The sequence below is a fragment of the Entelurus aequoreus genome, linkage group LG02 (genome assembly GCF_033978785.1).
Source record: "Entelurus aequoreus isolate RoL-2023_Sb linkage group LG02, RoL_Eaeq_v1.1, whole genome shotgun sequence".
Classification (NCBI taxonomy): Eukaryota; Metazoa; Chordata; class Actinopteri; order Syngnathiformes; family Syngnathidae; genus Entelurus; species Entelurus aequoreus.
Genome location: NC_084732.1, coordinates 36614905 through 36686993, shown reverse-complemented (window position 1 = coordinate 36686993; position 72089 = coordinate 36614905). Strand labels below are relative to the sequence as shown.

The 72089-nt window shown below is 40.0% G+C and overlaps 1 protein-coding gene across 1 annotated transcript; it reads left to right on the top strand.

The window, feature by feature from the left end:
- The first annotated feature begins 26872 nt into the window (after window positions 1-26872).
- On the top strand, window positions 26873-54210 carry fam120b (family with sequence similarity 120 member B). The gene is given in 15 exon segments (XM_062026119.1): window positions 26873-27117; window positions 27187-27300; window positions 28661-28851; window positions 29012-29145; window positions 30876-30998; window positions 31950-32141; window positions 32226-32484; window positions 33663-33847; window positions 33932-34032; window positions 36982-37154; window positions 40440-40532; window positions 45583-45789; window positions 47350-47491; window positions 52568-52814; window positions 52883-54210. Coding segments are annotated over 14 exon segments (2229 nt in total). The 5' UTR covers window positions 26873-27117; window positions 27187-27188; the 3' UTR covers window positions 52953-54210.
- Window positions 54211-72089: the final 17879 nt, after the last annotated feature.

Genomic DNA, 72089 nt, shown 5'->3' with positions numbered 1-72089 from the left:
AAGATACCAGGAGTAAAAGGCACAAACAAAAGATCAACAAGATCATCAAACGACTACTAGAACTGGCGAGAAGCGTTACCACATGGAGAGCTGTGAAACGATCTGGCAGCGTCGTGTGAGGAGGCCAGGGCTTTTGTGGAGTGGAGGTGATTAGCTGATGGCAGGCAGGTGAGTAGGCTGATCAGCGCCAGGTGTGCCAGACTGGGAAGCCAGGAACCCAAACTCCGCCCACACATGACCACACCCAGACAGACAACACACACACACACAAGACACTGCAGGGACTGTGACAGTACCTCCCCCTCACGGAACGCCCCCAGGCGATCCACCAGGCTTGTCAGGGTGGTCACGGTGGAATTCCGAGATGAGGGATGGATCCAGTATGAACCGTCGTGGAATCCAGCACCGCTCCTCAGGACCATAGCCTGCCCAGTCCACCAGGTACTGGAACCCCCTACCACGGCGCCGTGCGTCCAGCAGCCGCCGGACGGTATATGCAGGGTGGTCATCGATGACAAGGGGGGGTGGGGGGGGGGCATCTGGAGGGGAAAGTGGACTGGTCACAACTGGTTTCACCTGAGAGACGTGGAAGACGGGATTGATCTTCAGGTGAGGGGGCAACTTGCGCTTGATAGCAGTTGGGTTGACGATGGCAAGGATTTCATAGGGACCGACAAAACGGGGTGACAGCTTCCTGGAATCCGTTTTCAAGGGAATGTCTTTAGAGGACAGCCACACATGTTGGCCTGCCTGGTATTCCGGGGCAGGAGTCCGGTGGCGGTCAGCAAAGCGCCGGTTTCGTTCCACTGAGCTGAGCAGGGCAGCCCGCGCATCCCTCCACACTTTCCGACAACGCCGCAGGTGACTCTGGACAGACGGAACAGCGATGTCCACCTCTTCGGCTGGAAATAGTGGTGGTTGGTAACCCAGAGAACCTTCAAACGGTGACACACCTGTGGCAGCGGAAGACAGGGAATTGTGGGAATATTCGATCCATGCAAGGTGGGTGCTCCAGGTGGAGGGATTCTTGGCAGCGACACACCTGAGGGTAGCTTCCAGGTCCTGATTTGCCCGTTCTGTTTGCCCGTTAGTCTGGGGATGGTAACCAGATGACAAGCTTACTTTGGCTCCAAGGGCATGACAGAAAGCCTTCCACACCTGGGAGATGAATTGGGGTCCCCGGTCCGAAACGATGTCCAGAGGTATGCCATGGAGCCAGAACACATGGTTCACCATGAGGTCAGCAGTTTCAAGGGCTGAGGGTAGTTTGGGGAGAGCCACAAAATGAACTGCCTTAGAAAATCTGTCCACGATGGTAAGTATTACTGTATTGCCTTGAGACTCAGTGAGCCCCGTCACAAAGTCCAAGGCGATGTGGGACCATGGGCGACCAGGAACCGGCAAGGGACGGAGGAGACCTGCAGGCGGCTGGTTAGAAGATTTTCCACGTGCACACACCGTGCAGGCAGATACGAAGGCCCTAGTGTCTGCGGTCATGGTAGACCACCAGAAGTGCCGCTTGAGGAGGGACAAGGTGCGGTTGATTCCGGGGTGGCATGCAAAGCGAGATGTGTGGGCCCAAAGGAGGACATCAGAGCGGACAGAATCAGGTACAAAAAGTCTGTTAGCTGGGCAATTACCTTGGTCTGCTTGAGTCTGCTGAGCTCTCCGAACCAGCGATTCGATCTCCCATGTCACCGCAGCCACCACACAGGAGGAGGGAAGGATAGGGTCAGGACTGTAAGAAATTTCAGGAGAGTACTGGCGTGAGAGGGCATCTGGTTTAATGTTGCGAGAACCTGGACGGTAGGTTAAGGTGAACCGGAACCGACCAAAGAACAGCGCCCACCGGGCTTGACGGGAGTTGAGGCGTTTGGCCGATTGAATATAGGCGAGGTTCTTGTGATCTGTCCATACGATGAACGGGTGTTCTGCCCCCTCCAGCCAATGCCTCCACTCCTCCAGGGCGAGCTTGACAGCGAGCAGTTCCCGATTTCCCACGTCGTAGTTGCGCTCAGAAGGTTCCAGGCGGTGGGAGAAGAAAGCACAGGGATGAAGTTTTTGGTCATCGGCTGAGCGCTGGGACAGGACGGCCCCCACCCCTGAGTCTGAGGCGTCCACCTCCACAATAAATTGTCGAGAACGATCCGGATGAATGAGGACCGGGGCCGTGGTGAAACGTCTCTTCAATTCCCTGAAAGCAGCTCCAGCCTCTGTAGTCCAAGTGAATCGAGTGGATGTGGACGTCAGCCTTGTGAGGGGTGCAGCTACCTGGCTGTAGTTTCTGATGAAACGGCGGTAGAAGCTGGCAAAACCCCAAAATCGCTGGAGCTCCTTCAACGTAGTAGGTTGAGGCCATTCCTCCACTGCGCGCACCTTCGCAGGGTCTGCTTTCACCTGGCCACTCCCAATTATCAGCCCCAGGAATTATGTAGACGTGACATGGAACTCACATTTTTCAGCTTTGCAGTAGAGCCTGTTCTCCAGGAGACGTTGAAGCACCTGCCTGACATGCTCAACGTGCGCCTCCTTGTTGCGGGAGAAGATCAGGATGTCATCTAGGTAAACGAACACACAGCGGTTTAGAAGGTCACGAAGTACACCGTTTACAAGGGCTTGAAATACTGCTGGTGAATTAGTTAACCCAAAGGGCATGACCAGATACTCAAAATGTCCAAGTGGGGTCTTAAATGCAGTTTTCCACTCATCACCGGCTCTAATACGGATCAAATGATATGCATTACGTAGATCTAGCTTGGAGAAAATAGTAGCTCCCTGAAGGGGCTCAAAAGCAGATGCAACCAATGGCAATGGATATTTGTTTTTTATGGTAATGTCATTTAATCCACAATAGTCTATACAGGGGCGGAGTGATCCATCCTTCTTACCGACAAAGAAGAATCCTGCACCTACTGGGGAGGAGGAAGGACGGATAATGCCAGCTGCCAGGGATTCCTGAATATACTTCTCCATGCTCTCTCTCTCTCTCAGGACGTGACAGGTTGTATAGGCGACTTGCCGGCAGTGGTGCTCCAGAAATCAGGTTGATGGCACAATCATAGGGCCGGTGAGGTGGAAGTGACAGGGCACGCTGTTTGCTGAATACCTCTCTGAGATCATGGTAAATAGCAGGAACTCTCGACAGATCAGGAGGGTCAAACATGACGGGGGAGCTGGTGCCCTCCGATGGGGAACGAGCAGAGCACAGGCATGTAGAGAGGCAGTAGGAGCTCCAGCTCATTACCTTACGTGCTGTCCAGTCGATATGGGGGTTGTGGAGCCGTAACCAAGGTTGGCCAAGGACGATGGGGGCAAGAGGTGAGGATATGACATAGAATTGGATCTGCTCGTGATGATTACCGGACACAATGCGGTGGACTGGCACGGTGCGATGGGATACTCGAGCGAGAAGGCTACCTGTGAGGGCGTTGGCTTTCAGAGGAGAGGGTAGAGGCTCAAGGGGAATGCCTGCCTCGGAGACAACAGCTGAATCGATGAAATTCTCATCTGCCCCTGAGTCAACCAGGGCGAGCAATGGCACAGACTGAGAGTGCCATTGAAGAGTGGCGGAGAATTGCATGCGATCCCGGGATTCAGGGGAAGAGACTGTTTGGCTCACCAGAACAACCACTGCTACTAGTGAACCTCCTTTTGGCCGAATAGGGCAGGAGGCACGAAGATGACCAGGTTGTCCACAGTAGTTGTCCGCCTCCGACCTAATCCGTCGGAGGCGCTCGTCAGTGGAGAGACGGGTCCGCCGTAGTTGCATGGGCTCCTCCCCTGGGGACCCGGAGGGCAGGGCTAGGGGTACAGGATGTCGGGGTGCATTTGGCAGAAAATTATGGTCGGAAAAAGGGGTAGTCAACACGGAGGGAACAGTCTCACCTTGCCACTGGGCTATTTGGTCTAAAATCTTGATGGCGGTGGTAATAGCCTCATCTAGGGAATCAAGCTCATGCCTTAGTGCGATCTCTCTGCCAATGGTCCGGTTGAGCCCACTCTGGAAGGCGGTGAGCAGCGCTTGGTCATTCCAACCAGACTCCACGGCCAAGGAACAAAACTCGCTGGCGAACTCTCTCACAGAACGTCGACCTTGGCGGAGTCTCAAAAGTTGCTGACCGGCCTGTTGTCCACGAATGGGGTGATCATAAATCTTCTTGAGCTCAGCGGCGAAGAGAGCAAAGGACTGAGCTGCCGGAGCATTCATCTCATGCAGGGCGTTGAAGTAACTAAGTGGAGGCCCCTCAAGAAGGCTGGCAATGAAAGCTATCTTGGCTGCCTCAGGGACAAAGCGGGTTGGTTGAGCCTTAAAGATGAGACGAACTTGGGTGAGGAACTCACGGCAGGTGTTGGGGTTGCCAGAATATTTTGCCGGAGGTGGAAGATGAGGCTCCACAGCTTGGACAACTGGTGCTGGGGGAGGGGCGGCGCCATCGGCTTGAAGTGGTTCTGCTGGTGGAGCCTGTCGTGGAGCAGCACAGAGGGTATCAAGTTTAGTGGTAATCTTGGATACCTCTTTCACAAGGGTCTGAATGAGTTGTTGGTGATCTCCCAGATGCCGGCTTTGGTTGCTGATGACCTCCTTGACCTTTTCCAAGTCTGCTGGGTCCATTCTGGCCAGATCGTTCTGTCACGGTTTAACAAGATGGAGGACCCAAAAGCAGACAAGACAGGCAGCTTAAAAGTCCAAAGGGTTTAATTTGGGCAAATGAGGGATTAGGGAAAGGCGTCGTCAACTGGAGTGGAGGTGTCTGGCAGGCAGGCAGGCTTAGAGGAGGTAGGCACTGGAGGCAGAGGAAACAATGGTGAGTCGAGGAACAAGATACCAGGAGTAAAAGGCACAAACAAAAGATCAACAAGATCATCAAAAGACTACTAGAACTGGCGAGAAGCGTTACCACATGGAGAGCTGTGAAACGATCTGGCAGCGTCGTGTGAGGAGGCCAGGGCTTTTGTGGAGTGGAGGTGATTAGCTGATGGCAGGCAGGTGAGTAGGCTGATCAGCGCCAGGTGTGCCAGACTGGGAAGCCAGGAACCCAAACTCCGCCCACACATGACCACACCCAGACAGACAACACACACACACACAAGACACTGCAGGGACTGTGACACACATGACATCATTGCGCTCGCGCCGCAGTGTCCGGCGAGCACGCAGCAAGTGCGCGCTCTTTCAGTCAATTAGTGCGCGAGGAATATATATATTTATATATATATATATCAGTGACGTGCAGTCAGTAGAAGCAGGGGAGGCGGGGCCTCACCTGCCATCATGGAAAGAAAAAAAATGTAAAAAGGGAAAAAAAAAAATTAAATTGTTATATGTATCCAGTGATCATACTATAAAGTTATTTTCCATTTAAGTTCACCAGTTTTAGATTATTTTTATTTTTATTTTTATTTTCACATTTGCCGTTCAAATACTGAGAAGAGACGGTGCGGTGATCAGCAGCCAGTTGAGGCACGTCACTGATTTGTGCCTCAGCATGGATTGTGCGCAATGACTTGGCTAACTGCTGGCCTGCTGTGCAGTGAGACCGTATTGCTATATGAATTATATCAGCTAACTAAACTATGGCATAGTTTAGTTAGCTGAGGTATATAATGTACAGTGTATTTTGTCAACAACTCTATGTGTGTAACGTATTTTTTTATTTTTTGTGCTGAGCATTCATAAAACTGCTGCAAAAGACGTACTGGCTGAGGCTCCAAGTAATCCGGCCTCCTGGTGGTGGAGGGCGGTAGTGATCCCAGAGATCATTCCTCGGCCGCAGAAGAAAACAAACAAACAAAAAAAAGTCAAGTGCAGTGATTGTTTATTTCCTCTCGCCTGAACTTTTATTAAAAACATGGAGGATTACATATGTAAAATAAAACAGTTTTCTAAACTGGACTTTCAATCGAAGCAGGAGGTAATAATTAAAGGTAGACCAATGCCGGAGCTAAAAGGTTTGCTTTTGACTTCAGGACAGAAGACCCGTTCTTTTTAAACAGCGTGGTACACACGCAAAGGCTGGCTGTGTGGATGTCCAGCAAGAAATGTTTTTTTTATTAAATGTGCTTTTTTGTGTGCTACAGTTTGTATGTGTAAAGAATGCTGGTATGAGCTTTTAAACATAACCTGTTAACTGCTGCCAATCAAATGGTGAATAAGATACTCTTTAGGGTTCATATGTTTGTAAATCTGACTGTGATGAAGTCAGTGCCTCACCAGTCATTAACCGCACGTCACTGATATATATATATATATATATATATATATATATATATATATATATATATATATATATATATATATATATATATATATATATATATATATATATATATATATACTATATTGCCAAAAGTATTTGGCCACCTGCCTTTACTCACATATGAACTTGAAGTGCCATTCCATGGAATTGTCCAAAATGTTTTGGTATCCTGGAGCATTCAAAGTTAATTTCACTGGAACTAAGGGGCCAAGCCCAATTCCTGAAAAACCAACCCCACATCATAATTCCTCCTCCACCAAATTTCACAATCGGCACAATGCAGTTCGAAATGTAGCGTTCTCCTGGCAACTTCCAAACCCAGACTCGTCCATCAGATTGCCAGATGGAAAAGTGTGATTCATCACTCCAGAGAAGGCGTCTCCACTGCTCTAGAATCCAGTGGAGACGTGCTTTACACCACTGCATCCCACACTTTGCATTGGACTTGGTGATGTATGGCTTAGATGCAGCTGCTCGGCCATGGAAACCCATTCCATGAAGCTCTCTGCGTACTGTACGTGGGCTAATTGGAAGGTCACTAGAAGTTTGGAGCTCTGTAGCAACTGACTGTGCAGAAAGTCTTTGCACTATGCGCTTCATCATCCGCTGACCCCTCTGTCAGTTTACATGGCCTACCACTTGGTGGCTGACTTGCTGTTGTTCCCAAACGCTTCACTTTTCTTATAGTAAAGTTGACTTTGGAATATTTAGGAGTGAGGAAATTTCAGGACTGGATTTGTTGCACAGGTGGAATCCTATGACAGTTCCATGCTGGAAATCACTGAGAGCGGCCCATTCTTTCACAAATGTTGTAGAAACAGTCTCCATGCCTAAGTGCTTGATTTTATACACCGGGCCAAGTGATTAGGACACCTGATTCTCATCATTTGGATGGGTGGCCAAATACTTTTGGCAATGTAGTGTATATTTATATATATATACAGGCCGGCCCCCGACCAAATTGTTTTAACCCAACGCAGCCCCCAAGTCAAAAAGTTTGGGTACCCCTGCCCATGACTCTACCTGTCCAGTCACTAACTGATTTAAGTCTGCAGCATTATAGCGCGCCCCATGGCTTCAACCGAGCTCAGAATATCTATGTTTTAATAACGTCAGCTCACTTTCAGAGATCTCTGCCACTGCTCCGACGCTATCAGTCATTCATCAGCATGACGTGGCACACATTCTGTAATTACGCGTGACTGAAATGCATGATGAAAGTCCGACACTCCCCCAACTAATGCGCTGTAATAAAACAACGTAGCCCCGCCCTCCTTGATATCTGCCGCAATTCCCCTAATTGTGCACGGAGGCTCCGCCCACTGTGCGCGTGCACACGCCCAAGGTTAAAAATTGTTTAACTGGAGGGCTCTGCTTTTTGTCCCCCCCCCCCCCTCGCGTGTGTGCGTGTAGCTGCGTGTGCACACACACGCGCGCGCGTGTAAGTGTGTTTGTGCGTGTGTGTGTGTGTGTGTGCGTGGAGCGTGACACGCACGACGACAACAAAGGAAGAGGTCTTGCGCCCCGCCGCCCATTCATCCCTTTCTCTGGCCAAGTAATTCCCATTGATTCTTATTGAAGGACGAGTCGCGAGCCCCTCGGGGGAGAACCGTGTGATTTGTGAAGGGTCGCAAGGACAAGACACGCCCCTCGTCGAGCCCCGGCCATCTGCTCCCCCAAACACCACAACACCAACTACCAAATGGCTCACACTCCACCTTCTCTCCTCATCTCTGTCCATATAATAATGCCTCTCTTTTAACTCACCTCTCTCTGGACCTGTATCTATTTTCTCTTCCTACATTCATGTGACACGCCTGCTGCTTACTGTACTGAAGGAAGCAAGGTGGCATGGTCCCGATTCCTGAGCAGGATCATAGTGGAGGCATGCGGTGGCTATGAGGTGGCCATATGGCCTGGGAGTGTGTGTGTGTGTGTGTGTGTGTGTGTGTGTGTGTGTGTGTGTGTGTGTGTGTGTGTGTGTGTGTGTGTGTGTGTGTGTGTGTGTGTGTGTGTGTGTGTGTGTGTGCGTGTGCCAAGAAATGGATGGATGGATGGCTGTCGTGGGAAACCCTGCATCATCACCATCACACACATACTGTTGCACGTCGCATGGCAGCCGCCTCTGTGACCACATGACCACACTGTGATGGACGTGTTGCGCAACTTCCTTTTAGACCAGCGGTTCTTAACCTTTCTTGGGTCTCGGACTTATTATGATGCGCCAAAACCAGAAAAAAACACGGATCTATTTATTATGAGCCGTCTGGAATGGACTTATGCTGTCTTTAAATGGAAGTGGAGTGGTAATTGTCTCCACTCACTGGACTCTCACACTATTATGCTAGATCCACTATGGACTGGACTCTCACACTATTATGCTAGAGTCTATGGACTGGACTCTCACACTATTATGTTAGATCCACTAAGGACTGGACTCTCACACTATTATGCTAGATCCACTATGGACTGGACTCACACTTTTATGCTAGATACACTATGGACTGGACTCTCACACTATTATGCTAGAGTCTATGGACTGGACTCTCACACTATTATGTTAGATCCACTAAGGACTGGACTCTCACACTATTATGCTAGATCCACTATGGACTGGACTCACACTATTATGCTAGAGTCTATGGACTGGACTCTCACACTATTATGTTAGATCCACTAAGGACTGGACTATCACACTATTATGCTAGATCCACTATGGACTGGACTCTCACACTATTATGCTAGAGTCTATGGACTGGACTCTCACACTATTATGTTAGATCCACTAAGGACTGGACTCTCACACTATTATGCTAGATCCACTATGGACTGGACTCTCACACTATTATGCTAGATCCTCTATGGACTGGACTCTCACACTATTATGCTAGATCCACTATGGACTGGACTCTCACACTATTATGCTAGAGTCTTTGGACTGGACTCTCACACTATTATGTTAGATCCGCTAAGGACTGGACTCTCACACTATTATGCTAGATCCACTATGGACTGGACTCACACTATTATGCTAGATCCACTATGGACTGGACTCTCACACTATTATGCTAGAGTCTATGGACTGGACTCTCACACTATTATGTTAGATCCACTAAGGACTGGACTCTCACACTATTATGCTAGATCCACTATGGACTGGACTCACACTATTATGCCAGAGTCTATGGACTGGACTCTCACACTATTATGTTAGATCCACTAAGGACTGGACTCTCACACTATTATGCTAGATCCACTATGGACTGGACTCTCACACTATTATGCTAGATCCACTATGGACTGGACTTTCACACTATTATGTTAGATCCACTAAGGACTGGACTCTCACACTATTATGCTAAATCCACTATGGACTGGACTCTCACACTATTATGCTAGATCCTCTATGGACTGGACTCTCACACTATTATGCTAGATCCACTATGGACTGGACTCTCACACTATTATGTTGGATCCACTATGGACTGGACTCTCACACTATTAACTAGATCCACTATGGACTGGACTCTCACACTATTATGTTAGATCCACTATGGACTGGACTCTCACACTATTATGCTAGATCCCCTATGGACTGGACTCTCACACTATTATGCTAGATCCATTATGGACTGGACTCTCACACTATTATGTTAGATCAACTATGGACTGGACTCTCACACTATTAACTAGATCCACCATGGACTGGACTCTCACACTATTATGTTAGATCCACTATGGACTGGACTCTCACACTATTATGCTAGATCCACTATGGACTGGACTATCACACTATTATGCTAGATCCACTATGGACTGGACTCTCACACTATTATGTTAGATCCACTATGGACTGGACTCTCACACTATTATGCTAGATCCACTATGGACTGGACTCTCACACTATTATGCTAGATCCACTATGGACTGGAATCTCCCACTATTATGTTAGATCCACTATGGACTGGACTCTCACACTATTATGCTAGATCCACTCTGGACTGGACTCTCACACTATTATGCTAGATCCACTATGGACTGGAATCTCCCACTATTATGTTAGATCCACTATGGACTGGACTCTCACACTATTAACTAGATCCACTATGGACTGGACTCTCACACTATTATGTTAGATCCACTACGGACTGGACTCTCACACTATTATGCTAGATCCACTATGGACTGGACTCTCACACTATTGTGTTAGATCCACTATGGACTGGACTCTCACACTATTATGCTAGATCCACTATGGACTGGAATCTCACACTATTATGGTAGATCCACTATGGACTGGACTCTCACACTATTATGTTAGATCCACTATGGACTGGACTCTCACACTATTATGCTAGATCCACTATGGACTGGACTTGCACACTATTAACTAGATCCACTATGGACTGGACTCTCACACTATTATGTTAGATCCACTATGGACTGGACTCTCACACTATTATGTCAGATCCACTATGGACTGGACTCTCACACTATGATGCTAGATCCACTATGGACTGGACCCTCACACTATTATGCTAGATCCACTATGGACTGGACTCTCACACTATTATGCTAGATCCAGTATGGACTGGACTCTCACACTATTATGCTAGATCCACTATGGACTGGACTCTCACACTATTATGTTAGATCCACTATGGACTGGACTCTCACACTATTATGCTAGATCCACTATGGACTGGACTCTCACACTATTATGCTAGATCCACTATGGACTGGACTCTCACACTATTATGCTAGATCCAGTACGGACTGGACTCTCACACTATGATGCTAGATCCACTAGGGGCGGTATAGCTCGGTTGGTAGAGTGGCCGTGCCATCAACCTGAGGGTTGCAAGTTCGATCCCCGCTTCCGCCATCCTAGTCACTGCCGTTGTGTCCTTGGGCAAGACACTTTACCCACCTGCTCCCAGTGCCACCCACACTGGTTTAAATGTAACTTAGATATTGGGTTTTCACTATGTAAAGCGCTTTGAGTCACTAGAGAAAAGCGCTATATAAATATAATTCACTTCACTTCACTTCACTATGGACTGGACTCTCACACTATTATGCTAGATCCACTATGGACTGGACTCTCACACTATGATGCTAGCTCCACTATGGACTGGACTCTCACACTATTATGTTAGATCCACTATGGACTGGACTCTCACACTATTATGCTAGATCCACTATGGACTGGACTCTCACACTATTAACGAGATCCACTATGGACTGGAATCTCACACTATTATGTTAGATCCACTATGGACTGGACTCTCACACTATTATGCTAGATCCACTATGGAATTGACTCTCACACTATTATGTTAGATCCACTATGGACTGGACTCTCACACTATTATGCTAGATCCACTATGGACTGGACTATCACACTATTATGTTAGATCCCCTATGGACTGGACTCTCACACTATTATGTTAGATCCACTATGGACTGGACTCTCACACTATGATGCTAGATCCACTATGGACTGGACTCTCACACTATTATGCTAGATCCACTTAGGACTGGACTCTCACACTATGATGCTAGCTCCACTATGGACTGGACTCTCACACTATTATGTTAGATCCACTATGGACTGGACTCTCACACTATTATGCTAGATCCACTATGGACTGGACTCTCACACTATTAACTAGATCCACTATGGACTGGAATCTCACACTATTATGTTAGATCCACTATGGACTGGACTCTCACACTATTATGCTAGATCCACTATGGAATTGACTCTCACACTATTATGTTAGATCCACTATGGACTGGACTCTCACACTATTATGCTAGATCCACTATGGACTGGACTCTCACACTATTATGTTAGATCCCCTATGAACTGGACTCTCACACTATTATGTTAGATCCACTATGGACTGGACTCTCACACTATTATGCTAGATCCACTATGGACTGGACTCTCACACTATTATGCTAGATCCACTATGGACTGGACTCTCACACTATTATGTTAGATCCACTATGGACTGGACTCTCACACTATTATGCTGGATCCACTATGGACTGGACTCTCACACTATTATGCTAGGTCCACTATGGACTGGACTCTCACACTATTATGCTAGATCCACTATGGACTGGACTCTCACACTGTTATGTTAGATCCACTATGGACTGGACTCTCACACTATTATGTTAGATCCACTATGGACTGGACTCTCACACTATTATGCTAGATCCACTATGGACTGGACTCTCACACTATTATGCTAGATCCACTATGGACTGGACTCTCACACTATTATGCTAGATCCACTATGGACTGGACTCTCACACTATTATGTTAGATCCACTATGGACTGGACTCTCACACTATTATGCTAGATCCACTATGGACTGGACTCTCACACTATTATGCTAAATCCACTATGGACTGGACTCTCACACTATTATGCTAGATCCACTATGGACTGGACTCTCACACTATTATGTTAGATCCCCTATGGACTGGACTCTCACACTATTATGTTAGATCCACTATGGACTGGACTCTCACACTATTATGCTAGATCCACTATGGACTGGACTCTCACACTATTATGCTAGATCCACTATGGACTGGACTCTCACACTATTATGTTAGATCCACTATGGACTGGACTCTCACACTATTATGCTGGATCCACTATGGACTGGACTCTCACACTATTATGCTAGGTCCACTATGGACTGGACTCTCACACTATTATGCTAGATCCACTATGGACTGGACTCTCACACTGTTATGTTAGATCCACTATGGACTGGACTCTCACACTATTATGTTAGATCCACTATGGACTGGACTCTCACACTATTATGCTAGATCCACTATGGACTGGACTCTCACACTATTATGCTAGATCCACTATGGACTGGACTCTCACACTATTATGCTAGATCCACTATGGACTGGACTCTCACACTATTATGTTAGATCCACTATGGACTGGACTCTCACACTATTATGCTAGATCCACTATGGACTGGACTCTCACACTATTATGCTAAATCCACTATGGACTGGACTCTCACACTATTATTTTAGATCCACTATGGACTGGACTCTCACACTATTATGCTAGATCCACTATGGACTGGACTCTCACACTATTATGCTAGATCCACTATGGACTGGACTCTCACACTATTATGTTAGATCCACTATGGACTGGACTCTCACACTATTATGCTAGATCCACTATGGACTGGACTCTCACACTATTATGCTAGATCCACTATGGACTGGACTCTCACACTATTATGCTAGATCCACTATGGACTGGACTCTCACACTATTATGCTAGATCCACTATGGACTGGACTCTCACACTATTATGCTAGATCCACTATGAACTGGACTGTCACACTATTATGCTAGATTCACTATGGACTGGACTCTCACACTATTATGTTAGATCCACTATGGACTGGAATCTCACACTATTATGCTAGATCCACTATGGACTGGACTCTCACAATATTATGCTAAATCCACTATGGACTGGACTCTCATACTATTATATTAGATCCACTATGGACTGGACTCTCACACTATTATGCTAGATCCACTATGGACTGGACTCTCACACTATTATGTTAGATCCACTATGGACTGGACTCTCACACTATTATGCTAGATCCACTATGGACTGGACTCTCACAATATTATGCTTGATCCACTCGACGTCCATTGCACCGGTCGCCCGGGGGGGGGGGGGGGGGGGGGGGTCCCCACATCTGGGGTCCCCTCCAAGGTTTCTCATTGTAATCCCATTGATTGAGTTTTTTGTTGCCGAGGATGTCGTTGTGGCTTGTGCAGCCCTTTGAGACACTGGTGATTTAGGGCTATATCAATAAACTTTGATTGATTGATTGATTGATTCCTGGTGGTCACAATAATTCATTGAGATCATGACAAGTTGAATGATTCAGACACTTATGTTAGTGCAGTGTAGGGTTGTACGGTATACCGGTATTAGTTTAGTACCACAATACTTATGAATCATATTCGGTACTATACCGCCTCTGAAAAGTACCGGTCCACCCGAAGTACAACAGCCAAGAGCGTATCTAGTCGATACTAGTATGATTACGTCAATGTTTTTTGGCATCACAACATCTTCTTCCGTTTTTTAAAAAAAGTATATTATGTTAATAAACTCAGGAAATATGTCCCTGGACACAAAAGGACTTTGAATATAACCGATGTATGATCCTGTAACGACTTGGTATCGGATTGATGCCCAAATTTGTGGTATCATCCAAAACTATTTTAAAGTATCAAACAACAGAAGAATAAGTGATTATTACATTTTAACAGAAGTGTAGATGGAACATGTTAAAAGAGAAAGTAAACAGATATTAACAGTAAATGAACAAGTAGATGAATAATTCATTTTCTACCACTTGTCATTAATAATTTTGACAAAATAATAGAATGGAAAATGACACAATTTGTTACTGCATATGTCAGCAGACTAATTAGGAGCCTTTGTTTGTTTACTTCCTACTAAAAGACAAGTTGTCTAGTATGTTCACTATTTTATTTAAGGACAAACATACAATAAGAAGCATATGTTTAATGTACCCTAAGATTTTTTTGTTAAAATAAAGCCCATAATGCAATTTTTTGTGGTCCCCTTTATTTAGAAAAGTAAAGTACCAAAAAGTATCTAAATAATTTTAGTACCGGTACCGGTACCAAAATATTGGTATCAGGACAACACTAGAGCAGTGTATATTTTATATGTTTTTCTCAGCTGTGGTCCATATGGGTCATTGTAATACACTTTTCCACCACTTGTCGCAAAAAGGACAATCTCATACAAACAGAAGAAGCCTGGAGCTAAAGTCCTAGAGAAGTTTCTTAAGCGCAAAAATTATGAGCAACGTGTTCAAGCTGTATTTTCATTTGCACTTTGATTTTCTAGACAGTTTAGTTAAGAAACATGTTCATTGTTAATTTAGTTTATTTATCTTAGCTCAACACAGGTGTATCTAAATTCATTTTTGTCAGCTATGTGAGTCCCTTCTTATGCATTAGTACTTATTTTTCTAATCAGCCTGACCTAAGCCCTGGGATTTATGTGTTAAATAAATAATCATCTTTGTGATTAACAGATGGTTTTTTACAAGGTTGTTAACTGTAAGTAAGTTAGACTTAATTATGTAATATATTAAAAACAAGAGTAAGATTACTAATTCAGTGTTAATGTTTGAGTGGGCCCCGGGCCCCTATGTAGTGAAAAAGTTGGGCCCTGAGGTCTAAACGGTAAAGAAAAACTGAGTTTGTGGATGCTTTCTAATACGCTTCTGTGTGGGAGACTTTGTACAAGTAGTATACAAATATATCAAATGAAATCAATTCAATTAAATCAGATTGATCACACTTTTGAATTTAGATTAATCGTGATTAATCACAGGATATTATTCACTTGCATAATTAAAATTAAATAAAAAATTATGTAAGCATCGACCTGATCACTGACTGTATAATAACAGGCACCGCCTTTCAGGTAACCATCCACGGTTACGGTAAAGGAGCATTAATAGTCAAAATAATGGTTAACTATAATTATAATAATTGTTTGATTAATTTGCGTGTATACATGATCAACGGGATAATTGTTTTTGATTATTCACATGAGTTAACTTGTTATTTTTGACAGCCGTGTTAATGATTTGATACTTGTTTATATTGACAGATGTGGTGTATTAGCCTGAAATATTGTTCAATTAAGAACACTTGTTATGTATGTCCAGCTTGCGTGCTATTGTATGCTTAGCTGTTGTGTAGGTGCTGGCTTCTAGTAGCATAAAATGCATGCAATGTGGAAACGCTGCAATCTCATAAATGCTGTACGGTCAAAAACAAATGCGAAATAGAAAATACTGCGAATGCAAAAATCACACAAAATCCCCAAAAACAACTGCATGAAAGAAATGCTGAAAATTCACAGAACCAAACGGAAGTTAGCAAGACTGCTAAGGTTGTCAGACATGAGGGATGTCCCCTTTTTGCCCAGAAAAAAGTTAACGGAATAAAAAGGTACATTTGTGTTATGCTATTGTTAAACACTTGGCTGGCCACCTGTTTTTGGGGAGGTTTGTGTGTTATTACCATTTGCAGCATTTTTCATGTGCTTTCGAGAGCCACTTATTATAATCATGATATTGTGCATTTCGATTTGTACTTTATTCCAGTAAGAAAGTTGTTGTTACTTACCTCAGGCAGGAGACTACGGTCCATCCAGACCCATCACCTCCCGCCACATGAACAGTTGTTTCCCCTCGGCCATCAGGTACATGAACAATAACAAGATGTGATAGCTCAGTTACAGCTCATGTTATTCTATTCTGTGTTATATGTGTTTTATGTTGCACGATTGCACCAAGTAAAATTCCCAGTTTGTGAACCCCTTCTCAAACAATGGCAATAAAAACTCTTCTGATTCTGATTCTGATTCTGATTCTGATTCTGATTCTTATTGACTCCAATGTAAGACAATATTTTCCATTAGCACACTTAGTATAACTAGGGTCTGGAGCAATGGTCTCAAACTCGCGGCCCATGGACCATTTGTGGTCTGCAGGCTCATATTTTATGGCCCTCTACTTAACTTCATAGTTTAGTGTAATTGCAACTTGCACACCCTGAGCGACTAATAGTTAAATATCAGTGATGGTTCAAACAATACTGAAGCATCAATGCCTCATGACATACACAGAGTGATACTGTCTCCCTGGATGCTTCGATGTCGTGTCACTTTAAGAAAAAAAACATGTGACTGATACACCTGCTGTGTTGTTTAACAGTGCACTTTTTTGTCCACTAAATGAAGTCGAAGGAATTGCCATGCCACATTTGACATTAGCTTTGTCATCATCATCAATCTAGATTGAGCAAAGTAAAATGAAACATTTTATTTCTGAAATGTGAAATTATATTTCATTTTAAATCACAGAATTAGATTAATGTTCTTCTTTCTTGTTTACTATTTTGCGCATTGACCAGAGTTGCACGTTTCATATACCTTTCTGCACAGCTATTTGTTGAAATAAAACAAAAACAGTTATATTTGATGATTTGACATTAATAAACACCAACACAGGATCAGTGCAGTGTCAATGCCGCTATTGAGTGTGCCACATACTCACTTTCACTGATTTGTCCTTTACCAATTACTATTACATATATTATGACAATCTTGAATCCAATTTGAAAATAACTACAATAGCGGTACAAACACAGCAATGACAGCAAGTAGAAGTGTTTTTGATTATCTCCTATGGAACTCAAGTGTCAAAACTTAAACTATTTTTGAAGGCCTAATACAGCTCATGGTTACTGTAGCTGCTGGTAGAAGTAGTTAACAAATGTTGTCAGGTAGTTAAAACTGAAGTGAACACTTCTTGGCGCCCAGCCTCAACCAGACAGTTCAATTGAGTTTGAGACCTTAAATTTAAAGCAGGAGTGCCCAAAGACGGGCCCGTGGGCCAAATTTGGCCTGCCGAGTGGATTTGTTCGGCCCTCCGGAGGGTGGGAACTTTATTATTTACATTTAAGCTATTTGTGTTTTGCGCCTAAAGTTAGCGTTGACTGTTCAAAACTTGGGATGGACTAACATTTTTGCATACAATTCCTAAAAACACCAGAAAGCTGTCATATAGATCATCTTTGACAAACTTTTTTGCAGTAAGTCCTTCAAAACAAGAGAGAAGAACTTAGAAGAACTTAGACCAGCATTGTAATGTAACACTATAGCCATTTTGGTGAAGTAAAACCAGTGTCAACTATAGTTGACACTGGTGTTTTGTATCATGGAACTTGGAAGGTGTGGAGGATTTGCAACTCTGACAAAAGAAATACACCAAAAACAAATGTCCACTGCAGAGGACACTGGTTCCCAAAATAATAATAGTGAAGGGAGAAGACTGGCCCCTTGGTCCTTACAGTTGAATAGCCCTATAATACATTCGGTACACCTGCTGATGAGATCCAATTCAAGCTCTATTTTATAATTGCGTTGTCGTTGCAATTGTTGCAAACTACTGTTATATGACAGTAAACAGATCATTATTGACATTGATAGTGAACATATGTGATTGTTTAATAGCAACAACATTCTAGTGACGCACAGAAAATGAAGTCACGGGTCCCCTCCCCTCCTTTTTTTCAAGATTAAATGACCTGAGGCTCCTTCATTGGTAATGTACCAACACCACCTGTTTACCTGAATGTACAGCAGCACTGTAAGTATCATTGAAAGGTGATTTGATTTTTTTATGAATGACATATGTTGCTTGATTTATTACAAAAAAGAAGCCAAACATTGCATTTTATTTTTTATTTCATTCACTTCATGTTAAATAAAAAATAATTGATATAACAATAAAATAAACGAGCAGAAATGAGTATAAACTTATCATATGTGCCCCCTATTCACACTTTTTTTTTTCAACTCAGAAGTCTATGTAGGCCGTATTTCTATTTCATAACATAGACAACAAAAAATATATATATCAGCTTACTCAAAGTCATATCGTTTCATCATCATGATTTTCTTTTAATACTGAAAGGTATTTACATTTTGTTCCACAGTCAAGCTTGTTCCATGTACTAAGACCATTGATTGAAATTAATTTTTCAATTGCCATACCGTTCTAAAACTAGACCTATAAAAAAATTAATTTCCTTAAGATATAATTAATTTCCCTTTTCACAAATCTCTTTTGAATGTTGTTTGGTACAATTTGTCTATGAGCTTTATACATATTTTTCAGAATACTGAACCAACTCAATACATTTAACTGGTGGAATATATTGGGTCTGTATCATTTGGAGATATTACTCTACATTGTTTGTATTAGCACACAAAGCAGAGCTCAATCTGTGTTTAATGACGACTCAAAGTTGCTCAGGTCAGCTCCCTAGTTAAAGATATGATATTTGATTTGACACCAAAACATGGCAAAAACAAACAAAGCCCCCTGCACTGGGAACAAATCGCACACTCCCCAGCTCCCTGAGATCCCTGTCCAGTGGCCCCCTGGGGGTCCTTGGCCTTAAGTTTGAGAAGCAGCGGCCTCCAGAAGCAGGATTAGCCAGGCCAGCTGCCCAGAGAGACCCCAGGCCCTATGGAAGCTGACACAAGGCCTGACCCCAGGGTGGCTACTATCAGGGACCCTGAGGGGGATTTGGACAGCTCACTGTGTGTGTGTGTGTGTGTGTGTGTGTGTGTGTGTGTGTGTGTGTGTGTGTGTGTGTGTGTGTGTGTGTGTGTGTGTGTGTGTGTGTGTGTGTGTGTGTGTGTGTGTGTGTGTGTGTGTGTGTGTGAGTGTGTTGTTCATTGAATTGGACAACTGTTGAGCCAGCGCAGATCTGGAGAGCGGTGTTCTTTGTATGTGTGTGCGTGCTTGTATGGTCAATTCTTTCCGGGGGTTAACTGCTGATCCAGTACAAATGGGTGGGGGGTGGGGGGAGGGAGGGAGTCGTGTGCTCCTGGAACATCTGCCTCTGTTTCTCCTGAGTCAAGCTTTGGTCAGGAGAGTAGAAGGGGGTGAACTGAGGGGAGGAGATAGAAGAGGAGAAAAAGGAAGAGTATAAGACGAGGAAGATGACAGGGTTCAATGAGAGCTGAATGTTTACGATGGTCATGCATGCCCACTCCCACAGGCCATTACATGAGGATGTTATAGGTCTGGGTCCACGTAAACCATAAAAACTTGATCACAATCACTCTTAATAAGTGGGTAGACCTCTGTCAAGGTCAGAAAATTGGACTTTTTGGACAAATTAAAGGCATTTTACAGTTCATTTGCAAAATTACAAGTATATATGTGTTTTCCCAACAACTTTTAAGTGAAAATGGAACAGAAGTGTGAAGACACACTACATGCATGTGCAATAACCATTAAGTATAGATCTTATTAAAACCATATTTAACATGCTCTTTGTCGGTATATGTATAGGTCAAATTGGGCGTGTGTAACTAATACGACTCAATTGGACACATTGAACAACATCATTGTGGTTTTGTACACACACTTGTGCAAGCTACACTAATCATTTAGGAGTGACTTAAATCTTATGCTTTGCTGCTTCATTTATTCTTTTTCTATTACAGTCGTCCCTCGTTTATCGCACTATATGAATTTCCATAAAGTAGGAAACGTTATGTATAAATCAAATTGCTAGAGCATAAAAAATCTGTTTACGGCCTTCTAAATACATTATTCAGCATTATGGGGGCCCTGACATGAAATACACCCATTAGTGACCATTACACTCTTTCAAGCCAATATAGTAAAGCTGCCTGAGGCTGAGCCAATCAGTGGCCACGATACTGAACAGCGTGATCTGATTGGTTTGGTCTCCTCTATAGTGGCCAATACTACTGTGGTATTGATATATTTTTAGTTTTTTTAAGACCCAAAAATGTTACAATATTTAACCAAATCTGCAATGTGGTGAAGCCGCAATATTTTAAACATGATGTGGTGGGGGATTACTGTACTTACAAAAAATCCTTGTTTTTGTAGGTTTACACCAATGGAAACACATAACAAGTCACTCTCAAAACGTTTGGCCATTTACTGAAAACTCAACACGCATGTTCCCCATTTCCAATAGAAATTAAGCTTTTTTTTTAAAATAATATTTTTTCAATGTTTTAATTTTTTATGCAACCAAATGGCGTAAAGGACTTCATTTGTTTTGAAGTAAAATATTAACACACTTTTAACAACATTTTGTGCAAATCTGTTCAGTAGTGGAAAGCACAGTATTATAATAGACTTATAATTGGATGTAGCCCGCCACTTTGTGTTGTGTGGCCCGTAAAACCTTGAAAATAACATGCTTCAATAATATGCTTCTTACTAAATGCTTAAATGCATTCCTTGTCTGAATTTTAACAGAAAAATTGCAGGTTGTTTAACTTTATTATCATGCAAAAAACAGTATATCAACATATATTCTAAACTTTTTTTTTTTTTTTTGATGAAATAAAAAGAAATACTTAAATATCTGCCTGTCACCCTGACGTGTGATTTTTTTTTTTGCAAGTTATTATCAATTTGTATGTAAAGATAAATAAATGTAAATGCATAGGCGAATATGTAATATCATGAGGGGATTATACATTAATATTAGTATATTTTTTACTGTCGTGGCACTCAATAAAAACAATTTTGACACCCCTGTCATAGGAGATCTGGGTTTGAATCTCTGTTGGAACATTTGTGTATGTATTTTGCACATTTGCATGGGTTTTCTCTAGGTACTCCAGCTTCCTCCCATCGCCCAAAAGGTTAATTAAGGATCCATAGGTTTTGATGTCAGTCAGTATGTGTCCATGCACTAAATTAGTTCGATTTCTCAAATAATTTGGCTCTAAATAAGCCACCCTACAAAGGAAAACACGAAGTTGGTAGAGTGGCCGTGCCAGCAATCGGAGGGTTGCTGGTTACTGGGGTTCAATCCCCACCTTCTACCATCCTAGTCACGTCCGTTGTGTCCTTGGGCAAGACACTTCACCCTTGCTCCTGATGGGTGCTGGTAGCGCCTTGCATGGCAGGTCCCTCCATCAGTGTGTGAATGTGTGTGTGAATGGGTGAAAGTGGAAATACTGTGAAAGCGCTTTGAGTACCTTGAAGGTAGAAAAGCGCTATACAAGTATAACCCATTTATCATTTATCATTTAATCCGATCGTGTTTGGTTTTTGTACAGTCGGACTAACACACCTGGATTATGCGATGGAAAACCAGATCTCTTGACTGCCCGAGGGAAGCCTTCTTATCGTGCATGCGCCAGTCTCAACGTGTGGGATACAACCCGGAAGAAGATACCAATCAATAAAAACATAAGCCACAACTGTAATGTAGAGAAGACTGTTTATTTGCTTCACAAATTAAAATAATGGAACATTTATTTTTACAGCTTTATTTTAAAAGGTAACGAAGGAAATTAAGAATGGCGGCTTAATTTGGACTCCCGAACGAAATACGAATGACATGAAAGACAATGAAACAGGTATATTACATAGCAAATAATAAAGCGTACACAAACCTGTTCAGGCTGCATTTGTGCGCTCCAAACTGATTAACAATAACTCTGTTTTCCACACAACTGGCAAGATAGTCTAGAACAGAAGCAACCCTCATCTGGAACACTATCGGCCGCGGCAAGAACAGTCTTTTCTTTCGGATTTTGAACGCCTTCCATCAATCCACAGGGCCTTATTAATGAACTGACATTTGACAGTTTTGTTTCCATGATTCTCCGTCCGAAAATTCCTTCGAAAAAACTCTCTGCTGCCGGTCTTTCTTTACTTCGAACCTGCATCTGCTCCGATTCATTCTTGGTAGTAGCGTCATGTTCTTAGCGCAATCAGAGATGATTTCTTGATGTTGTCTACTATTTAACATCAGTATAGCAATTGGAGACGTAATATTTCTAGTCTGTGTCAATATTACAGCAGACATCACAACAGAGCTAGGCTGTTAACTTGTTTGAAGCCACAGACGCCTAGTGTAACGTCATAGTTCAACTGTAAAATAAATAGTTGTATCTGCGCTAAAAGGAAATAAACGCACATGGCGTATGACCAATAGTCACATTCGAGAGAATGCATGGACACTGGGACTTCACATGTAGGTGTGAAATTACAGAAAAACGAACTATTTGAGAAATCAGACTAATTTAGTGCATGGAAATGTAGTGATTGTGAATGGTCGTTTATGTATATGTGCCCTGTGACTGACTTCTCTCCTAAAGCTGGCTGGGATAGGCTCCAGCTCACCTACAACCCAAGTGAAAAAATGGATGGGTGGTTAAGTATTGTTTTTGGAATCCTGCACCACACCAGACAAACATCCAACAGGAGACCCTGAGTTTATGTGTGATGTTGACACAGACCAACAATTAGAGTACCAATTATAAGTACACATTAATTGGAGAAGCCATTACCTTAAAGTCTTTACAAAGCTAAATTTGTCACAGCGACGATTATGAGATTGAAAGGATGGCGCCTCAGTACAAGTTGGAAGCTCATCAGTCCTGATCATCAGCATCTGTTCTGACCCCCTGATGTCCCCCTTTTGACTTCCATTGTTATTGTCCTGAAGTGTGACCAACTCTTCTTCCTCAGTCATGTTAATGCTGTTCTGTAGTGTACAGTATTGATGACCCTTGTGGTCTGCGACACCGATCATTAACTATTCAAAAGCTGAACCCTGAGCCCTCTGATTGACAACAAAATGCATGCATGCCCGATGTTGTCGGTTGTCCGTAACTTTTTTGTGCACCACATGGAAGGGGAAGGGGGGCAGATTTTACAACCCAACTCCTCCCTCCTTGAAGATCAGTTGACTGTGAGAGGTGGATTGCCCTCCTCGTCCACAGAGCATCTGGCTGGGGAACGACAGATGCTGACAGCTGGACTGACAGCCAGCATATGTCGCTTTCTTTATTTCTGCTAAGCTCAAACAATAGAGTGGAGTGGACGGGGGTGCATTGTGTTGAAGGTAGACCTAATAGCTTGTGACTTCAGAAAGGAGCCTCTATTCTCCTGGAGAGCAATTAGTCTGTCTCTGATCCCAGCCTGGAGAGTTTATGGGTGGACTGAAGCAGCAAGACCACAATGGGCCATTCATATTCATGCCACATTAAGAAGTGTATTATTTTGTATGTAATCTATAGCATATCAGAATCAGAATCAGAATCAGAATCAGCTTTATTGTCATTACGCAGGGTAACGAGATTGAGGCCATTCCATACAGTGCGATGTGTGCATGCAAGAAAACAATGTGTAAATATATAAAAATATAAAAAATATAGAAGTGCAAAGAACAGTTTGGACTGCAAATGTACACCCTATACACTCTGTACAAATGTACACTCTATACCAGGGGTCCTCAAGTACAAATCTTGAAGGTCCACAAATGTTATTTTGAAACAGGCTGGGTCCGTTTATTATCGATCAAGCTTATATAGTAGCAGGATGTAGGTAGTAGTTTAACATTTTCTTAAAATTAACAAAAATAAAATAAATATCCAATAAAATACATGAAAGATTTTCTTTGAAACAAAAATAAATAAGAACTTAAATAAAACTTTCAGTTTTAACAAAAAATAAATACTTTTAAACACAACCCTCCTATCCCTGGTAAACAAATGACCTCAACAGATCTCATTCATGTGCAAATATAACTAGACAACTGTGTGCCTGCAGCGAAAGGTCCATGCATGTGGCATGAGCGCTGTATGACCCAGGTGGTAACAGCCTATCAGCGCGTCGTTGTGATAGAGATGACACCCATACTCTGATTGGCTGATTCCGCAGCCAATCAGAGTGGCGTTCTCTCGCTCTCACTCCGTCTCTCTCTCTTTCTCTCTCTAAGAGAGAGAGAGAAAGACGGAGTGAGTGAGACACGGAGAAGTGTAAACCAAACGTGGAGATATTTGACTAAAAACAACAAAGAACGTTGACTTGCGCTAGCGATGACTCAAAGATAAATACAATTATTATATATTTTTATAATAATTATAATTATTTAAAAAAAATAAAAAAAAATTAAATTTTTTTTTTTTTTTTTACTATAATTCGTGCTGGGGCCGGACGGACACGTCGCTGGGTCCGGACATGGACCGCGGTCCGCCTGTTGAGGATCACTGCTCTATACACTCTGTAGAAATGTGACTCTATACACTCTGTACAAATGTACACTCTATACCAGGGGTAGGGAACCTATGGCTCTAGAGCAGGGGTGGGCAATTAATTTTTACCGGGGGCCGCATGAGCTACCCGAGCACTGCTGGAGGGCCACATCGACAATATTTCAATTAAATTTTGCTCAATATTATTTTTGATATATACCGTAAGATAAATAATAATAATAATAATAATAATAGTAATACTTCAACATAGTGTGTGTAACAGCATTCCATGACTAATATATATAAATTAACATTAATAATAAATGACGGTAAAATAAGCACACGTATGACTGAGGAGTCATAGTGTAACTTTGTGTGGTGTTTGAGTTGTCCGACTTTTTGTGTGGCCATAAACGCACCAGTGGTTTAGTGCTATGCATGTTGGTGACAGATGACAAGTTGGTTTTGGCCTGGTTTGTACGGCAGAAAATGACTAGTTTTTCGAGATAGAATTGTTTTACTCATGTTTTTGGTGTGGTTATGTCCGAATATAAACAGTTTTGTTCAATAAAGTGATCGATATAATTCCTGTCCTCGAAGCATCTCGATAGACGTTACAATAATTGAACGGTGTTCAATTGAACGGTGTTGACGAACACCATTAGGGCCGCTTGTTGTCACTGTCACTCAAAGTTGCATTGCAAAATTCCATAGAATAAATATGTTTATTTTGTTTATAATTCAGATGGGATTTGATTTGGTGATTTGGCATATACTTGCTGCGCGCAGCGGACGCTTGAGCAGTGCGCAATTGCGCAGGCACGCACCTTAGGTGAGGGGACGTTGCTTTGCAGTTCATGTGTTGTTGAAAACACGGCATTCCTCATCAACTTTTCTCTTTTTGGTGTCTCGGGTGTAAACCGTGCATCACTTGTCGCTGCATGTGCACCTTCACTCGCAGGTTACACACGGACACACGCCCATAAATAATACTTTTCAAAATAAAAGCAGCACAGTTGTATTGCGCGCACGACATAGATGTTTTTTCAACTTTATTTTGTAATTGCATTTGTTCACATTCACTCACAATCACGCATACGTCCACACGGAAGTAATACAAATAACGATTTTCAAAACAAAAGCAGCACCGTTGTATTGCACACTCGACATAGATACTTTTTAAAATGTATTTTGTAATTTATAATTGGCCTCACGCGGGCCGGACAGGGACGCACAAAGGGCCGGATGCGGCCCGCGGGCCGCAGAATGCCCAGGTCTGCTCTAGAGCCAGATGTGGCTCTTTTAATGACTGCATCTGGCTCTCAGATAAATCTTAGCTGACATTGCTTAACACGATAAGTAATGAATAATTCAGCTGGTAATCACAGTGTTAAAAATAACGTTCAAAATATAAAACATTCTCATGCATTTTAATCCATCCATCCGTTTTCTACCGCACCTGTTCAAGAAGTCGCATTAATGGTAAGAAGTATTTTATTTATTATTGGTTAGCTTCAGAATAACAATGTTATTAAAAAGAACAAGAGACTTATTATACTCTAAAAATGTTGGTCTTACTTAAAAATGCACGCATCTAATTGCATTCAGTGGTAAAAAATATTATATGGCTCTCACGGAAATACATTTTAAAATATTTGGCTTTCATGGCTCTTCCCGACCCCTATATATATATATATATATATATATATATATATATATATATATATATATATATATATATATATATATATATATATATATATATATATATATATATATATATATATATATATATATATATATATATATATATATATATATAGTTATTATACCGGTATTTGGTTTGCATGGGGTTTTATGGATTGGTTGCACTCACCAAATTGTTAAGTAGTGGTCCGCATGCGCCGAGCACGTGTTTGTTGTTTTGCAGCGTCATGACGTCACGCGTACAATCCAGGAAGTAAGAGCGCATCAAAACAACCGGGAGGATATGCCGCTTTATTATGCTCATTATACTAAACAAAGTAAGTGGTTCGCTAAACACAAAGTATAACGGTGATAACGTTTTTATGTATCACGAGTCAGTTTGAAGTGGAGAGCATACATTATAAGGAAAGACGCAAATCGAGGCTAAGCTAGCTGTTAGCATCAAGACGAGACGAATAGTAAGTATGCAAGCAGCATGATGTGAAAACGTTACGGCGAGTATCAGTTTTTCTGCTTTCCCTCCACAGAAATGGGAGTAAAAGGTCTTCAGTCTTTCATGGAGCGCTGCTGTCCAGAGTCTTGCTTGACGGTCAACCTGGGAGACATGGCCAGACAAAAGATTTCCTCGGACACCACGACCAGTTGAGTGTATTTATAACTTCGTTTTATGTACAACTGACTTCTCATCATCCCACCAGTTGCGAGAGATAATGCCTCTGATGTACAATTAGTCCAGTTTCCAGAGGTGAGTATAGAGTAGCCAAGGATTGTATTTAAAGAGGAACTACACTTTTTTTTTTGGAAGTTTGCCTATCATTCACAATCCTTAAGAAGGAGAAGAACACACATGTCTTTCTTTGTTATGCATTGTGTTTTGTAATATAAAATAATAGGAGGTGGTTAACAATGAGGCAGCACGGTGGAACAGGGGTTAGGGCATGTGCCTCACAGGTCCTGAGCTCAATCCCGGGCTCTGGATCTTTCTGTGTGGAGTTTGCATGTTCTCCCCGTGACTACGTTGGTTCCCTCCGGGTACTTCGGCTTCCTCCCACCTCCAAAAACATGCACCTGGTGATAGGTTGATTGGCAACACTAAAATTGGCCCTAGTGTGTGACTGTGAGTGTGAATGTTGTCTGTCAATCTGTGTTGGCCCTGTGATGAGGTGGTGACTTGTCCAGGGTGTACCCTGCAGCTGAGATAGGCTCCAGCACCCCCCGCGACCCCGAATGGGACAAGCGGTAGAAAAATGGATGGATGGGATGGGTTAACAATGAAGCTAATGAGAGTCACCATTAAGCTCTCTTAAAAAAACATCCAAAAACCAGCAACAATACTCCATTTGCATGTCGTGACCTGCATTTTGACCAAGTATTAGCGTTATTGTAGTTATAAGCACTAACGCCTAGGAACTATTCTTATAAGCTCTTTCTTTTTCGCAGTAAGAGTAAGTATTCAGTGAAAAAAACAATTCAAGTACTGAGTAACCCATGAGTAACTTATGGTTTATTTAGTCGTTATTTTTTTAATGGTATTTTCACCACAACCGTAGTTGGTGTGTTTGTGTGTGTGTGAAAGACAGCGAGAGACCCTACTAGTACAGCATGTACTACAAAATATGCACATTTTACAGTCACAACATTATAACTGGGATAATTTTAGAACATGCACAGCCAAAACATAAAAACATCTACAACACATGTTTTGTCTAGTTGCATTTGGAATTCTTGTAGGCTGAAATGTGAACATTTATACTGACACAAATGACAGTGCATTGTATGAACATGTATGCTGCCCTGTCTGACGTCATGTCAAATAATAATAATAATAATAAATATAAAGATCTGAATTAAACTTAATGTAACAGAGTAAAAGTGGCGTTTCTTCTTCTCAAAAATAATCAAGTGAAAGTAAAAAGTGTGTTGCGTCAAAACTACTCTGACATCAACCATTCTTTCAAGTTTAAAAAGCACACTTTTACAGTACGTTTCCTTTTCTCGCAGGTCCCACACTTGTTGTGGATGGGATGGCCTGCCTGCGCCACTGGTACACCTGTAAAGACTGGGTGTGTGGGGGTCAGTGGAAGGAGTACATGAGCATCCTGAGAAGCTGGATAGAGAGGTTTACTTCTGCAGGAATTAAACTGGTCTTCTTCTTCGATGGTGTGATTGAGGAAAAGAAGAGACATGAATGGGTGAGGAAAGAAACTGTAAATCTGAGATGTTTGGAACTGTCTACGTCAACAGTGTCTGTTACTATTGTACCTGCTGTGGGTGGTGCCTGCTGGATAAGTTCGCCAATACGCCACCTGTTCAACTTTATGTATAGAACCATTGTTTGAATCCTGCTTACAGGTGAAGCGGAGACGAAGAGTGAATGGGGAGGTGTGTAAAGTATTTTGTTACATTAAGTTACACGGAGAACAACCGGGAAGAAATCTCTTCTGTCTGCCTTCTGGCTTGGCATCATTCACACCCTTTGCCCTCAGGTTTGCTTCTGATGAACTTCCTTTATACATGTATACTATTAGTACAGGTTGTCCACAAAGTCTTTACAATCTAAACCAAATGAAAGTTAGAAAACCAATTGATGAGATTTTTGTGGTTTCTTAAATCAAACAATTCTAGACTTGTGGATTGGAAAGGATGTCCCAATACTAAAGCCACCTCGTTCACCAGATGTCACTCTGCTGGACTTGTTTCTATGGGGCTTTGTTTAAGATAGTGTGTATCGAACAAAGATGCAGGGAATAAACAACCTGTACATCCTGTCTTGATTGTACTTCATTCAAATAATATTCTCATTTGGAGGTGTATTAAATGAAGGAAAAATCTTGTAATTTTGTAGTAATTTCCACATATTTGCCTATTGCAAATGCTTTTATAATACATTTATTAAATAAAGAAACTAGGGCTGCAACTAACGATTAATTTGATAATCGATTAATCTGTCGATTATTACTTCGATTAATCGATTAATAATCGGATAAAAGAGACAAACTACATTTCTATCCTTTCCAGTATTTTATTGAAGAAAACCAGCATACTGGCACCATGTTGTGGACATTGGGGGTGCAGCATACACCAACAATAACACAGAAATGTAACTCATCAGAACTGAATCAGATATTGTACACGTTTCTGTTGTGAATAATAAAGGATTCATTTTAGGCTGCCTCTGAATAATAGCATGAAATATTCCAGCACCTTCATAACGTTTAGTTATACTAAAGCGTCACTCAAATCTAAATATATTTATATAGCTTTATCAGCCCGGCTACATTGATCCATTATGAAACCAACCTGAGATATTTCTGTCCGTTACGTTTATTTCGAAATTGGTAACCGTGCGTTTTCTCTCTCAAAACGGAGTCAAATGTGCCGGAGACACATTATCAGCCCCGCATTGCAACAAAGGCATAACTTTAACGTTACTCACAAAAAAGCTGAACTCATGAATGCTTGTTGCCACTATGGACTTAAAAAGTTACGTACTGTGAGTTCTTCCCTTCATCCATGGCTCCAACATGTTTTCTTTTCAGGTGCTTCTGAAGCAATGTTGTACTTCCGTGCCATTTTGCAGGAAACGGTCTTCTTTGAAGTCTTTAAAGTGAAGTGTTCCCACACTTTTGACGACTTAGGTCGTACACTTTTCTCCATTGAAGCAATAACCTCAAGATGTTTCTCCGCTAAACTATCGGTAGTGTTTTCCTGCGCCATTTTTCGAATTTTTCCAGCAAAGGAGACGCCGTCGTCGCGTGAGCTGCACATGACACATCATTGGCTAGCTTACGCCACCTCATGAGACGTAGCCTCAGTGACACCCTGGCGCTGTTTTGTACTGTTTTTGTATTTATTTTGATTATTGTTTCTCAGCTGTTTGTAAATGTTGCAGTTTATAAATAAATAAAAAAATAAAAATAAAAAGTAACCAAAAAAAATAAAAAATAGCCCCCGCGCATGCGCATAGCATAGTTCCAACGAATCGATGACTAAATTAATCGCCAACCATTTTGGTAATCGATTTTAATCGATTTAATCGATTAGTTGTTGCAGCCCTAAAAGAAACTTTATGGACATCCTGTACTTTGATAATAAATGGCTTAAGATGATTTTTTAAAGATAATTGATGTTTAATTTCAGGGTTAATGCCCTTACCATTACTCACAAATTATTGTTTATTAATGTGTTATAGGGTTTAATATATTTTTTTTGGCAGGTCATTAGGGCAAGAAGTATTCAGCTCAGTGCAAGAAGCTGACTATGAGATTGCCTCTTACGCTCGTCGCCATGGCTGCATGGGCATTTTGGGACAGGACTCTGACTTTATCATATTTGACAGGTGGGTTTTTAGGGCTGTAAAAAATAACGAGTTAACTAGTGACTAATCAGAAAAATGTTTTGCATTAATCATGTATAAATGCATATTAATCACGCAATTTATTTTGACCGTACCTGCTCCTTTACTTTAATCGCGGATTGTTACCTGAAAGGCGGCACGGGTTGCTATACGGTCAATGACCAGGTCAATGCACACAGTATGTCAGTGTAATAATGAGTGAGGAGACTTGCAGTGCGAGCTGGCAAATTACACCCTAAGATACAGCCTGATGGTACTTAAGATAAAACCCTTCCCAAGTTTTGTGCAAATAAATGATGTGCATTCAAGTAGAACATTGTCCCTGGATGACATTCTCACAATCAACTTGCATTGGTGTCCGAATATTGGGGTCTTTTTTAAGTTAATTTAAATCATGGAAGCAAGTAATAACCAGTGATTTGTCATGATTAATCCAAATTTAAAAGTGGGATTAAACTGATTAAATTAAAATAATAAAATAGTAATAATAATAATTTGACAGCACTACTTTTTTTTACATCAACAAAATCAGTTAAGCTAGGTTCCAGCTCAGCCATGACACCTAACGCAAATGAGCACAAACCATTCAAAATGTTGATTTTATTGTGTTGTGTTTTATAAAGATTGACTTTAAACCACTACATCTCTTAGTTTCTCCTCGGGGATTAATAAAGTACTTCTGATTCTGATTCTACAACATTCAGCATATACATTTGAAAATCTGCCCTGTGGTGTCAAAACATAGAAAAGTAGAAGTAAAAGGGAAAATATGGTGCAGGACTTTCATGATTTTGTTGAGTCTTGCAAAAGGTTGCTTTCAGTTTGACTTCTGGTTATACATTCATTCCTGGCGTCACAAACTACTAAAATTGGCTTGAAAATATGCAGATAAGCAGCCAGATTTAATGTGTATTTTTTCTCTCCTTTTTAAAGTGCTCCTTACTTTTCGGTGGCGAAACTGCACTTAGACAGCCTCACCACTGTCCTATACGACCGGCAGAGGCTTTGTCAAGCCATTGGGTTGTATGTTAGCCAGTTACCGCTGCTGGCCTGTCTCCTGGGTAACGATGTGGTACCAGGGGAGAGAATGCAAACTATCAGGAACAATGCTATGGCAGCATACAGGTAGGTCGCACTTTGGGTTATTTTGTAATTACTGTGATTACAATATTAAGTTATTCAATACACAGAAACACCTATTTTTCTCAGAAAGAAATGTGCCACAGCACCCCAGGAGCAGATAGTCTTCGCTGTATCCATGCTTGTCAGCTCTTTGTGTGACGCAGAGGAGAACGAGACTGGGCTTGTCCCTCAGTCTCTGACCCTGTCCACTGCAGACAGATGCCTCCTGGAAAAGGGGATTTGCTCCTATTTGCTGCCTATACAGGAAACTTCTCAGCAGGATGATGCACCTCCTCTTACCTCTGGCCATGCATTTGAGAAATATGTCAGTCCAGAAATATTAAAGGTATGTCTAATACCATACATACTGTACCTACACTGGTTCAGGTTCTCATGAAAGTGTGCACTGCACACACCTCACATAGCAACAATTGTATTTTATTTTCTCAAGGGATAGTAGTAGGCAGTTTCTATAGCAGTATATAGCTTTACTATCATCTGAAAATGACTCAACACAGGAATTATTGTCTTGCCTGCAGTCAAAAACGGTGATGTCGGGTGTTGGTGTATAGGGCTGCATAAGTGCTGGCGCAACAGGGGAGCTGCGCTTTGTTTGAGAGAAACATTAATTTCATAATTTGGGGACTGCAGGGCACCCTCAAGCAAAGGTGGAGGGGACAATAATGGCTGTGTGTCGATTTACTTTCAGAGGACAGCTTTCCAAGCTGTACACTGACTACTTTGGGTTATATCCTAATTAGGGCTGTCAAAGTTAATGCGTTAACCCATGCGATCAATCACCAAAATTATCGCATTAATTATGTATAAACACAGATGAACTCCTTAATCTTAACTGTGGATGGGTATCTAAGAAGTGTGTGTGTCAATGCATACCTCATGTGGCAAATTTTCCTTTAACATACACGCTGACAGTACTTTATATAAAACTGTTAGCAAGTTGTGAACAAATACATTTTAATAAAACATTTTCAAAAGATTTCCTGTTTGATATTCAGACAATAAAATTGCAATTGTGTCACAATACTAGGGTATTTTAAAAAAAAAGATAATTTAAATTACATACACCAGTAATTTTCTGTAATTATTCATGATTAATCAAAATGCAAAAGTGTGATTAAAATATTTATTGTCTGACAGAACTCATCCTATTATATATATATATATATATATATATATATATATATATATATATATATATATATATATATATATATATATATATATATACATATATATATATATATATATATGTATATATATATATATATATATATATATATATATATATATATATATATATATATATATATATATATATATATATATATATATATATGTATATATATGTATATATATATAACTTTTATTTACATACTGTACTATTGCCCCTTGAAAAAATATAACAAAGTAGGTGCAAGAATGTGAGGGGTGTAGTCGCATTTGTGATATGCTCTACAGATGTTTGAGTGCTTCTGACCATGTTTCACTTTTTAATCTTTTTAGGCATGTAGAGAACAGCATATGTCTGCACAGAGTTTCATGGTTTACAATGTTCTGTGCAATGGACTGATTGAATGTAGCAACAGTCTGGAGGATGAGGAAGAGGATGAACTGCTACCTCAGGCTGTGGTCTATAAGACCTGCAGACAACACATCTATAGTCTGCTACTGCTTAGGCAGGGCTAATGGTATAAAAGCTCATTCTATTGTCTTTATTGTACACATAGGTGCACCTTAAAGTTATTAACCTGACTTTTTATATTTTTAGACAGCGGAAGCGAGGAACTTCCAGCCATCAGAGAATGGTTTGTCTACCCAGGCAACCCTTTGAAAGAGCCCCAGATGGTTCAGCCCATCCTCGCCAGCTTTCCATGTATGCCATACTGCAGAGGTGTGGACTCGAGTCACATGACTTGGACTCGAGTCAGACTCGAGTCATGAATTTGATGACTTTAGACTCGACTTGACAAAATGTAAAGAGACTTGCAACTCGACTTAGACTTTAACATCAATGACTTGTGACTTCACTTGGACTTGAGCCTTTTGACTTGACATGACTTGCTACTTTCTCCAAAACCTAAAGTTTAAAAAGTTATTTGGGAGCGCTCCGTAGCTTTCATTTTGTACGTGTCTGTCCATCAGCGTGTGTGCTGCGTGTCAGCGTGTGTGCTCTCAGTACAACAGCCAATCAAATTAGATCTACATTGTTTTCATCACACAGCATTCAGCCAATCAAATTGCAGGACAACCAATGAACAAGAGTTGTCAAACAACGCGCCAGTGAGAAAGATTTATACCAAAGTTGGTTTCGTTCGGGTATAAAAACTACGACTTGGTCAACAAAAAACGAATTGCCGTATGCAAATCACGCAGTTCGAATATTACAGACGGAGACGCAACAACTTCCAACTTCGTTCGACATTTGAAGTTGCACAAAGAAGGGTAAGTTATGAATGTAAGATAACGTTTATTGGCTAAGTAACATGACTTTTGTTTGCTGTGTAGTTAAATCAGTGAGGCTGTAAACTCACTGCTAACGTCATAACCATAGACATCTTATAAGTAGACGCAGCATCGAACGCTACTGCTTACTGGCGCAGACGAGACGCGGGGCCGCCATCTTGGAGTGGTGATCCGCTCCACTCAGTGCAATTCATTTGGCAGGAGCAATGAACTGTCAGCGCATTTAATTCATTTTACCTCACTGAATACCACTCATTTTCACGCGCTTTTTTGTCATACGTGTAGCTATGATAACGGACACATGTTTTATTATTCATAGTTTGCTTAACAGTAATATAATATTCTTATATGCTATAAGTGACCAGACGTCCGAGATCAAAACTGGGAATATAAGCCCAGAGAAAGGGGAAAAAACGGTCAGCTATTTTTAAATTGAAGAAACAATATGATTACGTTATATATACATGCGTATATCCTACATAAACAATGTATGAATACATTAGATATCTATATATCTTATAGACCGTATCTCTGTTGCTGCAGCAGCAGAGAGTTTATTCTGTCTTGACACTTTGTATTGATATTTTGTATTACATTCTTCCCTTAAATGATCATGTTTACAGTGATTGTTATATATGTATTTTTTATGTATGTCGCTTTGGATAAAAGCGTCTGCCAAATACTTAAACATATATAAACACCTGAAAGTCTTTATATCAGCTAAAACCACCAATCTGTTTCACTGGATTCAGAATAAAACCAAATGCTGTCTTACCCAACAATGTTAGTATTTGAATATTGTTACTTGAAGACTTATTCCTGGTTACAATTATACTGTTAAGAAAGTATTGTCTTATATTTTGCCTAAAATGAGAATGCATCATAATCAGTGGTGGCTGGTGAATTTTGTTTTAGGTGGGGCTGAAAGTTTGTAAACCAAACCCCTGTAGGGGCGTCATCCTCCCCCAGAAGATTTCTTTGTGATTTTCACATACAAATATTGAAGATCTTTGCTCCTTCTGAACTCTGTGGTAATGTTATTTTCATAAAATACAACCAATAGTACATTAATGTTAAATCTTACTTGTGAAAAGTAATCCCCCGATTCCTATTTTCAACAGTCCGCTCATTTGAGCAGGAAAACGCTGAACATCAGCCCGGCATCTTTGTTTTCTACCTGTCAACTGTCAGTTTAGGCTGCTCGCCGGCTCCTCATCACCACTTGAAGATGCAATTTGCTCGCGTCACAGCAACCAATACTGCGTCTACTTAAAAGATGTCTATGGTTATAACATCATTTCAAACACAGCAATATGTTGCGTCCACTGCAGTTTGCTACCTTATTTATACTTTTTGTCAAGTGATTTTTTTAAGCAGGGTTGCATGAGGTACCTACAAATAACGTCACGTTAGTCAATGTATCACACACAGTAACATAACGTTAGACGGCGGTCAGCAGCACCGCGTATTTTAGCCACCTACAAAAAGACAAACATAGTCAAATAAAGGTCAGTTGAAATGTATACTATATTAAGAATATGTGTACATATTGCATAGGGCCCTGACATCTAAAAAGTACAACTCTGTTCATTGTTATGTTCATGTATTTGTTATGTTTTTCATGTGTACGCACACATAAACACACATACAGTATGAGATGAGATCAATGAGATAAGGTAAGAACAGAATAGAAACTGCTGTGGAACTAGTTACAATGCAATATGCCATGGAAATACAATGTTAACACTTTTGTACAAATAAGTACAGTTGCACTTGTTTTTGCAAATGTGTTTATTCTGTAAAGGAATGAGTTAAATGTTTAAAATTGTTTAAACTATTAAAATGACTGGTTAATAGTGCTATTATGAATTGCAATGTCAGTACTATTTTTTTTCCTGCTATTTCAAATGCACTTGTTTTAATTAATAAATACAGCGGTTTAAAAGCATACACAATCTGTGTAAAAATATTAGTCTGTGGTTAAAAGGACTTGAAAGGACTCGAAACTCAAAATGCAGGACTTGTGACTTGACTTGAGACTTTCCAGTCTTGACTTTGGACTTGACTCGGGACTTGCCTGTCTTGACTCGGGACTTGACTCGAGACTTGAGGGCAAAGACTTGAGACTTACTTGTGACTTGCAAAGCAATGACTTGGTCCCACCTCTGCCATACTGTACTGTTTACAAAACTGTTTTTGTGTTTAGTGAATTAAGTTTATTTTTAAGTTTTACATTGCTCCCTGAAAAATGTCACTTTGTAGTTGCAGTACCACCAGTCCACAGCTGTTGCTGCCTTACATGCCACATGCATTCAAAGTTCCAAACACCCAAGTGTTATCCTTTTTTCTGGTTTTGTAGGTGAACGACCAAGTCTAGATGTTCTGTGGTTCGGTTCTGGACCTGACGTTTCCACTCTTCGTCTAACGAGCTTCTTTTCGATATTCAACTGCCAGGAGGTTGCTGAGTTGCATGGAGCCATCGAAGACTTTCTGCTCGCTGCTCTTTGTCTGGTTACCTACATTGCCCTCCAGGTAGTGCTAGTTGTAACTATTTTGTAGCAAAAAAGTGTAAAACCAAATGGTACTGATTGGTAATACCATCTCTTTATCTATCTATTTGTTTTTGCTTATCTGGGTCATAAGGGCAGTCTGAAGTAGGGATGCCCAGACTTCCTCGTCTGCGGCCACCTGCTCTAGTTCCAGAGAAGAGATTATAGCAGAGTTGTTAAAATAATCTTTATTTTTACACTTATGTACTTTGCATCATCCAAACATCAATGTAATATTGTAATAAGAAACTTTAGGGCCACATTGAAATGAAAATATAGTAACAATACGAGAATAAAATAACAGGATTAGATAATACATTTGTTTAGTAATGTTTTTTTCTTTAGCATTTATTGTGCAGACGTATACATGCAATCATGCATACAGTCTATGCACTTACATAAAAGGGAAGACATACTATATAAACAACACTCTTTTTTTACTATCAAGAACGATGTTAACAAAACCCACAAGCGACAGGCCTGCCTTAACCCCCTACTGACAAACCGAAGAGGAATAAAGAAAATGAATACGCAAGTAAAAGGTGAAAAATTAATGAAATGAAAAAGTATGTATCTCTCTCTATGTGAATAAAGTACCGTAATTTCCGGACTATAAGCCGCACCTGACTATAAGCCGCACCAGCTAAATTTAGGGGAAAATACAGATTGCTCCATATATAAGCCGCACCCGACTATAGGCCGCAGGGTTTTGATGTGTAATTACCGTAGTATATAGGGGTTCCTGCTACCACGGACGGGATTGTCGGGACAGAGATGACTGTTTGGGAATGCAAAGCGTCCCATTTATTAACAATAAATCTTTCAATCATTCAATCAAACTTTCACATCTTTGACATGGCGAACAGCATTCGTGCAGAGTACAAATAATACAACGGTGCAAAGTAATACAAAGTGCTCGCCTGTACGTTATCAAAATAACCAGCCTACCGGTATATGAAAAGTCAGTCTTTAATCATTGTGTCATCGTCTTCCTCCTGCGTACTAAAACCACCGAAATCCTCTTCGTCTGTGTCGGAGAAGAATAGGCCGTAAATAAGCCGCACCGTTGTATAAGCCGCAGGGACCAGAACGAGGGGAAAAAGTAGCGGCTTATAGTCCGGAAATTACGGTATGTATTATGGGGCTGTGTAATCTCTACTTAAATAGCTAGTGAACATAATTAAAAATACTGACTGCTCAGAAGTAGAGGGGAGGGGTTACCCACATATGCGGTCCTCTCCAAGGTTTCTCATAGTCATTCACATTGACGTCCCACTGGGGTGAGTTTTCCTTGCCCGTATGTGGGCTCTGTACCGAGGATGTCGTTGTGGCTTGTACAGCCCTTTGAGACACTTGTGATTTAGGGCTATATAAATAAACATTGATTGATTGATAGTAGAAGAAAAAAAGAAAGGAAAAAAAATAATGTATCCCTTGATTCCCTAAGTGACTATTTAGTTTTTTCTAACTTGATAAAATGCATCAAATCGCTCATCCTCAAAGACAATTTTGGTGGTGTGTAGGATTTCCAAGGGAGTAATATTCTTCTGCACGCAAGTAGTGTTGGTAATGCATGTATATTCTTATGATTATTTTAATTGATATATCACTACTTTGTATTCTACTTTATTCCTGTAATATCCAGACCAGGGCTATTCAACTGGCGGCCCAAGGGCCAAATACAGATCCTGAGTTCAGTTCAAAACTTGGGAGACAGTTACTTTGCAGCAAATTCCTAAAAACACTAGAGTGCTCCTGTTGTATAGAGGAAGTTGGACCACTCTAAGCACATTGGCAGATCCTTGCATTAACAGTTTAACCTTCCTAGCAAATATAGAACCCTGGGTTACAAACTTTCAATATCCATAACTGAGGCGTTCCAAAAGGCACCCCTTCAAGTCCTCTCCTTTTTGGCAGTTACATTTTTTTTAGGTAATGGGATTTTTGTAACAAAGGAGTTGTAGCTTTTTTACTTCAGATTAAGTCCAGCAGTTATTTGTTCAACTTCTTAGTTATACTGTCCTAGTAGCGTTCCTCAATGTTCCATTTTAGGTCCTCTATTTTTTTAATCATTTGGGCTATTGAAACTATTGGCCTGCGAGCTCTGTTTTTAATATTTGTGGAAGACTCACATGTTTGCAGTAGATTCTTAGTTACACTAGAGTTACAATAGAGTCCTGTAACTCTGACATAGAAATAGACCAAAATCAAATGTATACCGTTGAGGCTGGTTGTCCAGAATATACAAAATAGGATTAATAGTGAAGTGACATGTCTGGCTGCCCGGTCCTTTGTGTAACCCGTATTTAAAATATCTATTGAAAACATGCTTTCAGGAAATGTGGCCCCCAAAACAATTAAGTTGAATATCCCTAAACTAGACTCTCATTGTAATTGTATTTTCAGTCTCGCCCTAATGCTACCTCTTAATATTTAAACCAGTATTTTGTGCACCGGAACAATTAGAAAATCTGAGTTTAACTTGATTTTTCTTTGTTTTATGGGTCTAGGTTCACAATATCTGGCAGCTGCACATGCTATGTCTTTTATAAATAATTGAATCACGATGTTGTTGTCTTTTAGTCTTGGTAATGGTTGTGTTTAAGGGGAAAATTGGGTGATTGGCGTGAACGAACTACAAAAACACCAAATGTATTTGCTGTCACCTTAGTAGGGTTTTAGTTTGAGACCGACATCTGTGACAAACATATTAGAGCTGTTGCCATCTTTGGTAAACATGTAATGTTAAACACTTGATGCATGGCTGTCATCACCCAAAGTGACAATTTTAGCCGCAGACATGTCAACAATCACACTGTAGAGCACCCAAACACTTAATTTCTTAATTTACATCACATTCAGGCTTCTAGATGGATTTTTATCGGAGCAACTGTCACCTGCTGGCTTCGCAACTGTGATTTAATTAGACCAAAAAACAACATTACTACAGAGGGGGCTGCTTGTTATAGGGTCAGTTAGGTGGGTAGACAAGCAAAGTTGAGCGGACGGGCCGACAGACAACGGTGACTGTTGTTGTCTGACGACCACTGCATTCACATTCGCTTGTCACTCGTCTGTTTAAATAGCTTGAGGGTTTGTTTGTTTTGAACACGCCACACACACACACTGGCTGCCCTCTTTGCTGCATTCAGGCATTGTAGCTTTCTCCTGTTGAGGACAGATCAAACAGACTGAAGACACACAAGGGCGAGATTGAATTCGTAAACCATATACTATATAAAAAACCTCTCTCTCTGTCTCTATGTAGGTACCATCTTTATGTTCAGAGGACGTGGATGCGTACCTGAGTCAGGCTGTGTGTCTCAGCCTTAAATCTCCACAAGAGCTTCAACAGATCAAGGTCAGACACGTACACGCTTAGTATAACAAGCCCAATTTGTGTTACGTTTTCCAATGCATGAGAACAATGGCCCTGTACCCTTTACAGTAAACATGCACCTCTTTTAGCAAACACGGCTCCCAAAAGGTTTCTAGTCAGGGTAGACTTAAAAAAAGACTGAAAACACAGATAAGGTCCTGAATGGGCATCTTTTGAGAAAAACAAACAAACAATTAGAGTTGGCCTTGTTATGTAAATGGGGTTATTTGTATTTTTGTATACATTTTAAAAGATCATGATTTACTTTTGCACCATGGTCTTAAGATATACAAAGTGAAAGCAGCTATATATACAGTATATACACACAGACCATTAGGCAGTATTGAAATATTCTGCCTTTGCAAAGACAATAATAAGCAGTTTGGATCAATGATTGATTTGTGTTTTTGTGGTTGTAGTTCATAACGGTGTAGACCTGAAATGTATCATCTCTTGATTACCTTAGTCAGCTACATGAGAGGGGGAAAAAGATAAATAAATGATAAATGGGTTATACTTGTATAGCGCTTTTCTACCTTCAAGGTACTCAAAGCGCTTTGACAGTATTTACACATTCACCATTCACACACACATTCACACACTGATGGCGGGAGCTGCCATGCAAGGCGCTAACCAGCACTCATCAGGAGCAAGGGTGAAGTGTCTTGCCCAAGGACACAACGGACGTGACTAGGATGGTAAAAGGTGGGGATTGAACCCCAGTAACCAGCAACCCTCCGATTGCTGGCACGGCCACTCTACCAACTTCGCCACGCCGTCCCGATGTAACAAAAGATTTATGAATGATGCAGTGCAGTTACGTACCTCCACAAACTATTACTACAATAACACACACACAAGAATAAAATACCCGAGCATCTCTATTGTGGCAGATATGTTTGTTGTAATGTAAATGTATATTAATCGAGATTATTGAGGGAGTGTGTGTAAGTTCACCTTGTTGTAAATTTAGTAGAGGTGTAACGGTTTTGTGGATACCACAGTATTTCGGTTTCAAAGTCTACACAATAATGCCATGATGTGTAATGGTATCAAACAAAAACTTGGTGTAATTTTTTTCTGGTGCTTTAGCGCTGGCTGAGTCTGAAAATAAACTACATCCCCCAGAATCCTCCACGGGACCGGCAAGGTGGGGGCGTGGACAATGTAAGCAGGAAGGGAAGTGAGTTTGTAGTAGATAAGAAGTTTTGTTGTTTTCGGACTTTTCATCAAAATCTGTCCAGAACTTTTGGAGTTTTGTTACAAACAGACAAACCCTGGCAACCATATAACCTCTTTGGCGGAGGTAAGAAAGTCTGAGTTCAGCAAAGCAAAGCACACCACTGTCGTCTCGAGCATTTCCAAGGCGACACAGCCAGCCGGTGACATCGCAGCGCACGGAAGGAAATCACAAAAAAAACAAAAACTGTACGTCGCGGGAAATACGAGTATACTGAAAAACGTATTGATAAATCCTCAATCCATCCATTCATTTTCCAACGCTTGTCTGTCTCGATGTTGCGGAGGGGTTTGAGCCTATCCAGCTGCGCTCGGGTGGAAGGCAGCATCCTGGACAATTCGCCACCTCATAAACCGTCGCTCAGAAAATATATTTGAAGCCAAAAATCAGTTTGTGAGGTATTTACATCATTAAAAGTTAAATTGTCAGTTAACATTTCTCAAAAACAGCATATTGTAGACTTTTATAAAGATGTGAACTGTTGAGGACACTGGTTGTCACAAAGTAAAAGTTGAAAGACACTAAAGTGAACATGATTGTTTTACACTGGATGTTTACGTTGTCATTTTAAAGGCACTCAACTGTAGGTTTTTTTATATTTGCTTGAAACAGTGGATGTTCCTGCACAATTATTTGCCATCCATCCATCCATTTTCTACCGCTTGTCCCTTTCGGGGTCGCAAGGGGTGCTGGAGCCTATCTCAGCTGCATTCGGGTGGAAGGCGGCGTACACCTTGGACAAGTCGCCAGCTCATCGCAGGGCCAACACAGATAGACAGACAACATTCACATTCACACTCACATTCACACACATCACACTCACATTCACACACTAGCGACCATTTGCACTTGAAATAAATGTTTCTAGTATGATTAGAAGTATTTACATAATGCTTTTCTGTGGCGAGTCAAAGTGCTTTATATAGTAAAACCCATTATCTACATCTTTAAGCTACATTTAAACCAGTTTGGGTGGCACTGGGAGCAGTTTGGTAAAGTGTCTTGCTCAAGCACACAACGGCAGTGAATAGGATGGCGGAAATTTGGATCGGACCTGCAACCCTCAAGTTGCTGGCACCGCCCCCATTTTACCATTATTGTTATGTTCAATTACAGTAAGTGTGTTTATCCTAAGCATTCCTGCCGCTTCCTTTTACACACTATGGCATTTTTAAGTATTTTTTTGTTTGGACATATACCACAATAATATCATACAGTGGCTTTAATACCGTTATAGTATCGAACCGTGACATTTTGATACCATTACATCCCTGAAAATGAGACATGCATGGTTTGAGATACCTTGGTATCGTTGCAGCATTTCTCCTAATGGGGCTGCGTGCCTGTGTGTATGCGTGTGTGCTGACGACAGTCGCCCGTCTGTCCTGGCTGACGCTCACCAAATGGAGCTATTTACATCAAACACACATTGCCCCACTGAACTCTAACACACACACATAGTAAGCTTTCTGTTCTTTGTGAGTTCTCAATCAATCAATCAATCAATGTTTATTTATATAGCCCTAAATCACAAGTGTCTCAAAGGGCTGTACAAGCCACAACGACATCCTCGGTACAGAGCCCACATACGGGCAAGGAAAACTCACCCCAGTGGGACGTCAATGTGAATGACTATGAGAAACCTTGGAGAGGACCGCTTATGTGGGTAACCCCCGCCCCCTCTTATTCTTTTTACTTTTTCAGTCACCTTTGTGTCTGTGAGTGCTTCAAGCTTTTTTGTGCGTCTGTCCACTGCTTCATTGTTTTCAGTGTGTGAAGCTGTGTTTGACTGGAAGCAGGTGACAGCCAGGGCTGTGAAAGTGCGTGTGTGCGTGTGCGTGTGTGTGTGTGTGTGTGCGCGTGTGTGCGCGTGTGCGCGTGTGTGCGTGTGTGTACCTTATCAGAGTTATCAGGGCTTCCATCCAGAAGGACAGGTGACAGCATAAAGTGTGCATGCACACACAGCGGACATCTGCCTGTTGTCATGCCGCTGGCTTCTGACATTGTTGTTAGTATGCACTTTGCTGGGGCATTTGCAACATAGTCTTTACCTCCTCCTCTTTAACAGCAGCAAGTCACATTTATTAAGTTAATCTAAATATTTTCCACTGCAAGTACACATTTAAATAATTGATTTCTTGATATTATTGTAAGTATAATGTAAACCGTGAGGGTTTTAGCCCATGTGTAGACAGATGATGATAAAAATAACAATTTCCTTTATAACATTAGTGAATAAAATATTTCCCAATGTTCCCATGACTGCTTGAAAATGCTGTAATTAGAGGAAATGTGCTCTGTGCGCTATGAAAAAAAATTGGATAGTTGACTTTTAAGATGGAACAAGATGCTTTATTGTCATTAACATGAAGCATAAGGAAATGCAGTGTTCTTTATAGTCAAAACCAAATGTTTGCGGTGTGTTATTTTTACCAATGCTTTGCGCAAGTATCACTTTTTAAATACAATCTTGAAGAGCAACTCAATTTCGTTGTATATTGTGTACAATGACAATAAAGTTCTCTCTAGCAGTAGTAATGTGTTGTGTCAAATGCATTTCCTTAATAAATGCATGTAGCCAATAGTAATTGTATTAGTAATAAAGTAGTACCACAATGTGCCAGCTTAATTGGTTCTATGATGGAGCTCCTAACTTAAAACGCTGGTATCTCAAATCAATGTCTCCCATTAAAATGAATTGCAATTAATTTAATTAGTACTTTGTCCCCATGAAACAGCACAGTTTTAACATGAGCTATGCTTTTTAAAAGGAAAAACAAATGCAATAGAATGTACTACAAACAACTACAGTAGCTTTATGGAGTAATGTAATAATGTACAGCATTTACCTTGGAGAGCAGACTTCTAAAGTATATTTTTCAGCTCCTCTGTCAAACACACCATCAGCAGCTTCTCCATATTTTCATGGATACATTTCAGCCGTTTAGTAAATAATTTTAACATGCAGGCTTGTGTTATCATCTCATTCTGTGTGTGTGTGACAATCATTGGTACTTTAACTTTAACTTTAATTCTGCTTCAGTATGATGGAGACCAGCAGTGAAACGCTTTAACTGCTTCGCCAGGTTGGTTACATGGGTGGTCGTGTTTTTGATGATTTCTTTATTTAATTCAATGAATATCACCCACTTCACCTTCTCAGGACTGTCCTTCACACTCACTTCCTTCCTTTTCATAGTTGGAAAACAAAATTATATCTGTAACTATAAACTATTGTTGGCAAGTAAAACTGGATGTTTTGAGGCGGATCTGGCAGGCGTCACAGTGATATTCGTTACGCCAGCTAGCGGCGGGGAAGCTTGTAACTCAAATTTTGGCTCGCAACTTAAAGCGTAACAATTAGCGGATAGACAGCTTGTATCTCAAAACACTCGTAAGTTTAGGCACTTGCAAGTCGAGGTACCATTGAACTAAGTATTTTTTAGATGATTAACTTTGGATAAATAGCATTTAACACATTTGCATGACAAATCTTATTTTCCTTTCATTTGTACTCCATTTGCTATTAAAAATACTGATTTTGTTCTCCTGTTTTATTGTGATGACGCAAAATAAAGATTGCAAAATCTTTATCTTTGCAGTGCTTAGGGAAGTAGTTGTTTCAGCAAAGAAAAGTGACATATGGAATGGTTAATGCAGTGTTGCGACAGAAGATCAAACAAAACATCAGTCATCCAACCAAAGATGTGATGTGTGTGTGTGTGTGTGAGCATGTGTGTTTATGTAACCAAGCAAATACAATTATGACCTCTTTTCTCTCTCTGCTCTCAGCTGCCATTCCTCTGCAGTCGTGCGGTCCAGCTGGGCTCTCTGTACGTCCGAGGACTGGGCCACCTGCTGGGAGCCAACTGTGCCAGCGGCTGCCCGCTGCCCAGCGGCGCTCTCATGCCTTGGCATAGCTTTGACGGCCGGCTCTTTCACTCCAAGTACCTGTTGGCTCATAGCGCCACTAAGGAAAATGTGCTGCTGGACAACAATGTAAGTGGAGACAAAAAAACTAATAGTGACAATACACTCACCCATTTGCCCCTTTATTGAGTCCACCTGCACTATCTAATTATATTCAGACTACAACTCTATCAAATTTCTCACGCATTACTGTTTTCTTTATAAAGGTTTTGCTCAGTTTTGAATGACACTTATATTTGTAATGCTGCACAAAAGTCTTAGGCCACTTCAAGATAAAACGCTTTTAGTAACATTTCACAGCACTCATTTGGACAAACTAAATTGAAAGTAAAATATGCAGAAGTTTGCAATTACATTAGAGTTCCATATAATTCCAGTGTTGGGGGTGTTACATTTTTGTTACATTGTTTTTGTAGTGGAACCTCGATTTACAAACCTAATTGGTTCTTGGAACCGGTTTCGTAAATATATATACGTTTTTATATCAATGCAAATTTCTCCATAAGAAACCATGTAAACATGAATAATGGATTCCAGCTTTGAAAAAAGTCTGTGAAAGTAAAATCATGTACACTTTGAACACAATATAAAGCGCTATGCAGTACTATACATATAGTGTACTGCACATAATAGTTTACTATACTATAATATATTTTCCTATACTATACTATATTATACTATATATCAAACAAACATAACAAGTGAGTTGAGATGAATCAACTTTCTATTTTATAACAAAGCCAAAACAACAACAACAATTAGCTAAACTTTTTTCATTTGCAGCTGCTAAGCCGATAGGCACACACACTGTCACTAGCCCTAAGGTGCACTCACAGTTTGAAATGATAAAACTCCTTAACTTAAACAGTCAGGTTGCTACCAAGATTAGTAATAAAAAAATCAAATCTACCTTACCTTGTCGGTTAATGTAGTTCAAGGGAGGGAGAGTGTCAACGACACTGTGGCTACCTACTGAATTTTTCAGACCACACATTGCTTGTCCATACTGCGCTAGAAACTAGAAACAAATTCAAAAAGTGTTGTAAAAATGCTCAAAAAACACTTAAAAGTACACAAAGTAGCACTGTACCTAACAGCAGCTTTGTACTGTGCTGACTGAATAAGCGCCGGAGATGGCTAAACCTCCCCACAGTCGCTGTGCTGCTGGGCACAAAATGGCTGCGGTGCGACACACGCAATGGGTGGATTAAACGTTTGTACACTGAGGCAAGGTTTGTAAACCAAAGCATATTTTTATTCGGTGTGTGTGGTTGGTAAATTGAAAAGGTCCTACAATGAGGGGTTTGTAAATCGAGGTTCCATTGTACTGACCTATAAATGTAGCTACACAATAATGCAGTATTACGCAGTGCAGTTGTACGCCACAACAAACTGCAATAATAAAGATGTTACATTGTTACTTCTCTGACAGTCTCAATCAAAATTCTGCTTTTTTATCTTTTTAAAACTAGACGTTTTGACAAATTTCTTGTATTGTATATTGTCAAAATATGCACGTATACCTATTGTTGTGGCCATTGAATTCCGTTGAATAGGATGTGTGCAATGTTAAGTCACCTCAGCGATGTTTATCTGCAATCCTATTGTTATTGCCTGCTTCCCTTCCAGCAGCCCAGTCTGTCTTTGTTTATCCGACTGAGAGAGAAACTCGTACAAGTTTGCACAAAGAGAAGCAGAGTCTTGCAGTCCCGACCCAGAGCCAACGTGCTAGATCAAAGTCACAGAACACGATACAGAGATGGACACAAAGGTGAGACGTATGTCTGACTCATTTATTTCACGTATTTTCTTTTATATAATTGTTTTCCCTCATTGTCATTTCTTGTTTTAGCTGTTTTCGAATATTGTGTTTCTAAAAGAAAACATGCCAAATGAGTATAATAATAACTTTGCAACTGCCATGTTAATAGCATTTAGAAGAGGCCTCACGTTTTGAGGGTCGTCTAGAGCTCAAAATACTCCAAGAGCCAATTGGAGAAGCAGTATTTTAATCTGACTGTTGATCTGTGGTTGTTGTTCTCTGGTACCCCTCCATGGACCACATTACCCAGAGGGCCGTACTGTAACTAGCTCCATGTGTGCTGTGGTCTTACGCACTCACACATACACATATGGCTTATGTGCACATGCCTGGAACCAAAACACTTGCTTTGTCAGTGCGCTAGTAATAGCTGGTTTCTGTTTATAGGGCAGGAGCGCTCTATTTTCGGACAGACAACAACAATGATTATAGGCTTTTCTCTCCGTCTCCAAGCCCCTATTGTATCCCCCTCGCCCCCATACCTCAGTTGATCCCATAGTCGTCATCCTTTTATTTTCCACATCATCCTCCCTGTTTCCCTTCTCCTGCGTGCCTCCAAAAATGTAGACACGTTCACCGTCTTCCACCTTCTGCCCTTGTAACATTCATTGCTATATCAGTAATGCCTAGAAATGCATGCTCGTAGACAACCACTGCGTATTCCATTGGCATCTTTCAGTTGACACTGTACAGTATAAGAGATGTTTAACTAAACAATCAGTTGAAACCAGGCATGGCATCATTATAAAACTTCCTGCACAGTATGCAGGCTTGCAAGACTATGAGAATGTCCAAAGCTCCTATGCAATGTATTAAAAATAAAGTGAATTTGTTACTTATGACATATGACATATTTTATATTACAATCATTTGTTCTGTATGAGATCCTTGGTGGAAAAAGTTTGAAGACCCCTAGTTTAGGTCAGTGTTTTGCAAAAAATATGGTTATGGGTATGGTATTAATTTATTTCGATCATGCATACAATTACAACATTGAACATTATACATTTGTTTCTCATTACAGCATGTCCCAAAATGAGTAGGAAGAAGCAGAGTTTATTTAATCCCACCCCTTTCTGTTTCAAAGCATAGTTGTTTACCGGAAACATAATCATAGACTCCAATGTTACTTACGCACATTTGATTGTTATGTTCCTCTTTACTGCAGTAGGCTCATGGATGCCTCTCAAATGCTTTCAAATACACAACGTATTAGTTATAAATAGACTTTTAAACCCCTTTGTGGTCAGTCAGTGAGCACGAGTCAGCAGTAGCCTTGTGAAACACGAACCCGACGTTTTAGTGAAACCCCCCTGACTTTCAGCAGTAGTTTTTTTTTTTTTTTTTTGAAGCGGCAGTTGGTTTACCCCAAACTGCACTGTACTCAAGTCGAGCTCCGTGGGTCTCAGAGGGATGTTTCTGCTTGCATATAAAGAGAAGGTTGTGCCCTCACTATTACTATTTCCATCATTACTTTATGTGATTTTCATAATGAAAGTCGTACTGGCGCTTTGTGGTGTCATTTAGAGCTTTGCTGGGTTTGTGTTTAGTATCAAGCTTGATGTTTAGTCTCTTCAGCAAATATCTCTCTACACTGACTATAGCTATTTAATGACTCCCCTCATCATTCTGTCCATAAAGCCAAAGTAACCATATAATAAAGACAACCTCATTTTGTAGTGAGGGGGCTGCGTTTTGCGTTTTTGCAAAGCCCATGCAAAATGTCAATTAATGAATGACAAGGGCCAGGCGCTTCATATACAATTTTACCACAAACGTATTCCTTGCCACCCAGTCACACTGGCTCTTGTGGGACAAAGCATTAGTGCTTGTCTCGTATGGCAGAGCACTGGGTTTGATTGCCGATCGGTTTTGGAAGGTTTAATAATTTATGTTTTAAACTACCAGTAGAGTGGAAAAACAAGTTGCCTCTTTGTTGAAGCTTTTATCATATATATTTGATGTATGACACCGAAAGACTGACAAAGTTTGCGGGTAAAGAGATATGATCAAAATAGTTAGCCAGTCACGTGATCGCGTGACGTAGAGGTAAGAACCGCAGATTCCTTCCCTACCAACAACAATGAAAATCATGCAGACTTTGTGGGAGCCAATAACGACTACTTTGGGACAAATGAGGGTCCAGAACCTTACATGTTTTATCCTGAATTTAAGGAGGGTGAACTACAAGTTTTAGAAGCTCTGCAAAACAGATCCAGCTTTAGTGAAATACTAAGCACCATGTAGCAGTATTGCTAAATGCTAAACAAGAAATACAAACTACAAACATAATAAAACGATAGCTTAAAGTACGATGTCAGCTCTCACTGTGATAACGACTGATAGGATGTCCATAGCTTCCCATTTGGATGAATAATTATTTTAATCCACACGACGAAGTGTTGAAAACGTTGCTGCTGACACTGTCTTCTGTTGTAGTGTGTTCGTCTCCATCTCCGTGTATGAGTTGAATGTCACAGATGAACAACTTCTAGATTCAAGGCTAAATCCTCCTATTATCTAGATTAGAGGCATGATGTATAATCTAGAATAACTAACGAGCCGAGACGCGATACAGCAGAAGCAGAACAGCAGCAAACAAGACATCGCCGGGTCAATGCTGCAGTCTGCAGTGCGGCATAAGTTTCTTCTTCTTTACAGTATTACGGCAGTTTGCATCCATATATGTTGCATTACTGCCATCTTCCATTTCATTTTGTAATTACATTAAAGTCTCTTGAGTCCAGTGCAGCATAAACTATAGTTAGCTCTCGGTTATCAATGCTAAAAATACTTTGTCTGCGTTAGCGCTTACATATAACAATATTACTAATATTTGGTCATTATTCAGGTCACGAGGTGTAAATAGAGTATCGTTTGCGGGTTTTAAATGGTTATTTAGAGAATTTTGTGGGCAAAATAGAGACCCCCTATAGACTAAATTTTTTACTGACACGTAATGGTGGTGCTTTGGTCAAAATGTTTCATAGATTTTGTTATACTGACCATCTTCAAACCTTTTTCTGTGGGCGGTCTTAAATTAGCCATGTTGTAGTTTATAGCGCTTCCATTTTGAGTTTACTGACAAATATAAGTTAGAACTATACTATATATACTATACTATATTTTTTTTTTCAAGATGGCTCTTCTGTAGTGGGAGCTGGTTGCAGGAGCTCTGTGTTCTTGTGTGTTCACCTTTGCGTTCTTGAGGTTTCCCTCTTGTTTTCATGTGATGTTTGCCTTTTGGTTTGGGCCCTTTCGAAACTGCGCAACACGGGTTGGCACTTTTGTGACTTTTGCACTTATTTTTGGTGCTTTTTTGTGGACTATCTACCTCGGGGTAGTCTTTTGGCCATGTCCATATTTGCACCGGAGACTAGCAGCTGGCTCTCTGCCACACCTGAGTCCACATAGAGAGACCAAAGGAGGTGGGGAGGAGAAGACGTGGCTGTGGAGCTTGCATTGATCGTCGGGATGAACAAGCTTCATGGAGCTCTGGCTGCATGAGCAAGTGTCAGACGCTTTGGTCTCACTGGACGGATTCTCGCTCGTCATTGGCGACATTGGCCGGGGGCTGGTGGGCAGCCTGGGATGGAGTCGGTTGCTCTCTTGGTTGCTTTTGGGTCTGTTCCTGTCTTTGGCTGTACTGCCCCCCACTCCGGCGGATGATGGGGTGGAGCACCACAGATGCCACCACAATGTAGGTGGGTGTTGAGATAATATTTTGTTTTGTTGTTTGTCTATGCATGGTGCAATCGTATGTGCACAATATGTATTATTTAGTGCAAATTTTTTGTTTTTTCATTGTTTTACCTTTGTAGCAGTGTATACAAATGGCACTGCTGAAGTGGTAGCTGGTTGCATCAACTCTGATTTTTAAAATGTATTTACGCTGAAGTGGCAGCTGGTTGCATCAGCTCTGTGCTTTTTTAAATGTATTTTATGTCATTTGTATTCTTTAAAATTTCCCTCATGTTTAATGGGTTTTTAGCCTTATATTTGTGGACTTTTTGAGTCTGCACTGCAACCACATCATTTCCCCATTGTCGGATAAAGAAAGTCTATCCTGTCCTATACGGTACTTTTTATTAGAAATAGCAACAGCGGAGGATTTTAACATGCATGTGAATGTAAGAGGTTGTCTGCACCACAAAAGGAGGATCGAGAAAAATAAGGAACATAATGACTACAACTTTGCACTACAACTGAATAAAAATGGAGGACTCGAACAAAGCACTGTGGGTAAACCTCTACCATATATGAAGATATCCGCTGACGTAACTAAGGTAATATACGTTACTAGAGTCTCAAATTCCAGACAGCTCATTTGGTGCAAGTTTGGAAGAAGGCAAGATTGTTTCAATAATATCTCAACCATGCCTCTATGGTTTGATTTTTAAATTTGTGGGACTTATGGGGATCCCAATTATACAAAAACTGGTATACCAACAGGTAAGAAAAGTTTTTGTTGCATTTAATTAAAATGTACTGCCTCAGTACAACGAATGACTGTAAAAATTATGATACACGTATGTTTCATAGCAATTAATTGTAAATTATTGTAAATGTTATTGCGAAAGTAATGCAATTATTAGCCAGAAATTTGCTGTGAATTTACAATGAATTTTTTCTGTGTCAGCCTCATCTCATTCACTGTAGAACGCACAAGTATTGGGACACCTGACAATTCCAGTTGGTAAAAATACAGATCAAAGGTCACTGAGAAGGAGCCTAGTGGCTCACAATCCCTGTTGAATTCCCAAAGGTGTTTGATGGGGTTTCAAGGTAGGACTGACAAGTTTTTGCACACCAAACTCATCCAACCTTCCATTTATGGAGTTTCATGTTTTGTGCATTGGGCCAGTTTGCCCAAAGCTGGAATTAAACATTATATTGCATAGAAGGTGCAGTAAACTAAGGATTCACTGAGTGGTCTATCTCATCCTTTAAATTGCTTAAACTGTGTTAAACAAGTAACAAAATCATTATAGCAGATAAATGGGTTACTTTCAGCTCGTATTTCAGGTGTTGATGACAACTGGCGAGAGCGAGGAGACGCAACAGCAGGAGGATGGAGGGAAAGTGGACATTTAAGTAGTGAAAACAGCAGAGAGACAGTGCAGCAGAGACCAGGACACAGAAGAGGAGGAAGAGGTCAATATTTTCACTCTCACTTCCATCCTCCATCCATCAATGTGAACACGAGATCTCGGCCTGAGCAGACTTACAGCGGATGGCGTCACAGCAGGGGGAGATATCAGCAGGCACCCAGGTAAACATCACCAGAAGAATCAGCCCATTCTGTTTTCCTGTTCCCTCATGTGTAATTCCTCCTCTCAGATGGGGTCATCCTCCCGCTCCTGAGACATTATCTCACCCTGCCAGAGAGAGGAGAGGAGCAGAGGATTAGAAGCACAGGACTTGAGGAGTTAAGAGGGTAGGAAAGCTGGTGAAAGGAGTGATGGAATCAAGTTTCTCTGAACAAACTGAGTACTGAATTTGCAGTCAAGAATGTTTGTCCAAAGGATGTTCTAGTTAAAAATAGAAGGAAATAGGGAGAGATTAAGAACTTTGAAACCAAACATTTGTCAATTTGGACATGTTTTTTTTTCCTCAAGAAAAAGTCGTGTGTGGTATTTTGAACTCTACTGACAAGCAAACATAAACACGCCACTTCAAAGGTGAACTAAGAAGATGATCAATATCTAATCATCTAACCCACAGGTGTCAAACTCAAGGCCCACAGGCCACATCTGGCCTGCCACATAATTTAATGTGGCCCGCGATAACCTTAACCCTAACCCTATCCTTATTAATTGTTTGCTAAAATTTGATACATTTTTGACAGAAAAACATTGCACCACATGCAACTGCAGTTCTCCCTAACCCAATATGATTTAATTCAGAACGCAGTTCTGAGCATTTTTGTCATTAAAAGCCTTTTTTAAATAAATTGTACAATAGCTGAACTTAAATATCTGCTTGTCACCTTGACTTCTACATGCAAAGAAAGTTTTCCATCAGTTTGTTGGCATCCAATATGTGAATATTCCAATGAAGGGGCAATTGTGTAATAGTATCATGGGACGATCATTCTGTACATTTATATTGTTTTGCAGTTACTAGCAGGCCCTTGAGGGTAGCCATAACTGTGCTAAAAATTAGTTTGATGCACCTGAAACCTGTTTATTTTAAACTAAGGGAAAAAATCAGAATGTTGCGACTTATTACCACAAGTCCTCTAGTATCATGTATACACTTGTCCCATGTAATACTCACTACTACGTTGTTGATTTATTGTACACTTTTCTAAACCAGGACGTATGACACTGTACAATTTATTAAATGTACAGACAATATGCATAATGCATGATTCAATATCACTAACGGTCATGCCAGTGTAAAAAAAAGTTAAATTGTGTAACCAACCCCTAACTGCTATGGATGTGAGCACTCACATTTAATTATTTTTTGTTTACTGTATTATTGAGACTTAGCCATAGTGTACTGAGCAACTCAGACCAATTATATGGTTGTTACACTTTAAGCGTGTGCCATCACTTTTTTACATTATGGCACAGATATAAAGTAGCGACCAGCTCAGCTACCTGCAACAAGTGCTTAACGTTGATACTGTGCAAGTAACATCCTGTAAATAAAGCTTCCTGACAAACACACACAGTCTGAAGCTCTTTTGTTATCACTATTATTATTATTATTTATATTAAAGTATTTAGATTACTATTCTGTTCAACTTGCATTTCACAAAATTCCCCAAAAATAAAAAAATTGTTATTTTTAAAGGGTACTTAGGATGATTTTTTTTAACAGGTGGAGTGCAATTTGTGATGTCACAGGTTGATGGATGTATATATGTGGGCATTTCTTGTACATGCTCTCTGCCATCCTGGAGCTCCTGTGTCATGCCACCCCACCTTCTCTGATTTCTAGAAAATAAATACCTCCGTGTTTATTTGTCCACGCATTTTACACGGTACTGTTTTGGAAACATGGGCCGGTTATGAAGTTGAATTAACAGCTAAACGCCATTCCGACATTACTAATCGGTCATGTTGACCACAAGAGATAGCCATAAGTCACTTAATCAATATCTTTACTGTTTATTTTGTGTAAATGTGGTTGTCTGTGTAATGTTAGTGTACTTACAGGCATAATGTATGAACTGTATTACAGGAGGTTGAAAATGTGACTGTGGAGCATTATCTAAATCACAAGCAAGTGTGTTAAATGTAGATTTGATCACAATACTATTAGACACTAATTAAGCACCAACGCCTGTCTCAAAAATACTGATTTGCCAACGGTATTGGTTAAAATGTTAATACCCATCACTAGCCATCACTAGTACCTTTCGTTGGTGGCATCAAAACACAAAGTAAAAGCAAAGCACACATAACATGTCAGAATTGGTTTGGCATGGCAAAATTCTACATTTTGGTGTCAGAATATAAGCATGCCTGTAGCATAACCGCCATGTTTATAGAAATTGACTTTGTGTACAATGTGCGACAGTGTGTTCAGGTACAATAATGCAAGAAAGTAGTCACGTTAGGAGCTCAATGTAATGTAACTTTATATAACAACTTTAATTAATACAATTAATTAATTAATACAAGAGGAGTGGTTATAGAGCAGCGCACCCAAACACCAAATTAGTAGAGTAGAGTATTTATGAGGTGACAGGATGCTTTCTATGGTAAAGCCAATGACAGAAGGTTTTAACAACAGGAAGAACACGGAATAAAGGAATTGAGGAGTGTTGGAAAAAGTCCATGTAAACATTAAAGAGTATGAGGAGAGAAACAGGAGAAGGTTGATGGAGGACTAATATTAGACATGGTAACAAAACAGGATGAGGTGATGAAGAGAGCAAAAGAGAAGACAATTTTTGAGTCAAAGATCTTGTTATGTTACTTCAACTGCAGGAAACTAAGTTGGCTTCCTCTCTCTCTACTGGTGGGTGTGGTTCCTGCAGAAGCAGGGACAAAAACACTGCCAAGCCCATTTTAAATGATCTAGTCTGGGATTGGCTGATTAGCCCTTTCCCCTCCATTGGTGGTCATTCAGCAGGTTGTCAGATTGGGTTTGTTATCTAAACAAAGCATTGTTTTTTTTTCTAAAAAACAAATTTAGCAACATGTATGGGACAAAACATTAGAAACACCTGATGCAGAATTTACAACCTCAGTAATACACATAATATTACAATAATACCTCTCGGACATTGTTAATCAGCACTGAGCATTACAGTATTATCTTCACCTGTGTGCCCTCACACAAAGAAACTAATCTAGCAACAGAAGCGTTCCCTCTCTCTTGTTTTGGATTACATTATTTTACAGACGCACGCACAACCAGTACACAGGCATCCAAAAATGCGCGGAAAGATTGTGCAGGCAAATATAACCCTTCTGTATTTATAGGATATGTCTAAAAATACAAAGTTATATGTTTTAGCTCTGGCCATAAACAGAGGGAACAACTCCCGTGGTGTGGGTGTGTTGTCGTTGTTGCCATGTACGCTAGCAGCAAAGGTTAGAACTTTTTTACTGTGTGTCGGTTTGTGTGTGTGTATTTGGGGTGGGGTGGGGGGAGGGGGGTGGTTACCAAGTCAAAGTTGACGATGCTTTATGTGACATGAATAACAATAGCCAACAATTCAAAAATACATGACAAAATGCAGTATGATGATATACTGTACTTTGTCATTATTGAACGTCAACCATTTGTTTACAGTTAGCCTGTGGTTGGTTGTTGTTACCTGTGTCCATTATTTGCTTGCTTGCTTGCTCGCCCTCTCTCTCTTTCACAGGCCCATCCTCCTTCCTCCTCTCCTGCCTATGTCCCTGAATGAATGCACTTTGACTAGTGGAACATATGCTGCTGGTTGTTCAATACCCTCCCTCTGAGCGGGGGCACATCCATGCGTGCGTGTGTGCGTGTGCGTGTGAGCGAAAGCAAGAGAGTGTGTTTGTGTGAATGGTTGTGTGTTTGTGTGTGTGTGTGTGTGTGTGTGTGTGTGTGTGTGTGTGTGTGTGTGTGTGTGTGTGTGTGTGTGTGTGTGTGTGTGTGTGTGTGTGTGTGTTCATTGAAACATGTGCCTCCTGTTGCACATCGGCCATCTGTTCCTTGAATGGACTGATGGAGTACTGCTGTAACCATGGCGATAGGCCATTCAGTCAAATAGCCCATCAAACCACCCCTGGCTGTTTGTGTGTGTGTGTGTTTTTGTTTATGTTCAGGAATTGACTGGCAGAGTGAAGGAATTCCCACATGTTGATGAAAGCAGGCTGACAATGTGTTTAGAAGATTTATTTTAATTATTTTTTTTATTTTTTTTACAGGAAACATTTAAATATGTATATTGTGTGCAACAGCGTCTGAAACGAATTGAGCTTTTCTATTTTTTTATAAAAAAATTCTCTGATTTATGCTGACTATATTTGTAAAATACAGTGTATATAAAAAGTGAACATACCCCTGGTAAAATAATGGCTTTTTCATTATCCATTTACTTTAAATCACAAAGAATATTAATCAGTCTCATAAAAGCAAAATAGAACAGCCCAATTCCAACCCAAACCAGGCTTTTTCCCAGCAATTAGGAAGACATACTGTACAAATACAATATTTAAAAAAAGGACAAAAAAAAAACGTATAATAGTAAACATACTAATAATAACATCGATGATAGTAAATTATGATAAAACATTAAACAACAACAAACACAATTAATTACGATAACAGAAACAATATGTATTATTATTATAATTATCATCGCTTATTTCCATCACCATCACAGCCATTAAAAAAAAAAAACATAACAGTCACAGTGGCTTACACTTGCACTGCATCTCATAAGCTTGACAATCACACTGTATCCAATATTTACCACAATAATTAAAATGTCATATTTAAAATACATTTGATAGTTAAAACAAATTCATATAATGAATCCCATATTTCAAGATGTGACTCATTATCTAATGTAATTATTTTTTCCACTTATATCTTCTCCATAGTTTGTGTATACAAGTCATAATGAGTTGTACTATTAACATCTATCCATTTTCAGTATTATTCTTTTTGTTGTGATGCATATTGACGAAAGTGCATTTTTATTCTTCGATGACACATTGGTGAATTGATGCAAATCTAAACTATAAAGGCTTTCAAATGTAAAGTTTTAGCGAGACCAAAAGGTGCTTTTGAGGTTGTTGTTTTTTTACATCTGATGATATTTTTGTAATGTTGTTTACTTCCTGTATATCTTCTGTCATTTCACGGCGTGGCGAAGTTGGTAGAGTGACCGTGCCAGCAATCAGAGGGTTGCTGGTTACTGGGGTTCAATCCCCACCTTCAACCATCCTAGTCACGTCCGTTGTGTCCTTGGGCAAGACACTTCACCCTTGCTCCTGATGGCTGCTGGTTAGCGCCTTGCATGGCAGCTCCCGCCATCAGTGTGTGAATGGGTGAATGTGGAAATACTGTCAAAGCGCTTTGAGTACCTTGAAGGTAGAAAAGCGCTATACAAGTATAACCCATTTATCATTTATTTATCATTCATCATCTTATTAGAGTTTGAACTTTTGCATGGAAAGTTAAGTTAGTTGGTTAATTGAAGTTGTGAAGAAGCATCTCCTTTCATCAACAGTAAATGAACACACATGCACACTAACAGCAGCAGGGCAGCAGTGAAAATGAATATTGAGTTTCAACTGTCTCAAACCACTGGGCTATTCATCTGCACCCTCAGCAGCCCCACCCTTACACACACACACACACACACACGCACACACCCTGCTCCACCCAGTGGTCCGGGGTCTGCTGGCCATATGTCAGCCCATCTCTTGTGAGACACCTCTCCTGAGACCCTCAGCCCTCTTTTGTGTGCGTGTATGTGTGCGTGCATGCACGCTGTAATGTGTTTGCCATCTTTGCTCACGAGCCATCTCTAAACCGCTGTCATCTAGCAAGTGTTTGAGTGCAACTGACCGCACCACATCTGCATGGATTCAATACTTGTCTAATTGCGGGGGGATAAGCTCTATTTTCCAGTAAGTGTGTGTTCGGACTTGAACCTCCTGGGTCCATGTGACTTTTTGCTATTTTGCTGTTTATCATTGGAATACAGTATAACCTTTTAAGTGCAATACAATCTATTCCAGGAAAATGTGAAATAATCCATTCCAAGATTAAACTATGGCTGTAAAAAAAACATCATAAGCAATTTTGTAAGTAATGATTAGAATTTTTTTTAGAAATTTTGCAAGTGTAAAATTATTTAAAAATTTATAGCAAATTGAATGTGTGCGTTTGGTTTTCTGCTTCAGAATAATAAAGCTGAAAACAACAAAAATGGAGACATGCTAACTAATGAAAGAAACAAGGGTCTCCTGTATTTATTTCTGTGTGTGGTTGCCGACCACAATAAAAAATACTCAATTTATTCAACAGGATACTGGGGGCTGAGTATATTATTGTAGTGTTCAGAGCTGAGGAACAGCAACAAGTTAATCATTATGCCAATTAGAAAACTTCAATCAGGAGTAGGCAGCCATATTTTACTGAGCAGCCAGGAAAGAGTTTTGTCACAGTAAATTACATTTCTAGTTCTATAATCTTTATCGCAGTACAGTGTGCGTCAATTTATGAGTAATTTGAGATAGGAGCTGTCTTTTGGCTTTTTGCGAGCATAATTTGATTTACAAACCCAACCCACCACCGGCGGACGTACAGTGGAACCTTGCTTTACGAACTTAATTGGTTCTGAGACAGGTTTCGTAAATAGTGAATTTTGTATATAAGCAAAGTTCTCCATAGGAAACAATATAAACATAAATAATGTGTTCCAGCCTTGACAAAAGTCCATTTTGTAGTACACGTTTCTACCCTTTGAACACAATATAAAGTGCTATACAGTATTGTATATAGGGATGTACGGTATACTGGTACTAATAAAGTAAGGCGGTACGAATGAATTAAAAACAGTACCATATACTGCCTGTGAAAAATATTGTAATTTTTTAGGGGCATGACGGCACGCCGTCGTGACATTGCTGGTTTACGAGCAGAGGAGCATGTTCGGCAACACATACGCACAGAGTACTTACAAGCAGACACTGTGTGTAGATAGAAAAGGAGAATGGACACATTTTGGCTTAAAAACTAACGATAAAGGTGAAGCTATAACACTGAAACGCCGCTCAGCAAGAAGTGCTTTAAAACATGGATGGCTAGCCAGCGGCTAACGTCCCTCCGCAGTTGGCAGTGTTTTAGCTACTTCTAAATCAATAATCCTTGCCTCCATGGCGACAAATAAAGTAAAATTCTTACAAGTATCATTTCTTACAAGTATCATTCCTGCAATGTAAACAAATGTCATAGGTGGATCTACACCTGACATTCACTTTAATGATACCCAATACAAGAACCATATCTAGTCGATATTCCAATGATTACATTGATATGTTTTATCATTACAAAATCTTTTTTCCTCATTTGAAATTGTTATTATGTCTATAAACTCAGGAAATATGTCCCTGGATACATGAGGACTTTAAATATGACCAATGTATCACCCTGTAACTACTTGGTATCAGATCGATACCCAAATTTCTGGTATCATCCAAAACTAATTTAAAGCATCCAAACAACAGAAGAACACATGTTTATTACATTTTAACAGAAGTGTAGATAGAACATGTTAAAACAGAAAGTAAGCAGATATTAACAGTATATGAACAAGTAGATTAATAATCAATTTTATACCGCTTGTCCCCTATAATTTTGACAAAATAATCAATCAATCAATGTTTATTTATATAGCCCTAAATCACAAGTGTCTCAAAGGGCTGTGCAAGCCACAACAAATAATAAAATGAGAAATGACACAATATGTTACTGCATATGTCAGCAGCCAAATTAGGAGCCTTTATTTGCTTACTACTAAAAGACAAGTTGTCTAATATGTTCACTATGTTTTCCAAGGCCATAATTGTTCTTCGATTGCAGTAAGAAACATATGTTTGATGTAGCGTAAGATTTTTTTTTGTTAAAATAAAGCCAATAATGCAATTTTCTGTGGTCCCCTTTATTAGGAACATTTCAAAATAAATGTTGCTACCAGTACCAAAATATTGCTATCCGGACAACCCTAATTGTAATAAACAAACATAACAAGGGGGTGATGGATCAACTTTCTATTTAATAACAAAGGCAAAACAACAGCAACTAGCTGAACTGTCCTTGTATTCAGCCGCCCTGCTGACACACACACTGTCACTAGCCCTGTGGTGCATTCACAATTTGAAATCACAAAACTCCTTAATTTACCGGCCAGGTTGCTACAGTGATTAGGAATAGTAAAATGTGCTTTATCTTATCAGTGCATCTTTACGTTGTTCAGCCGAAGAAAGGCAGAGGCTGTCAGGCTTGTCCCTGACAGTTTGTCTTTATTTCCTGTCAGCGCTCTTATTTTGGTTGTTTCCTGCTTGTCTCCCTGAGCGCTGTGTTCCCTCAGCTGCGGCTGATTGGCACCTGGCCACACCTGGTGTCAATCAGCCAGATGCTATTTCATACTTGCCAACCTTGAGACCTCCAATTGGGAGGTGGGGGTTAGGGGGTGGGGGCTTGGGGGCGGGGGGCGTGGTTATTTACAGCTAGAATTCACCAACTCGAGTATTTCATATATATTTCATATATATATATATATGTATGAAATACTTGACTTTCAGTGAATTCTAGCTATATATATATATATATATATATATATATATATATATATATATATATATATATATATATATATATATATATATATATATATATATATATATTTATTTATTTATTTTATTTACATAGAAAAAGAAGAAAAAAAAACTTGAATTTCAGTGTTCCGGTGGCTATCCATTAGATGGCAGTATTGTCCTGTTTAACTTCTCCGTTCATGATGAGTATATCATTTCGGCCACCGTGTTCAATGGAGAAGTCTGACAAAATATACAGGCAACATACACATTCCCCTTCGAACTGTCCTGGATGAACTGAAGTTCTTGTTTCCATTCGTTTTGGAACTTGCAAGCGTATTTCTTCATCTTGCTCGTCAACGGCGTCACCATGTCTGTAACTTCCTCGTTCTTCTGCTTCGTCTCCTTGTTGTGTGCGCAGTTGTGCACTCTACTCTCTAAAAGCCGTAGATGTTATGACATCATTGGGCAGGCAAGCTGTTTATATTGTGGGAAAGCGGACGTGAGAACAGGCTGTCCCCACTCAGGTCCGCATTGAGCTGGAGGGGGTGTGGCCTCCAGCTCCGGCTGAATACCGGGAGTTTGTCGGGAGAAAATTTCTGTCGGGAGGTTATCGGGAGAGGCGCTGAATACCGGGAGTCTCCCGCTAAAAACAGGAGGGTTGGCAAGTATGTGGTAATGTAAACTTTGACATTTCTACCCAAATAAATGCTTTTTATAATCTGTCCTTTTTGTGTTGCACTTATAACTGGGGACATATTTTCTGGGCGGACATGAATATACTGAAATATAATGTATTCCCTTCTAAATTAATTTGTGATTGTAAGTTTTGCTGTAGATGATGCTAAATATGTACAGAATAAACCACATGATGTTAGTACAACAGTTGAGGAAAATTAGGAAATTATATTGTTAACATGCTTTAACTTGATATTGATATTATTTTTCATTTTATCTTCTGATAGATTAAAAATGAACACCAATATTTTATTTATTTATATTTTATAACTCTGCCAGACTCAATTACACCTATTTTATTATCACATCATTTATTCAGAAAGTACAAATAACGACAAATAAACATTGAATATGTTTAACAGCAACATTTAAGTGTAACGAAAATAAATTTTCAGAATATGCTTTGTCTATTTTTTTAACGAAAAAAACAATCTGAAGTTGTCTTTATATCTAAGTTATCATGTCATCATTTTACCCGTCCGGCCCACGTGGGAATAGATTTTTCTTCTTGCGGCACCTGAGCTAAAGTTTCACCAGATTAGTTATCGTGGGATGTCATGCAAAGTGGTGTTTTTTGCGAATTTTGTGATTTTTGAACACCAAATTGTAAAAATTCAATTTGAGTGTCACAATGGTAATGTTGACTCTTAAACTAAACCACATGTTGCTGAAAGAGCAACTATATTATTGAAATAACGTTGCTTGTTTGTGCTAAAGAGCACAAAGAGTTCAGAGTGGGACTGATTGGACCATCCCCGATGCTTTGCAGGCTTCGGCCCATTCTACATTGTGGTGTTTTGTTTTCAAGTTCCATTACGATGACGTTTTTTAGGGTCAACCAAGTTAAATTCCGCCCCATCTTTTCAGCCACTGTCTCCACTAACTGGCAGCACAAACGTGCCTTTAACTTGCCGAAATAGCGCTTTTGCTGTCATTTGTTTGTTCTCATTGAGAATTGAGTCACTATTTTGCTATTCACTTTCCTCATGGCTGCCGTTTTGGTAAGGACTTCAGTTTTCCTCATTCTGAAACTTTTTTGACTTTGTTTTGAAAGCGTTTTGGCTATAATCAGTACACAAAGAAGTGCTACATAGGAATGTGTTGCACCAATTGTAAATGCAATCTTTCAAAACAATTTAGGTCAGAGGTCACTGATGTTGGACCTGAGAATGGACCTTCTGGCTCATAATACACAGTTCATCCCAAAGCTCTTTGTTGGGATTATTTCACACCCAACTCATCAAAGTGTGCCTTAATGACAACAGGAAAAACTGTTCTCACAAAGAATGCAAATCTTTCAATCCATATGTTTTGCTAGTTTGGTCCCATGTGGCATCACTTTCACTAATCCTCATTATTTCCACACCTTTAACTTCACTTAAGGAGTGACTTTCTCTGTTTTTTTGGAATGTTCAGTAAACAGAGAGCCACAGTCTGCATGCACACAAACATTTGCCATTTGCAGAAGTCTTGTGCTGCTCCCTTAAAAAACAAACATGCATCCATTGGCATCCTCACAGATGTCTTTCGAACTTAAGCTCCCACTTTTTCAGCGCACATGTTTTTTCTACATTATTTTGTTGAAGTACAACATTGTTGAAAAGTAGCAGTCATCCTCTTTTGATATATACACTGATATAATTAATAATGATTAACAAATTTGAAGTCACTACATGTACGAAACTTGTCAGAATGACTATTTCATCCTCAATTGGCCTCAATTTTAAAGCAATTTTAGGCATTTAAATAACATTAATTTTTGGATTCAACCAATGATTCATTGGAAAAGGGCTGCAACTTTTGATCATTTTAGTAATCAAGTAATCTATTGAATAGTTTGTTCGATTAGTCGAGATAAAACACAATGTATAACCTCAATGCATATTTTAGGGAAAATTGTTTTAAAAAAAAAAAAAAAAATTTCTTGCCATAACCTTCATTCTTTTTTTTATATAAATGCATTGCACAGGTATTTTGTTTACGACACCTTAATGTCAGCAATGTTGAAATTGCATTTTTAACATTAATTAAAAAAACCTCAACTGTTTGGTGTCACACCACAGCTCTCATGTGTGCTTTATTGTAACGTGGTTCTTGCGTAACGTGGGTTGGCTCATAGAATTGCATTCTGCACTGAGACATGGTGATGTGCTTACATGGAAGAGAACGCAGTGTGTCAGGTTGGATGCAACATGGAGTTATGCTGAACGAAATGTGGCGGTAATTTTACTGATGGTCTTGGCTTGCCATCAAAGTAGGCCTATGCGATATATAATATATTATATATTATTATATACAATTATTTCGATGGTGGTCTGTGCAGTCAAACTAGACATTTTAGCAGGGTAATGCCAACAATCTGTCCCAACTAAAATATTGCTGCGTAACTTACGAATACATTTGGCTAATCGACATTAGTAAAGCGTCGCATAATTACTTAGTAAACTATCTTGCAAGAAGCATAAGCAAGAGAAACCTACAGTGTAGGACTCGTCGATTGCCTTGACTTTGCTTGGAGTAGGATTTGGATTCTGCTGCGTATCTGGCAACCTCAGTCATGGAGAGTGGGAGGGGACTACAGAATTTTGACCGTAATTGCAGTACCATTTCACAGTATCTATTCCCAGTGGGTTGAGTTTTTTCCTGCCCTGATGTGTGATCTGAGCCGAGGATGTCGTTGTGGCTTGTGCATCCCTTTGAGACATTTGTGATTAAGGGTTATATACAGTAAGTTAATTTTGATTGATTGATTGAGTTGTATCTCAGGTGTATTTGTATTTGACAAATTCAATTATATTTCAATAAAACATCACCTTTACAGAAGCAATATTGTTTGTTTTATTTATTCTGATGCTCAGCTCATCAGAGCACTGGAACACATGAATCTTGTTTCTGTATGGAACCATCAGGAACCAGATCATCACTAGCATGCACACTATAGTCTGCCACCTTTTCATAGCATTCCTGTGTTCATGCATGAATCATGACACTTGGACTCTGTCTTTCTCGTTCGCCTTTTCCCCTTCGGGCTCCTGTTCTTGTCCCAGTCTTTCTCACTTCCAGTAACGCTTTAAAGCTGCACAGATGTCTTTCTGCTGTGCCTTCCTCTGAAGTTCTCCATGGGTCACATGCATGAAGATCCAGGTTAACCGACAGACAGATCGGGGAGGTGGGTAAAGAGGGTCATGGTCAAAGGTCGGCATGACATGCATTGGGCCAATCATCCTTTTTGTCAGGTGACCTCTTAAAGAAGATCTGCTTCTTGATGCCTTATCTGTTATATTTCCTCTAATAGTGACTTCCACTCTAATAGAAGCTATGTCACAATTAATCCCCCACTTAACAAACATGAGCACCTCTTTTTTTGCCAACCAAAACAGCAGCACCTACAAACAGAGGCATGTTGACATTCTTTAAGTGTGAAGTCTTATCTGCTGACATTCAGATGTTCTAAACAAGCTTCCTGTGCAGTATAAAAATATTTTTTACTGTGAAAATGTACCAGGCTTCCACAGCATTTACACTGTCAAAAAATACTGTAACATTCCAATAATTTATCCTTATATTTCACAGCAATTAACTTCACTGTAATTTACTGTATAAATAATGATAATGAATAAATGATAAATGGGTTGTTCTTGTATAGCGCTTTTCTACCTTCAAGGTACTCAAAGTGCTTTGACACTATTTCCACATTCACCCATTCACACACACATTCACACACACTGATGGCGGGAGCTGCCATGCAAGGTGCTAACCAGCACACATCAGGAGCAAGGGTGAAGTGTCTTCCCCAAGGACACAACGGACGTGACTAGGATGGTAGAAGGTGGGGATTGAACCCCAGTAACCAGCAACCCTCCGATTGCTGACACGGCCACTCTACCAACTTCGCCACGCCGTCCCTATGAATATATAAATAATGCAATTATTAGCCAGTAATTTACTGTGAATTTACAATTATATTTTTTACTGTGTTACCTCATGTACTTGACAGCGTTGCCACTGTGTTGTATCCACAGTTTCATATTGCTAATTCACATATTTGTATAATATATGTCAAATAAAACTGGGTTGTAAAAGACTGTTATAGAAACAATCATCAGGAACATCAGGAACTAGGCCAACAGAACTAAGTTAAAGGTGTGTAGCTTTCTCGAAAAATAAAAATATTGGATTTTTTTTTATTTGTAAAATGAGTTAACAATATACAGTGTACTGTATGTAATAATAAAAATGTAAATTTGTGTCTATACAATTACTCCCTCACCCTAAAACTGCCCCGCATTGCTCCTAACAGCTTGGTCCTCTGTTTGCTGTCAAGGAAATAAACATTCCTGGTCATTCTCGGAAACGAGCACATCCTTTAAAGGGGAACTGCACTTTTTTTTAAATTTTGCCTATCCTTCACAATCATTATGAGGGACAAGAACATGTATGTCTTTTTTTTTTTTTTTACGATTTCAAAGAGGCTAATAAAACACATGAAAAAGGCCTTCAAAGTCCTCAAAAACAACTTCAAAACCGTCCAGCAACGTTTTATATACACACTGCAAGTCTATATAATGTAGGAGTAGACACATTCATAACAATATGTAATATGTTCATTATTTACCGTATTTTGATCATTTTAATCATTTCCGGGACAAATTTATACCACACATTGATTTCTGTTTCCATAGCAGCGCACGTCTGATTTCTGGCAACACAAGTTTGTTCTACTTTTGGAATCAAACACAAGTGTGTTTTCTAATCATGGCAGACTTGGTAACATACAACCAAGATGACTATTTTTGGACAAATGAGGATTTACAACCTTTTTAGGTTTTCAGCAGCGAAGGCTTGGAATAACCTACAATCGAATATTAAACTTCAAACCCTTGTTACGTTGAATGAGTTTAAAGCTTCTGTGAAAGGACTGCAGTCTACCTTGTCTGTATGCACATGTGTTATGTGAGCAAGTTTTAATGTCGTAAATGTGATGTTTTATGTATTTGTTTACTGTTTTTAATGTAACCTTGCTGCTGCCCTCTTGGCCAGGTCTCCCTTGGAAAAGAGATCTTTGATCTCAATGGGATTTTACCTGGTTAAATAAAGGCTAATAATAATAAATAAATAATTATACTTTTGAAGCTAAAGATACTGCTACTTATAGAAGCGAGCACAAAGGAAGAGAGAGACGTTGGAGCAGGCGGAAGCCGGAAGAGTGAGGTAAAAGCGATCTTGACGCTATAAGTATGGAACTTGGAGCCAAGCTATTTCAACAAAAATGGAGTGCTTGGCCAAAATCTACAGGAAATGTCCCCGGCCAGCTGGACCAGACGAAAAACTGTCCATTGAGTGAGTCAATTTTAATATTGACCACGATACACGCAATTCGCCATGCATGTTATTACAACTAGAGTACATACACTGTCTAACTACCTGTGTACAAACAAAACATGAAATGTGGGTTAATACTTTGCAGATACTATAATATGATTGTTCATGTTTTTCAGTCAGTACGAATTGGTGTCGTATCGCAGTGTTGTGCATTACAAACTCAAATGCGTTTCGTGTTGTTGTAGAAGCTAGCTTATCGCTTGCCGTAGTTAGCTTTTACGACTAATACCGAAGCACGCCGATGTGTTAGTACGCTAGAAAAGAAAATCCCAAGAATATAATGGCAAATTTCCTTACACTTCTTCACTGTCCAGCTTGGCGTGCACCATTGGTTCTGGTTTTATAAGGCAGACATACTGGGTTCAATCTACAATCTGTGTTGTGTCACAAAAATAATTTTGTTAAATTGTTGTACTAAAAAATTGTATTGAACAATTCCTTTCACATGAATTAGTTTAGTACAAAACATGCATTTAATTAAATTAAAGTATGAATAATAAAGTAAGAAAATCACATAAATATAACATAATCACAAATAAAAAAAAGTGTAAAAAAATTTTTTAATGGAGGGAGGACTCCAAATAAAATTCTGCTTAGGGCCTCAATAAAACTAAGGGAGGTCCTGCTTTTAGCTCTCTTAGAGTGAGCAAATTCAATTTCTGCCATCAAGGTTAACGCAAGACCGTGTTGTACAAAACTATTGAGGCCAGCCGGTAGCGCCATTTTACTCTCAAATGGACCGCAGATGTGGGTAACCCTTCCCCCCCCCCTCCCCCCGGATGCAATGGACGTCGAGTGGGTCTGACATAATATTGTGAAAATCCAGTCCATAGTGGATCTAAATAGATCCACTATGAAAGAATGTGTGGTGCCACTTTGGCCCTGTTTACGCTGCACCCCAAATCTGATTGTTTTGCCCTCGGATGACACAGATCTGATTTTTTTTTTGCCAGTCTAAACGCTCTAAAGCAGTGGTCCCCAACCTTTTTGTAGCTGCGGACTGGTCTCCTATCCCCTCTGTAGCACTTTGATATTCTCGAAGTATAAAGTGCATTCATTATAAATAAAATGTATAATATTTTATTAATACTATTACTGTATGTTATTACTTTATTTGGCTGTAAAGTGGGTTATTTTGAAGTCTTACGTAGTTAAAAAAAAAACAACACAAAAGTATGAGTCACCAACGTGTGTTTAATCATACTAAAAATGACACGAGAGTGAGAGTGTATGAAAACCAAAACTTACCTAAAACCAATTTGTACTAAAGCCGGAGCGAATTACAACTGAGTTAGCACTGTATTGAAATAAAGTCCTGTTTGCTGCATCATACTGATACATGTTAAGAAATACTGTAATTACATCATACAACATTGCATTCACATCCTCCAAATACAGACATCACATTTGAAATCTGCACGTCAGTCAGTAATTATACTGTAGTGTATAGAGCGACTGCAGGCCTCTCCATACATCACTTTGAAGTGCAGCATTGGGGGGAAAATGGCCTCTGTGAGTTCTTCACACAACAGTGACTTCTTCTTGTTCTCTGTCTTGTGCATAAATCAGCGTCATGGCTGTAAACGTCTTGACTGGAAACACTTTGATCAGAGAGGACAAAAAAACTAAAGAGAGAGGATGTTAACATTTCTTTTAGGAGGTGGACATCTTTTCCACATGACTTTTTTGGATTAGTTCATCGCAACTTTTGGTATACCCTCACCGCACATTTGAATATGATCCAATGCATGTTTACAATACACGTTTTGATTGGCACTATTGTTTATTATCATGGTTTGTACAGTAGTGGTGCAAAACCTATTGCAATATAGATTGTGTTGATGTTCCTAATGTTGTTAACATGAACATTAACTTGTTCTTTTTACAACCTTAAACAGGCCTCCTCCACCAGGGGAAATACTTCTGGTATGATAGTTGACATCCACACGCACGCACACGTCAGTGCAAGGTAGGAGGTCACAGCCCAGTAAAAGAGCCGAGAGTGCTTCAGCAGGTACATGTCACCTCATCCTGCTCTTTGATTTGCACAGACACTTCCCTTTAGCATAGGACTGACAAATACACACACATACTCACAAAACCACACTCCTTTTGCCGTGTTCCACAAAATAACATCTGCACTGTTTGTAGCAAGTGATGCATGTAATACCACTTTGCATGCCGGTATGTTCCAAAAGTGAAGGGGTTTTTATATTCATTTGGAGCCCTGCCTTCATACATTATTTGGTATTTTGTAGTAAAATAAGCCTTCTCAATCTACAGCATATGAAGATGCTCTCAGGAGGAAGCAGGAATTAACAGAGAAACCTTAAATAGTACAAATGAGTCCCAATCTCCATTTAGCATGTCACCGCCAAAAAGGAACAGGATGTAGAAGAAGGAGAGCATACTGCAGGGTCACACTGTTAATCAATCTTTATCTAACTCCTCTCATACTATACTTCAAAAATGATCAAATAATATTATATGTCCACAACTGTTTAGTTTTGTTTACTCCATAGAAAACTTCTTATTACATGTTAGTATTATTAATGTACTTTATAGCATGGATTTTTATATCATGTTTACTTAAAAAAATACTAAAATCATCGGCAGGTGTATAATATACTGATATATTTGTTTGATTTGATATATTGATATATTTATTGAGTCATATATTTATTGTCAGGCACACATAGCTACACATAGATATTTGCTCCAAAAAGGGTATTTCTACAAGTAAACAGTACAGTAGGTACTTGATTTATATACAGTATATGTAATGCTATTAAGAGTATTCTAGTAGAATATGCAGATATAAGATGTGTCAAAATATTACTAGAAATACATTTTTGGCAGCAACAAAGTGGCCATTTGGGTAGATATTTACTCTAAAAAGGGTATTTCAACAAGTAAACAGTACAGTAGGTAGTTGATGTTGATATATGTAATGCGCACAAGGGTATTCTAGTAGAATGCATGTGTGTAAATATGCGAGGTGTAAATATCAAAATATTACATCGAACCACTTTTTGTCAGGCAATATTACATTTAATGACAATTTTACATAAATGAATACATCCAAACACGTTGTACATATTTATTATGTGCAGGAAGAAATAACAGTTACAATTGTGTGTGTATCTTCCAAACAAGAAAGAAGTTTGATCACATCAACATGGGACTAACAGGCACACCCCGCTTCGCTGCAGGTCCGCAAGCCACGCTCACCCCCCACAGCCACAGAAGAGGAAAACTGTCCTTTTCCGGGCACGATAAAGTCTTAAATAATGTCAAACACGTAGCGTTACAATAACCAGGAAGATAAAGTGTTTGTCTCACACACGAGAAACTATCTCGTGTGCACAAGAAAGTTTCTCGTGCGCACGAGATACATATCTAAAAAAAAAAATTCCCCCATGTCCCTTTAGGGGCTCCGTAAATTATAAATATTTTAATCCGAACAATGTTTTGGTTTTTTTTGTTAAAAATAAAATGTCTTTTAAAAAATCCAAGAAGATCATATTTTAGCTCTTAAAAGGGAGGAGAAATTATATTTGGTTACATTTGGTATCCAAAGTGCTGCAATAGAAAACAAGCTGCAGGCGTTTTTTATTGGCACATCGCACGTGGCACATTCTAAAAAAAAACCATCCTGGATTAGAATGTTAAAAAGAAAAAATACAAAAATACTTTTATAATTATTACAGTTGGCAGCACGGTGGTAGAGGGGTTAGTGTATGTGCCTCACAATACGAAGGTCCTGAGTACAATCACAGGCTCGGGATCTTTCTGTGCAGAGTTTGCATGTTCTCCCCATGACTGCGTGGGTTCCCTCCGGGTACTCCGGCTTCCTCCCACCTCCAAAGACATGCACCTGGGGATAGGTTGATTGGCAACACTAAATTGGCCCTAGTGTGTGAATGTTGTCTGTCTATCTGTGTTGGCCCTGCGATGAGGTGGCGACTTGTCCAGGGTGTACCCAGCCTTCCGCCCGAATGCAGCTGAGATAGGCTCCAGCGACCCCGAAAGGGACAAGCGGTAGAAAATGGATGGAGGGAATTATTACAGTGATGTTGATAATTTAGTGACTTTAAATATTAGTATTATTAACACAATATTATTTTAAAATATCTACAAAAAAGTCACTTATATATTTTTTGGGATCTGAAAAAAACTTTTTTTTTTCTTCTAAAACAAAAACTATGTATTTTTTCATTTTTTAATCTTCGAAAATCAGATTTTAGCTCTTTATTGGACAAGGAGGCATATTTGGTGACGTTTGTGCAAGTGTCCAAATGGCGGTCCGGGGACTATTTGTGGCCTGCAGCTTGTTTTTCATTGGCACGCATGCTGAATTAAAGCCTCACACAGAAAAACAAAGACAAAATGGAACTGAACTAAATCCCCCCAAAAATTAGACCTGAAAACCAAACTGGCCAAAAACTTGTGTGTCTTGTTGCATGTGATCTGTGATGATTTCTGTGTATACATTTCTTGCCATATATGGTCAATTTGAGTGTGCTAAAGCCCGCTAAAAGATTTTAGTTAGTGGAATAATAATGTAAGAACAGAATAATTAGAAGTAATTAAATATGTCTTGGAGTTTAGTAATCAGTATACTGTATATTACACTAATTACTAATAACACAAACCTA